The 72,089-nt window shown below is 37.4% G+C and overlaps 1 protein-coding gene across 1 annotated transcript; it reads left to right on the top strand.

The window, feature by feature from the left end:
- Window positions 1-19,366: 19,366 nt before the first annotated feature.
- Window positions 19,367-23,803, top strand: LOC140231983 (uncharacterized). Its single transcript, XM_072312135.1, has 2 exons — window positions 19,367-19,752; window positions 22,711-23,803. The coding sequence occupies exons 1-2, from the start codon at window positions 19,367-19,369 to the stop codon at window positions 23,801-23,803; spliced, it is 1,479 nt and encodes a 492-aa protein (XP_072168236.1).
- Window positions 23,804-72,089: the final 48,286 nt, after the last annotated feature.

The raw sequence follows: 72,089 nt of genomic DNA, 5'->3' as shown, positions 1-72,089 counted from the left end.
ATAGTGATGTGGCCACATATGAGCCAGCAATTAGGATACGTTATGTGTCTATATGCTGAAACTAACGAATCTGTGGCATAGTGGATAAGACCAGGGAGGTGGGAAGAGACTCCTGACTCCCAATCGGAGGACGCGAGTTCGATTCGATTCGATTATTACAATATGTTGACCCTACCAGGCTCCATGTTACAACTATCATTATCATAACATCGACATTTGTGAAAGCTCGCAAAGACATCAGACGCAAAGCCACGGCTTCTGCCATCACTGTTTCGTGTGCAGTGAATATATTGAGATATAGGCCTAGGCTGTTATTGCTTCTGACAGCATTGAATAATTCCAAGTTCAATTTCAGGTTGACCTCAGCACATTAAAATCAGATGTACAGAATCCTAGAAGTATCGCAAACCTAGAGATAACAAGAAAGTTCAACGAATAGTCATATTGGTCGCAACCACACGTACATGTGCACATTACATATAGGCGTATATACATGCATATAGGTATGTATATATATATATATATACACGTAAGTAGAGTGTGAACTGCAATATGGCTGACAGTGCTCAACTATATAGGAGCCCATGTAGTACAATATATAGTAGGATGGAAGGCGTTGCTTTATTAGTGACTTAGCTGGACAGTCTGTTTCGGCCGAAGCCTCGTCAGCAACTAAATCAGTTTCTTGTTAAAGTACAGTGTAAGACATACGGATATATATATATATATATATATATATATATATATATATATATATATATATGTATATATATATATATATACATACATTTTTTTTTTGGGAGGGGGAGGGAGTCGAGAAATTGCATGCAACCTTGCCCTCAACAAATACTGCACAGCACAAGTTTGTCTTCCCAATGTATAGGCGTATGGGCCGAAAAAAGAGGAAATCTCCTGAAGCTCTGTGTGCAGGTCAGTGGGAGACTTGTAATGCTATTATGACAACATCACCTCACTTATTTTCTTACTCATATCACTTTTTATTTGCAGCTTGGAGACTCAAATACTTTTTCCCCTAAATATTGCGTCCGATATTGATGAAACCCCTTTGCTGTTATGTTGCTGTTCTGCTGTTATATATAGTTCACTCTTGTATACCAGCTAACTTGAACATAGTGTGGAACTATCACTTTAAATCGTGTTTGGTGTTAGCATTCGTTTACATTATACTGCTTTTAGAAAACCATTTCGGATAAACGGCAAGAAGAGCAACACGACAAGGCGCTTGTGTGCATGGTCATAGAACTATCATGAATATGAAGAGTTGGACAGAAAGATACGTAGAGAGACAGATAGACAGATAGATGGAAAGACAGATATCTAGCTATTAAACAATGCCAAATGGTAAAGCTATAGACAGATGACAGCTAACGGCACAGATAAATGGGTAGACGGATAGGTTAAGGGAAAGAGATCGATAGATAGATAGATAGATAGATAGATAGATAGATAGATAGATAGATAGATAGATAGATAGGTAGATAGGGAGAGAGAGACACTTTGAGGAGAGAGTGGGAGGGAGAGAATCAAAATGTTTTATAAAGATGCAACACAATGATGACACGCAGTGGGCTGCGTTCCATCTGCCTCCAATGCACCTGTGCAACTCATCACTGGAGCTGATTTGAGGTGACATTAATGTTGGTAGTAACAGGATACCAAACCTCTTACAAGTTAAACCAACAAACCACAGTCCATTGCTCGCAAGTGAGTAACCTCGTGAAGGACGATTCGCTGGTTATCACCGACATCACGGACATACGCGAGATATGCACCCGAACTCTTGCGTGAAAAGCCCAAGGAAATACTGGTAGTTCTGATTTACATATCATTATTAACCTTGACAACCAGTATTACTTCTTATACTGGTCCAATCCTCGCGGAATGTTTGAAAATTAATATACACTAGCTGTAAAGGTGTGCTTATTCTGCATGTACACTAGATTTCTCCAGAGCTTTTACATAAATACCACGGGGTAATACCTCAATATAGGCCTAACATCGAAGAAATAATTATATGGCATATTATGGCATTTTGACGATTTAAATGTTGTTCAGGCATTAAAGGATAGATGATGTTTTATACTCAAAATAGCGACTTCAGCGCATGCAGAAATACATGTATAATCGTACTGGTAGTAGGGTCTGCACATTTTGGTAACATTGGACCATCATTACTTTGTTAAAAAGACATGAATTGTTAAAGTTTTGGTTACGTCCTTTTGTGATCATTACATCGCTGGATAAAAAGACTATTCACGGTATCACGTTAGTGTAACAATACCATACCATAGAAAACGTTAAGTGTAAATTTAACACATTTGATTTTTTTTTTTTTTAAAGCATATGAGCACTATACAGACATACCTTTCTCAGAAGGCAGGGGGAATAGTATACTACCCTTATCATATGTCAGTATGTTGTCGAAGCAATGCGTGGGCCTACTTTTCATTAACAAACATATTTTGTGGAATTCTCTTTACTTTCTTTATATTGTTGTATGCATGTAGTGACGTAACGAGCTGCTGCAGTCTTCTTATCAAGCGATGGCGGCATCAAAACTATAAACATTCCCGGAATACATTCAATACTTTTGAACAGATTGTTCGATTGTTCGATAAGAGTCACAATGAGCAAAGACCATCAGTCACCATCATCAGAAGGCATCCGGGTACTGTATATCATTGAAAAGTTAATTCAGTTCATGCAGTATTGCCATGAAAATCACTTAACACCAACTCCACACATTTAAAATGTTTCTTCGAACGGCGACTGGAAGATGTTATCAGCTGTTGAAAGCTCCTTGTTAACAGTAAGAGTATGTTTATAGTTTCAAGACCGTTTTCAACTTTTTAAATTTTTTTTTAAATAATTATAATCATTTTATTTTTAAAAAACAAGGATTCGACGTTGATTAGTTCATTTTCCCAACGAACTATGGTAGCTGAACACCGTTGAGCTTCACTAATTTTTGGATGGCCAAATTAACGAAGAAACACTGCAGTATATGAATTTCTTACAATCTTGCTTGCTGATATCCATATTATAGGAACATGTAACTATCTACCGTCTTGCCAATAAAGAATTTCTATTTTTCAAACACTTCTGTTTCTAGGAAAACGTAATTATAGTATATCGATTCAAACACATTTTAAATTTTTTTGAAGCATTTGACAACCATTTGCAACTTCTGCACTGCAATAGTCGAGATAGTATAGGTTGGAGACCATAGTGTCATATTGTCATGGGATCATAAAGTTCATGCAGATGTCTTCAAGGGAAACCTTTTTTTTTTTACACAATACCTTTAACGGGCAAATTAAAGCGGAAAACGCTACAAAAGCAGAACAGTGAAAGATGCTATTAATGTCGACTTCTGCACTCGTATATGAATTATGATGAAAGCCGGAAGTGCCAGAAAGTTGAGAGAAGGCGTCTAGGAGACAGACTAGCATGATAAGGTGCATGACGGAGGGAAGGGGTAGCTTACTTCGTTAAGTTCGCGTGTCAATGCATGGGATGCAATCACTCGCAATAGAAACCTCAGACAGGATGATGATCTTACCACATGTCTTCGGCTGCTTGTAGGCGAAGTTCACGTGCATGTCCGCTAGTCCCCGAAGACCGCCTGATCTTGCCCTCTTTCCCTGCACTTTCTACGGTACCCATTTACGATGATTATAAACCCATACCAACACTGCAAGGAATGTGCTCACTGATATATGGGAGTAATGGACTCATACGCTTGATATGTAAGACGACATAAAGTTTGGTCGGTCTCATACTGAATCATAACTTATCAATTCTTACGCAAGATCTTCGTACTCGGCGTCTTTTCCTGTAGGTAAAGAAGTATGACTGCACACTTATGTTGATAATAATATCACTGTGTAGTTATGATAATGATAACTGCATGGAAAATGAGATTTCACTATTTTTTTTTCAAAGATGGAATTACACCCAAGTCTATCAAACCATGACCAGTAGCCACAACGGCCTGAAACTAGTATTACCAAAAAAAAAAAAAAAAGATAAATCATTAATCATCATTACTATCATCACCATCATACTTACTATAAGCTAAAGACGGGAAAATTATTCAATATTGAAATGGTAAAAGCAAGACCGAACTACCGAACATCGAACTTTCCTTGCGGTGTCAGTAATTGTCTGTGGTACCTGTTTAGCTATTAAAATTGTCAGTTCGAAGAAAGGAAAGAAAAAAGTATTTGGCATTTTCATTACCGGTCTGGAGAGGAGGGAACATCCTCTTCGTTGGTTGAAGACAGTGATTTCTCATCAACCAATTATCTCAGATATCAAACAAAGCCAGGCATCATCCATTAAAGTCTCCTCCGACCACATCCGAAAAGAAAACTTTCCACTGACTTTTAACCTTAGCACAGATTGATGGGAAAGTTATTCTCTTTAATCTTACTATAAATGGTCTTATAAGAAATCTCATATACCGTCACACAGCAGTGGGTGCAGTGTTTCACAAGATAAGTTCCACAAAAAAAAAGTAGAGAAACCAAAAACATCCTATGTACTGATATTGTCGGATGAATCAAAAAGCAAAAGGTCCAATGTGACAAAGCTTTTATACAGTTTACGATCTTTAACAGTTTCTTTAATTTACAGATATCCTTCGCCATCTACACACCGGATGTGACGTGCGCGAGATGTACACGGATACTTTGGGATATTGGGGGCTGTTATGGACATTCCATCATGGAGAAATAATATAGATATCTTATTCAGGCATCATTGACGAATTTGGCATTACTGTCTGTGATAGTGCCTCCAATTTTATGTTATAGTCACTGCAGCATGACACAGAATCCAATGGTACTATCGACTATTTTGTAAAATCCAATCATTATTTACCGCTCTTCCCGGAGACATTAACCCTCCTCCACTCAAATTCGCTTGTTTACTCACTGCAGATATCGTGTATGAGACAACATTACCATACATCAGACGTGATATCATGACCCTTTGTTCGGGGGGAGATGAGCCGCAGTTTGGCTAAAGGATACACACGGAATGTCGCTCGCGTCGCCGGCTCGTGCGCGTCAATGCGATGGGATTAGGTACGATTGGACCCAAGGGTGCTTTGGTGTACCCTCTCACCGAAATACCGGTACATTTCTACCAGTGCTCTCAAGAGTCTTTTTGTATCTAATGTCTAGCGTTCCACCTAATGAAGTCATGGGGCGTAAGGAGAAGAAGGTGATGATGAAGAAGAAAAAAAAAAGGAAAAAAAGAAAGGGGAGAAAGGATCCCTGGTGAAGATGGAGTGAGCAGATGTGACTCTTGATCTACCTCACCTCTTTCCCTCGCTCTCTGCAAGCTCTCTTGGCAAACCGCTATACTGCTTGGATTTTTTTTCCTCAGATAAAAATACAAATGTAGCTGGCAAAATAATTCACAATGTGCAGAAGCATGGCGTATAGTCCGGTGAGATAGCAGTGCGATGTCGGGATTTCTCTGCTTCATCCAATAGAAGGATGTGACTTTCACAAGTTGTGCGGTGAAGGAAAAAAAATCATCATCCCGTGTCACAGCAGTAATGCGCCTTGTTTCTTTTTCATAACTCGTGAGCCCCACATAGCACTATATAGTCTTATGCGATACCAGGGTGTTGGAAATCACGTCCCACGTAATCCACAAGCATAGCGTGTTTTGTGTTTGTGTATATATTAAAACAGTGCTTCACGACAAACAGTATATTGGAGGTTAATTCCCGTCATCTTCACAACTGCGACCGTAACAAATATATTATCGCAGTTTATATCACATTGACTGTATTTAGGTGATCCGAGTATCCTCTCGGATCACCTTCTGTATCTGTACGGATTCTTTGTTTTTCTTCTTCTTTATTTCTCCTCAAAAGTTGTGCAGAGGTTAGCTCAGAAAGTGCAATGCCTATCAATTTCAAAATTATACCATGTATGCATCATGTCCCAAAGACGACAAATCTAATGTATCACTGTGATCAGTCGACCGTGACGTCACTATGACGTCATTATATGAAAACACATTCTCAATCATATCTCATTAATGGAAAAGAATTTTTCAATGAAATGTACGTCACATATATTTCAAGTTATGCGAATTCTGCTCATGTTCTCAAAATTCATATTTTCTCTTAAAACGTGCGCGTACGCGCGCGTTAAAATATTTGTATGCTCCAATCGAGCTCAAATTTTTTTTGCACACGTTTCAGACCATTTGGAGCATTTTTTGAAAAATTGAAAAAATCGGACGGACGCGTACGCGCGCGCACATATGCGCACACACAGCTCATATGCAATTGAAATTTCCCGTTTTTTCACACGGATCGGATTCTGAAATGTCAAGGAATATTTATACCAAGTTTCAAGTCAATCCGACTCAATATGACGTCATACGGGCCCGTCAAAGTTGAAATTCCGCGCGCGCGTCAATGGCGATATACAGTGCAACTATGCCAAAAAACTGCCAATTTTAAATCCGATTTTACTCGTCAGGATGGACGGTGACCCCCCATTTTCTTTACATATTTTGAAAGCTGATGAGTTGTACATGTCATTTCATGGGGTGGTAATGCTGACAAAATGATTAAAAGATAGCAAATTTCTTAATAAAGTAAAAAAAGTGAATTTTCAAAATGACGTCATCAAATTTCAAGTTTATTCGAGCATATCTCACTAGTCCTTTGTCAATTTTCACCCAGATTTCAGTATGTTGTAGCTTATTTAATGTTCTTACAAACATAAAATAACAAAAATTTGATTGGATAACGGTATCACCTCGTAAAAATGGATTGAAAGTAATCTTGTCAAATTTGACCAGTTTACGTGTTATCTCTATGGGAGTGCAGTTTTTCTGGAAATGAAAATTGACATGACTATCTTTATCGAGCACTAGCTCATTTACCCTTCGATAAATTTCTCCCAGATTTTAATATGTTGTAGCTGAGACTTTACGCTACCGTAAGTGTGCCCTTCATTTTTTCATACGCTGTCGGGATCACGTCAAAATTTTTGGTTGAAATTCAGGCTTATCTTCGATGTGTTGAGATATTTCTTTCTTTCTGCAACTTTCTTTGCAATAACTCAAGAAAAACGGCCTCTATCACTTCCATATTTTGGACATGTTAAGTTCATGTCACGTAAATCATTTCATAAAATAACAACTACTTGATCAGACATCATCTTGGGTATGTAAATTAGGGTCAAAGGTCATAAGTGTTTCATCCTGTATCTTAGTGAATACATGTTCTATCTTTCCCATATTTTGCACACGCAAAGACCGTATTACAAGGATCATTTCACAAAATAACTACTTTTTACTCAGATGCCATCTTGTCTGTGCAAATTGAGGTCAAAGGTCATATGTACTTCTTTTTGTATCTTCGTTATGACGTGTTATCTCTATGGGAGGGAATTTTTTTAAATGTGAAAATTGACATGATTGTCTTTATCGAGCACTAGCTCACTTGACCTTCGGTGAATTTCTCCCAGATTTTAATATGTTGTAGCTGAGACTTTACGCTACCGATAATGTGCCCTTCGTTTTTCATACGTTGTCGGCATCACGATAAAAAACTTGGTTGAAATTAACGCTTATCTTCTATGTATTGAGGTATTTCTTTCTTTCTGCAACTTTCTTTGCAATAACTCAAGAAAAACACGCCCTATCACCCCCATATTTTGCACATGTTTAGTTCATGTCACGTACATTATTTGATGAAATAACAACTACTAGATCGGACATCATCTTGGATATGTAAATTAGGGTCAAAGGTCATAAATGTTTCATCTTGTATCTTGGTGAATACCTGCCTTATCTTTCCCATATTTTACACACGTATAGACGATGTCGCGAGAATCATTTCACAAAAGAACCACTATTTCATCAGATGCAATCTTGGGAGTGCAAAGGTGGGTCAAAGGTCATATGTACTTGTTGCTGTTTCTTCGTTATAGTGTATGCAGAATTTGGTACCAAACATGGCAGATATGACTCCCTTTGCTAAATGAGAATGCAAACATCACACGGCCAATGTCTCTAAACACAGATGGAACTTGTATGGTCATGCCTATTGCAATAAGGACTCGAATCATTGATTAAAAAAAATCGGATCACCTTAATTTGTCAGTGATGACAAATTACAATCTCTAGTTAGGTGATCCGAGTATCCTCTCGGATCACCTTCTGTTTTTGTACGGATTCTTTCTTCTTCTTCTTCTTCTTTTTCTTCTTTCTCCCCAAAAGTTGTGCATCGATTAGCTCAGAAAGTCCTCTTCCTATCAATTTCAAACTTATACCATATATGTATCGTCTCCCGAAGACGGCAATCGAACTAAAATCAAAGTGATCAGTCGACCGTGACGTCACTATGACGTCATTATATGAAAACACATTCTCAATCATATCTCATTAATGGAATGGAATTTTTCAATGAAATTTACGTCACATATATTTCAAGTTAAGCGCATTCTACTCATATTCTCAAAATTCATATTTTCTCTTAAAACGTGCGCGTACGCGCGCGTTGAAATATTTGTATGCTCAAATCGAGCTCAAATTTTTTTTGGACACGTTTCAGACCATTTGGAGCATTTTTTGAAAAATTGAAAAAATTGGACGGACGCGTACGCGCGCGCACATATACGCACGCACAGCTCATATGCAATGGAAATTTCCCATTTTTTCACATTTATTGGATGCCTGAAATGTCAAGGAATATTTCTACCAAGTTTCAAGTCAATCCGACTCAATATGACGTCATACGGACCCGTCAAAGTTGAAATTCCGCGCGCGCGTCAATGGCGATATACAGTCCAACAATGCCAAAAAACCGCCAATTTTGAATCCGATTTTACTCGTCAGGATGGACGGTGACCCCCCATTTTCTTGACATATTCTGAAAGCTGATGAGTTGTACATGTCAATTCATGGGTTGGCGATGCTGGAAAAATGATTAAAAGATATCAAATTTCTTAATACAATTAAAAAAGTAAATTTTCAAATTGACGTCATCAAATTTCAAGTTCACTCGAGCGTATATCACTTATCCTTTGCCAATTTTCACCCAGATTTCAGTATGTTGTAGCTTATTAAATACTCTTTCATAAATGTAATAACAACATTTTGATTGGATGACGGTATCACCTCGTAAAAATGGATTGAAAGTAATCTTGTCAAATTTGACCAGTTTACGTGTTATCTCTATGGGAGTGCAGTTTTTCTGGAAATGAAAATTGACATGACTGTCTTTTTCGAGCACTAGCTCACTTATGCTTCGGTGAATTTCTCCAAGATTTTGATATGTTGTAGCTGAGACTTTGCGCTATCGTAATGTGCCCTTCGTTTTTTCATACGGTGTCGGGATCATGTCCAAAAACTTGGTTGAAATTAAAGCTTATCTTCGATGTATTGAGATATTCCTTTCTTTTTGCAACTTTCTTTACAATAACTCAAGAAAAACAAGCTCTATCAGCCCAATATTTTGCACATGTTTAGTTCATGTCACGTACATTATTTCATAAAATAACAACTACTTGATCAGACGTCATCTTGGGTATGTAAAGTAGGGTCAAAGGTCATAAATGTATCATCTTGAATCTTGGTGAATACATGTCCAATCTTTTTCATATTTTGCACACGTAACGACCATGTTACAAGGATCATTTCACAAAATAACCACTTTTTGCTCAGATGCCATCTTGGCTGTGCAAAGTGGGGTCAAAGGTCATATGTACTTCTTTCTTTATCTTCGTTATGACGTGTTATCTCTATGGGAGGGGATTTTTGTAGATGTGAAAATTGACATGATTGTCTTTATCGAGCACTAGCTCACTTATGCTTCGGTGAATTTCTCCCAGATTTTAATATGTTGTAGCTGAGACTTTGGGCTATCGATAATGTGTCCTTCATTTTTCATACGATGTCGGGATCACGTCCAAAAACTTGGTTGAAATTAAAGCTGATCTTCGATGTATTGAGATATTTCTTTCTTTCTGCAACTTTCTTTACAATAACTCAAGAAAAACAGGCCTTATCACCCCCATATTTTGCACATGTTTAGTTAATGTCACGTACATTATTTCATACAATTACAACTACTTGATCAGACGTCATCTTGGTTATGTAAATTAGGGTCAAAGGTCATAAATGTATCATCCTGTATCTTGGTGAATACATGTCCTATCTTTCCCATATTTTGCACACGTAAAGACCATGTTACAAGGATCATTTCACAAAATAACCACTTTTTGCTCAGATGCCATCTTGTCTGTGCAAAGTTGGGTCAAAGGTCAAATATACTTCATTCTGTATCTTCGTTAGTGTATACGGAATTGTGTACCATAGATGGCAGGTCTGACTCCCTTTTCTAAATGAGAATCCAAACATCACACGGCCAATGTCCACTAAACACAGATGAAACCGGTATGGTCATGCCTATTGGGATTAAGAGACTCAAATCGTTGATTTACGAACAGATCGGATCACCTAATTTGTCAGTCTTGACAAATTCCAAGTCTAGTTAGGTGATCCGAATATCCTCTCGGATCACCTTCTGTATCTGTACGGATTCTTTCTTTTTTAGGTGATCCGAGTATCCTCTCGGATCACCTATTGTATCTGTACGGATTCTTTCTTCTTCTTCTTCTTTATTTCTTTCTCCTCAAATGTTGTGCAGAGGTTAACTCAAAAAGTCATTCACCTATCACTTCTAAACTGATACCATATATGTATCACGTCATAAGGACGACAGATCTAATGTATCACTGTGATCAGTCAACCATGACGTCACTATGACGTCATTATCTGAAAACACGTTCACATTCGTATCTCATTAATGGAATGGATTTTCTCAATGAAATTTACATATCATATAGTTCAAAACAAGCTCTATTGATATATTTCATAAAATTTAGTCACGTTCATAGTAAACGAGCGCGTACGCGCGCGTTGAAATTTTAACATGCTCCAATCGAGCTCAAAATTGTTTTGCACACGTTTCAGGTCATTTGGAGTATTTCAGAAAAAATCGACGGACGCGTACGCGCGCGCGCATATACGCACGCACAGCTCATATGCAATAGAAATTTCCCGTTTTTTCACACGTATCGGATGTCTGAAATGTCAACGAATGTTTCTACCAAGTTTCAAGTCAATCCGACTCAATATGACGTCATACGGGCCCGTCAAAGTTGAAATTCCGCGCGCGCGTCAATGGCGATATACAGTGCAACAATGCCAAAAAACCGCCAATTTTAAATCCGATTTTACTCGTCAGGATGGACGGTGACCCCCCATTTTCTTTACATATTTTGAAAGCTGATGAGTTGTACATATCATTTCATGGGTTGGCGATACTGACAAAATGATTAAAAGATATCAGATTTCTTAAAAAATAAAAAAAGTAAATTTTCAAAATGACGTCTTCAAAATTCAAGTTCACTCGAGCGTATCTCACTTATCCTTTGCCGATTTTCACCTAACTTTCAGTATGTTGTAGCTTATTTAATGTTCTTTCATATTTATTATTACAAACTTTTGATTGGATGACGTCATCACCTCGTAAAAATGGATTGAAAGTATCCTTGTAAAATTTGACCAGTTTACGTGTTATCTCTATGGGAGAGCAGTTTTTCTGGAAGTGAAAATTGACATGACTATCTTTTTCGAGCACATGCTCACTTATGCTTCGGTGAATTTTTCCCAGATTTTAATATGTTGTAGCTGAGACTTTGGGCTATCGTGAATGTGCCCTTCGTTTTTTCATACGATGTCGGGATCACGTCAAAAAACTTACTTGAAATTAAAGTTTATCTTCGATGTATTGAAATATTTCTTTCTTTTTGCAACGTTATGTACAATAACTCAAGAAAAACATACCCTATCACCACCATATTTTGCACATATTTAGTTCATGTCACGAACATTATTTCATAAAATAACAACGACTTGATCAGACGCCATCTTGGGTATGTAAATTAGGGTCAAAGGTCATAGATGTTTCATCCTGTATCTTGGTGAATACATGTCCTATCTTTCCCATATTTTGCACACGTAAAGACCATGTTACAGGGATCATTTCATAAAATAACCACTTTTTGCTCAGATGCCATCTTGTCTGTGCAAAGTGAGGTCAAAGGTCATATGTACTTCTTTTTCTATTTTCGCTATGACGTGTTATCTCTATGGGAGGGAATTTTTTTAGATGTGAAAATTGACATGACTCTCTTTATCGAGCACTATCTTACTTATGCTTCGGTGAATTTCTCTCAGATTTTAGTATGTTGTAGCTGAGACTTTGCACTATCACGATTCGAATCATTGATTAAAAAAGAAATCGGATCACCTTAATTTGTCAGTGATGACAAATTACAATCTCTAGTTTTTTTTTGTATCGGAATATTGTGCAATGTCAATATTTCCATCCTTCATACTGTATTCATCTTCATCATCATTCACGTCACAAAATCTCCAGTATCATTTTGTTCATCTTCTGTCTCATCTTCATAATATTCATTAAACTCCTGATGTTAATCTCTTGACTGCATGGCTTAGAACTGTACGTTTCATAATCATAGTACAGTCTTTACGCTCCGGGCCATACCTTTCAAAACATGATATAACAACATTTTTCACGTTATGTGTTATGACAGGATAATCAGAGGAGCAGCGAAGAGAGCATATGTTTCTTCCTCCATCTCTGTGTATTTGTTGGTAATCAGGCACGTTGATCTAAATCGGTGATTTCCGCTCGTCGGTGAACTACTGACGGCTTGGGACTGTCAAAGCCAGGAGGGCCCGTCAAGCCCGTGAGAGACGGGCAACCGGAGTCGACAGCTACGGAGGTGCGACGCTCAAGTTATAGGACAACTCGCCATTTTAAGAATTCCCTTTCTTCTGGGCAGGAGACTCATGCGAACAACAGCGGCGGATGCAACATGCATTAGTCACTGTCTACGGCATTTCACTTTGTCATCATACTAAGATTTTACTCAGAGAAGTATTTCAAAATATCAGATATTCAAATCACTTGGTCTACAACGTACAGTGAAAAAAAACCCCACAAAAACAAACAACACACTAACATATTTACCAGTAACAAATTCACAGGTTAGGAGTATAAAAAAGAAAAGAAAGAGTAAGAAAAAATGATGACACTGGTACGATATTTGCAATTCGTCCAATGTTTCGAGTATAAAATATGATATCAACATTGTTTTTTTTTTTCGGCTGCATTATTATTTTCACGAAGAAAAAGCTTTGAACAAACATGATAGTGGAAGTTATAGGAGCATACAAGTTTTCACCAAATATTGCTTCAGTCGTGTTGGTTGAAATCGCATGGCCAAATAGATTTTCTTATTTCATGGCTGACTGCAAATGAAACTTCTGCTGTTTTGGTCGTTTGGTAGAACCACTCCTGATTCAAACTTAAAAATTAGTAACTTAACGGCATCATTTACCATTAATATGCATGTGATACAAAAACCCAGCTTTAGTGCTTCAAAATAGGTCTAAAATGTGAGTTAGACATAGAAACAACCAGCGTAAAACAGATAAGCAGTATAATCAATGTTGATTATCGTTAAAGGGGATGGCTAGTAACTGATCAGTGGGAATCAGTGGGAATGCTGGGGGATGATTGTTCCAATCCTTGTGGGATTCATTTAAGAGTACATTATATATCCATTGTCGTGTGAAAATTATTTGCTTCAGAATGGTCTCCTATTCAAGTAATGTGCAGTTTAATGTTTCCAGGTTAGCATGCCTGTACAGTGACGGGGCGATCGTTAACGGGAAATTGCACATTACTTGAATATGCGACCATTCTGAAGCAAATAATTTTCACACAACAAGGGATATATAATGTACTCTTAAATGAATCCCACAAGGATTGCAACAATCATTCCCCAGCATTCCCACTGATCAGTTACTAGTCATCCCCTTTAAATATACAAAATGTGAACAATAGTTATAATGAAATTGTTTCTAGACTAAACTGCAGTTATGGTTTAGTGAGAAAAATAATGATATCTCCTTATATTTTAGGCTTTATAGCAAAATTTTGTGATACAACTGACCCATACATATGCATCAAATGTGATAACGCGAACATTTTTAAATCACTGCTTCCAATGGTAAACAGTACCTTTAAGCCTTGAATATGTGAAAGAGTGTTCTTCGAGTGCCATATGATGATTCATGCTTATGTTGTGCACGGGCTGAAAGTATCGGCAGGTAAACGTGAATGTTTTCAAAGTTTTCTAAATTATTTGCAAAGGTCTAAGTGTTGGTACTGACGAGTCACCTACCTATACCATCCGGGAATACCTCGTCATGCAAGGGGGTGATTTTTACTCGTGATAATGCAGGACCATGGATCATTGCCTTTATCCAACCAGGGAGGTAGTAGATTAGTACCTCATTGATCCAACATCTGTATACTTTTATCAAGGCATACGACTTCCGCAATATACTACTAAAGACAGCGAATATTCAAATCATGCCTGGCCAAATGTCACGAGAGAAAGAGAGAGGGAGAGGAGAGAGAGAGAGAGAGAGGGGGGGGGGGGAGAATAAGAGGTGAAGGGAAAATTTTACATATATTATATTTATGATATTTCATTTTCAAAGTCGAGAACACCCATGGTGCGGGATATTTCCCGTTCTGCCACTTTTCTCATATTGGTCCAACAATCACTGCTCACGATGGTGCTCCTCAGAGGCCGATAAATCAAGTCATTTCTGTCCGTCGCGACTTTATTTCTCGCCGACGAATCGCTAGCTGAGTTGGAGGCCCGACGACTACGCAGGTGGGCTAGGCGACAAGCAGAAAACAGACTTGCAAGCCACAGTTCACTCTGTCCTCTTCCTATGGCCGTCTTTCCACCGCAGACCGAGTCACACAGTAAACTGTTCACAATCGCTGTATCGTCAGTGTTGAATATCGATCGATTTGCAAATCTTCGCTATTCAATTATTTTAGTCGTTCTCGTGAATAGGAAAGGCGGAATCCCAGAAACTGTCACATCCTTCAATTAGAGCTCTAAATGGTTTCATTATTTTGCTTGTGTACCGTGAAACACTGTTGCTTACGAGAAAGCATATAATATTTATTGTACATAATTTGCTGTTGTTGTTATTCCTACACTGTAACAATACCGGTCACTGCGAATGGCGTGTGGTGCCGTCATGCTTGCGAAATACCAACGTGTGTGATACTTCCTTGGAAATACACATAAATCAAATCTGAGGCCCTTTATTTACAAAAGAGATGACTGGGAATGTGTGGAAAACTTGTACTGAGAAATCATTTAAGGATAAGACTTTTTTCGTCACCAATAAAGAGATTTAGCAATTTAGCCTATCAGAGAAAAAAAAAAACAACAACAACAAACTAGAAATGTCGCTTTGGCGACTGGTATGCCTCCGCCATAATGCATGATTTTCCCAATAGGTCTAGATAGTACATGTGGACAATGTGTGATTACATTTTCACAAAATTGGCAAAATATTGAAATGACAAGTTTGTCACAAATGTGTTGAATGTTCACCTTCCTTGATATATGATATGACCTAGGTTTAATTGGATGAATAGGAGAGCATGTATCTAGGGATTTAAGGACTTTAACTTGACTTTGACCCATTCATACATTTAGGCATTGAGTAATTTTCAAGGTACAGGTGTGGAGAAAAAGTGCAATTTCTGAATTGAATAGTAAATTGTTACCATTTTCATCTGGCCCTTGACCCTAAAATTCATAAGATAATCACTTTCAGGTAGAACATGCATAATATGTACTAAGTTTCAAGATAACTTGGCCACTTCGAGATATGGAGGAAAAAGTTAGTTCAGCACTTTCACTTGATCTTTGACCTTTTGACCTTTGAGGCAAAAAAAGAAGAAAAAAAAAACTTTCCAGAGAATTTCTATTAGGTTACACATGCATACACCAAGTGTAAAAAAATAATAACCCTGCTGGCATTGCATAAATATGAGGGAAATAGTAAAATTTTGAAGTGTTGCACTTGACCTTTGACCCCTGACCTTTGACCCCATGAACCCTACATTCTCTAGATAATCACTTCCAGTCAGTACATGTATATACTATGTTCCATGAAGATACCTTGAACAATTTTCCAAGGCACGGAGAAAAAAAAGAAGTTTTGATATTTTTACTTGACCTTTTGACCTTTGACCTCATGACCCAAACTTTCACCAGAGAATCTTAATTGGGTAATACATGTATACACTACGTTTCAAGAAAATATCTTCAGGCATTCAATAGATATGGCGAAAATAGTGAAATTTCATGTATTTGACCCTGACCTTTTGACCTTTGACCTTTGACCTCATGACGCAAACTTTCACCAGAGAATCTTAATTGGATAATACATGTATACACTAAGTTCAAGAAAATATCTTCAGGCATTCAATAGATATGGTGGAAAAAGTGAAATTTTATGTATTTGACCTTGACCTTTTGACCTTTGACCTTGAGCATGTGCACCCAAAAGTTGATAGGCACAACTTCACCCCCTAATACACATACATGCCAAGTTTCATTAGGATACCTCAACAGGTTTTGATAGTTACCTTGTCCACAAAATTCATTACGGACGGACGGAAGGACGGACGGACGGACGGACGGACGGATGGACAACCCGAAAACATAATGCCTCCGGCACCACTTCGTGGCGGAGGCATAAAAACAAAAAACAAGGAGAGGGAAGGGGATGTTGGGGGGGGGGGGGGGGGGGGGGGACAAAAAAGTAGATCTAAACATATCAAAATAAGCCTGTTATCCGCGCAGGATTACAACATTTGAGGCTTATATACTCCACAGACAATACCCAGCACGGATTAACCATGAACATTCAACTTCCTTCACTCAGAGTGCGAGAATATGAGTAAAATGCAAATTATTTCGCTACTGATGATTATAGGGAATTGTAGGGGGAAACCCCTTAACAACACACACTATCGCCAAGTACAACACCACAACTGATGTCACCACCAACATCAACAAAGGCTCATACTTGTGTCAGGCAAATCACAACTTCACAAGATTTACACGCAGCATTTTTAGTTCGTTAATGAAGCGCCCTCTATACCGATCTCGTCTTTTCGTACCCAGACCACATAAGTGATGCCGAAAAAATGAACCTGTTACGGACATTATGAATTATATGAATTATAAAAGACAGGAATCAAAAAAAAAAAAAAAAATTCAAGTGGTTGGGAAAAAAAGAAGTTCTTTTTCGTATTGGCAGTTTTTGTTCCGGCAAAACAGCATACCGCATTCAAGCATGTAATCTGCTGTAGGTCTACAAGAAGAAATAAACTGAAACGGAAAATGATAACAATAATAATAATTAAAGTAAAACACTAAAAAATCGTAATTCAAAAAATCTGTGTAAGGTATAGATCCACTAGACTTAACTGAATAAAGACGAGTTTTACAAAAGTTACAAGTTTGAATGACAATAAAGGGTCCTCGCGTCGTTGATTATGAAGTCTCCATGGAATGTGAAAATACGTGATCACAAAATCATATTTGTTCATTTTGTTGCATCTCTAGTTGTTATAAGTACGATGACCGATAATGTTACACATTGTTTATGCCGTACCGTAATCTACACAATATGTCATGATCATGATGACCCTGGTTAACTTCTGTATTTTTTTTTTTCAAATGAAATATTTTGAATTCGTTGTGACTTCTAACATCAGTGCCACTATCATGTTCTGTGCTAATCTCAAATAGCTTATACATTATTGAATTTTCAGTTCCTGCAAAGCACTATCAACTAACATCGAATAATCAGTGGCATGCATCGTCTCTTTTACCAAGCACAATACTTACATCAAATGACAAGTTGCCACCATTCCAACATTTAAAACGACTTTGATGATTACTTCCTCGCAGTCCAAGACAAATACAAAGTTTATTCGAATTCTACGCACACTTCATTGACAAACAAGTGGCATGGGAACGTGAAAGCTTTCTCAATATTAACGTAAGTGAGCAAAATTGGTATTTCAGGGTATTCTCATTGAAGGATTTTACATTCTGAGTTCATATCAAAGAACTGCCCCATTCGTCAGTTCCGATCAAAGACATGCGCCTATGAATGTGTTGGCATCATTATCTGTAAAGGTGTGCCTAATATGAGTTATTTTCAGTGAAACGGTACATCCAGATATAGAATACATTATACTGACGTAATAGCGCGTCACTGCTTTAGCGTTTAAGATTAAAAACATTTTCCCCCTTTTATAATTACAATGCATGAATAGACAAAGTTATAGTGATTGTAGGCAGCTTATATTGTCAGATAGTTTAGTCAGATTAAAGGCAGTCAATATCAAAAACATTAATTGGTAATTCTAGCAGACTCACTTCTTTGGTGGGAAGGGGACTGAGACCACAGACAGATTTGCATGGAGATTTCATACGCATCTCGTGCATGAGAGTCAGGTGGTACTTAGTCGTACAGATAATCGAACCTTAGCCTCCATAATATGAAATATATTATTATAAAACCAGAGAGTGCTTGTGAATACAATTGCCGTTGAAAATGTATGGGTCTACCAGTTAAGATACAGACTCAATGAGAAAGGAAGAGCACCATGGATTTATCTGGCAGCTTCAATTATTTAAATACACTGTACATTGTATAAACTCACAGCCTATTCTACCTGGGATTTTGGTAATCCGATAGCCTATTACAGTACGTCTAATGACCTGTTACAAGTTCCAATCGCCGAGGTGAAACCTTCAACCAATGGGGGTCACTCATTCACAACGAGGCGGAACTAATCGGTGAGGTCATCTACGAAGTATACCAATCGCGAACGTGGGTTGGAAACCTCATGGATAATGCATTTCGATCAGCCAATGAACAGCGTACCGCGGCAAACGACTTACAAAGAGTAAGGGACGTGGGCGGGTCCCATGCTGCCCCATGACTGCCTCATTTGCCTAATTGTGTCAATAAACACCCTTTGGCTCATACACGCGACGTGACTCCCAGTCATCCCAACAAGCTATATTACTAGTCAGTGAAGAGGCAAATGATGTGGGATTTAGCCTCGGTGACTGCCCTGGTCGTGTCAGGTAAACTGGAATAAAGATAGGCACAACCTCCGCTTCACATACACTGTTTCACCAACCTCCGATCAGCCCGCTCGTGTAGCCTCCCGTCTTGGATTGATACTTGTCTACGTAGCTCGCTGTCACTGACTCGAACGCTCTTTTATCTTATTTTTATAAACTCTAGTCTTTCTTAGTTAATTTTACCATCATCCATTTGTTTCAAGTTTAGCACCATGAGCAGTCCAGAGAGTTTGGAGTTGCAGCATTCCCTTTCAGCGGGAAGCAGCCCTCGGACACCGGGCAGTGAATCCGATTCCAGTGAATGTAGCCGGGAAGACTTGCAGCTTTCAGGGTCGGAGTCTGGAGTCGTTGTCGCCGGCAGCGCTGCTCAGTTCTCCCCGTCGATCAGGGATGCGGTATCGAGGGTGCTCAATGGCTACGACTGGTCTGTGGTGGCGATCCCGACTCGGACGGCGACAAACGGAAAGAGGAAACCACACATCAAACGGCCGATGAATGCTTTCATGGTATGGGCTCAAGCAGCCAGGAAGAAGCTGGGAAACCAGTACCCACAGCTTCATAACGCAGAGCTCAGCAAGACTCTGGGAAAACTTTGGAGGTGAGTCTCTTCAATTATTTTGTATCTAACATGAAAATAGAAACTTACACTGGTGGAAGATTGTACACTGATGTATGTGCAGAGATTTGTTTGTTTGCTTTTTTTCAGCTATCGTGGATGAGTTGTAACTATGTAGAACGCAATAAATGATGTCGTGACATATCGTGACATAATGTCACGCAAAGGTGCAGTGTATGATGAAGGTTTGTGTGATGACCCGGGCAGCTCCTCACTTGGACGGCTTGTAGGTGTATTTATGCCTCAGTTTCCTTCATACTGTTGCTCATGAGTTTTCATCGTTCGGAGTTTTGCATCAGAATAATTGTGCATTCATGTATTGGGATTTTCACAAATGCTCCCTTTCAAACAGAGACTGAGATGTTCTTTTTTTTTCATTGATCCAAGAAAGTAGGGAGACCTAACGTTTCATCATGGCATGTGTTTGGGATGCAGAATTTGATCAGTCAATGAGAAGCCGATAATGTGGTACATGTATTGACATGTTGGTTTACATCGAGAGTCTAGAGAGATGTGTCTTGTTTCGTGGCGGGAAATGACTGAATTATGTATACTATATTTTCTTGGAATAGGCCTAGTTTCTACATGGACAAGCTCTGAATCATCTACTAGAAATACTACTCTGAATTGGAATATAATTGGTTCAGGAATGTGTACAGTTCTTTTTTTATATACTGTCTTAATTGTTAAATCATCAGCGATAAATATATTTGTTGTATCGACAAGGGCGTTTCATCATTTTTAAATCCCCCCCCCCCCGCCTATAGCCATTTCCACTTAGTTTCTTGGAAAATACAAACTTGTAGGCCTTTGGGTAGAGAGAGGGCCGCCCACATAAAATCTCCACCCTTGAGTGTGGCCACGCATAATGACCATCTTATGGTAGGCATGGATATTTGTAAAGGACATTTTGTCTTCTCTGCATCGTTTTCGTCTTACTGCGATGACATGAGGCCAGAGGCCAGAGGTGTGTGACGGTAAATGATTCTGAGGTGCAGAGCTGCGCCCCAGCCGTGATGTCAGCTTGACTCTTTTTTCCTCTCATGCGGCCCACACACCCCCTGCCAAAGCGAGTGTTTCGTTTTTGTTTTTGCCATGATAGATGCGACAGGGACGTGATAATAAACGATATTTCATATTTGTGATATTGCTGTACCAGACCAGTGCAGACTATATACGTACATTATCATCGGCATGAGCACAATGATAGGATTACGAATCTTTCCGAGGAAGCAATGGGGTGAATGAATCACCAATGGGTCCTGTCTATTCACAAACTGCATTTCACATTAAAAATATCTCGCCGGTCTTTGAGAGTTGCGCTCGAGTCAGCTGGGAGTTGGTGATGAGTGAATGGACGACCTCCATGACCCATGGAATTCCGGGTTATCTTTTTGCCATATTAATCTCTAGCATTTATTGCATGACATTGCAGTGCGGCTGTCGCCGATCTGGTGTCTTGCAGATGAGGAAAGTTTTGAGTTGTGTTTCCTCGATTTTTGCGGCGGTTAGGCGAAGCTTGTGTCCTCACAAGTTTGATATCCCTTCCTTGCAATGCGTGGTGCTGTATAATCTCAGATACATTGTATCAGATTTATCCTCCGAAATATCAAGCGTGAGCAAGATTTTCAGCAAGCTCTCGAGATACGAAATTGTATATATTATCGCCCATATGACAATGTTTATATCATTCATCAGAGTGATGGTGTAAAGAGTGAGCCTCGTCTGAAGTTTTATTTTTGAAAAGTGTTCAAGTTGTGACGAACACTTCTAAGCTCTGTATTCAGTAACACGTCAGAAAGTAGTTGAAAAGTCGGAAATTGGTGTCATGTGGCGTTCCAAATACCCATGCCTAGTATTTTGGGTTACATTGGATTTTGCATTTAGAGTACACTCTCTTGTTAGGAAGTTTGAAGTACCCAGTACAGTGAAGTGTCGTCTGGCTACAATTGCGAAATGTTTGCGAGGCGAAGGGGGCAACTGCAGAGACATCACCAAAGTGTCGGTGATTTACATTTATACATGTACTGTAAGTCTTCTCGGAGGTCAAAAAGCCATTAAATCCCTACAGTCACTCCTCTATTGTCATCCGTTGTTCTCTTGACCCGTCTGCGGTATTTTTTTTTTAACAATGCATTTTCACCTTCGGGACTGCAACCTGCCGCCCCCTCACGTTACACACTGCAACGATAAGCTGCAGGCAAATTTCTAGCATTGTTCCTTTCTTTGCGCCCCCCGCCATGATCCTCTCAATCATGTAGATGTTATTTTTGGTCTCTTGTATGTGAAATTGCCTTTTTATTACCCGTAAGAGTAACAAATTGAAATGGAATGGACAATGCACTAGATGGTGATGCGATATTTGTCTTTCGTTTGTAAAATTCACTGGTGATCTAGATGTATGTAATTTCTGCTTTGTAAGATTCAATACTACAATGTACCTCTGTTTGTCCTTGTTCATTGTCCCTTTTCTCTGAAATGAGTTTTTGCATACTTTTTATGAATAAATTTTCAGTTTGCTCATTCAATTTATTTTCCGTCATCCCCTTGATGATACATGTACATTATGCAATGACTGAAGCCCTCATTGTGAATTGGTTTGAGTGAAGAGTGGTACATCTCATGGGCATTTTGAATCTCCTGACTCATGTGAATATAGGGAAGAATGCATTCAAACCCTGGTTTCTCTGCCCTACAGATTACCCCCCCCCCCCCCCCCCAAAAAAAAAAAAAAAAAAAAAAAACCCAAAACAACAACAAACAAACAAACAAACAAAACAAAACCAAACCCCCCCAAAAAAAAACAACAACAAAACAAAACAAAACAAAACATAAAATGAGAAGCTGACAAATTTTGGTGTTGTTTAGGGGACAATTTATGCATAATATATAGGCATTAATCTCTCTCTTCTCTTCTTCCTGTTTTGTTTTCGCCTGCAGGCTGTTGTCCGACAAAGAGAAACAACCATTCATTGAAGAGGCAGAGCGTCTCAGGCAGCAGCACAAGAAAGACTACCCAGACTACAAGTACCAGCCGCGTCGCCGCAACAAGAATGACAACAACAAGAAGGCCCCACCCAACCGCCCAGTCCCCTCGCCTGACCCCTCCCACCAGGTATCGACCAAGGCCTTGCTCAGCACCATGGTTGGGGAGGAGATCACGGACGCCAATCTGAAGGAGAGAACCGACAAGCTGGGGATGATGATGGGAGGGGCAGTTGGACAGGGACCACCCACTCCACCAACCACACCCAAGAATGATGCTGATTGTACTCGTCCAACAAAGCGGCAGAAGTACTCCCTGAAGGTGAAGACCGAGATGCCCATGGACTTTGCTGGGGTGGATGTGCGTGACTTTGGCAGCGAGATGATGGGAATGGAGGAGATTTCTTCAGAAGAACTTGACCAGTACATTGTGCAAACGATTGCCAGCGTGACTGCCTCACACACCATGCCTTGTCAGCAGGGTATGATCAGACAGACCTGCCAAATGCCCCCCTTTACCACCAACAGTAGTTATGACATGGCCAACATCAATGTGAGTACACAGAGTGGTAATGCAAGGGGGCAGTGGCTTGGAAGGCCCCTGGCTACTGGTGGTAATACCAGCCCCTTGCAGGCAACCATTCTGGACAATGTGTCTGTGAATTCAAAGCTTGAGCAAGACATGATGTCCCCACCACCACAATATCCATCAACACAGCACCATCAGATGCAGGCATTCAACTTTGCTGCCATGCAACAAGTGCAGCAGCAACAACAGCAACAACAGCAGCAGCAGCAGCAACAACAACAATCGTATGACTTCAGACAAGCCTCCCAATGTGATTTCCCTCAGCAGCAACATTCTCCCAGGGCACAAATGGACTTCTACAATGCAAACCCTTCCACCCCTGCCAGTGGCATGCCCCCAGCCTACCAGTACCCCCACACTTCCCCCCAGCGGTCTCCAGCTTATGTAGATCTCAGTGAACCAACAATGCTCCAAGACTCCAGACCATGGGAGGCTTATGCAAGTGCAGTGCGGTCTTGAATGAACTAAACTCCACTGGACTATAAACACAAACACTTTAAAATACAGCCATGTTTTCAAGATCTAACAGCACTTGATGAGTGCAGGGCAAATACTCAAGTTTAGATAGTTCAGTTCTGAAGTGATGTGTGATTTATGTAACTCCTAAAGCTAGTGCCATCTGATCAACATGTCAGCAGGTAAATGGCTTAAACGTCAACAGAACTGTGGCTTGGCATTTCAGACATATACGCGTTTGATCTCGGTGTGAGCCATTAAAACCTCACAAATCAAAGTACTGTAGTATTCAATCTACATTACAAGTATAAACAAGCAATTAATCATGCTCTGAAAGGGAAACTTTGTAGCATTTTACTCATCCTAGTTTTAATCAAACATGTTTTCCAATATTTTTCACTCTAAAGTGTTTTGAAGTGTCCATAAAGACCACACGTAAGAAAAACAGCAATGCTGCCATTAAAGCTTGTGCCTGTAAACGTTTTGTACTGTCGTAAAATGCAAATACACTTGTTAATATCTTAAAGAAGTTATGTCAATGAATCATTCCAGAGACTACTTTGTGCCCCGTAGCATCTGTTCAAGAGGATGGAGTGGCTTTCTTTTTATAAACAGAAACTGGACCAAATTGTACAGTATTTGACTAATTTGAAATGTGACCAAATCCAAGCAGCTTAAAAACATAATTTCCACCACCCCCCCCCCCAAAAAAAAGAAGAAGTGAAAAGAACAAAAACAAAAGGCAATGGAAGCATTTGTCAGGATGCTCAGTAGACAGTAAGAGAGACATCCACACCCAGGGTTGGGCATTCTCCAGAATTCACAATTACCTCCAAAAATAGTGACGGAGCTTGATATTATTGCCTTTATTTTAAGTGCCTCTCTGTATATATCTACCATCCCAGTACTGCAGCTTTGTGGCTTTGAAAGTAAGTACTTTGCCTGTGTTTGTCACTTGAGTTGACAAAATACAGAGGTCTGGAGCAGAGTATTAATAATATTCAGTTTTTATATTTCTCACATGGGCAGCTGGGAAACATTAGCCTGGCTTCAAAGGGCAATAGGTCATCAAGGTTTTTAGTTCAGTGTGTTTCTCTCTGCTGTGTAATTTGTCGAAATTAGACCACACAGCGTTGATAGTCAACCCTCTCTCTCGCTATCTCTCTCTTTCTCATTCATGAGTGATGGTTGAAAAAGGGGTTAGCTGAGAGGAGAGACAGAGAGAAGGGGAGAGGAAGAAGTTGACTTCCTTGAGGAAGTTATTCTTTCTCTCTTCCCTCAATCGCCTTATAAAAGAATATTATGGTTTTACAAAAGTACATAAAAGATTTCTATTTCAGGAGCTGCAGGATAACCAGCAATACACATGTCATTTATCTACATGTATATTAAGGCACACTCTCTGTATCATAAGGAAAGTCCACAGCTTTATGCTTTGAATTCAATTTCATCAGTGGGAAGATGACAGAACTGTTGATCAGTACTATCCATCTCAAGTTATGACAGTACTTGGTGCCTTTCAGCATCATGCACTTCAGCCCTTAAGCAAAACTTTTTTTCTTTTAAAAAGATCATTTCTGAGGAAGTGAGGCAGGTAAACACCCAAGCTGTAATTCATGGGAATGAGTTCCTCTTGGCTATTTATCGGCATAATTCTATCAAATATTTTCACTTAGAGTTTTAATCTCTTTTCAAAATGTACTGATTGTTTATTTATTGAATTAATAACAGAAATAACATTCCTTGTGCCTCTTTTTGTTTTCATTCCAGTTCTGTCATCACATATTTACAAACTATGGATGAAACAAAAGGGTTTTCTTGAAAACTGTTTGATGTGAATAGCCTTGATTGCCTTACATGGGCAAATGTAGATGCTTCCTGTTCTGTGCCTTGGAATGGCAATTCTCTTCCTGCAAAGTGTGGTTTGTGTATTCAGATTTATTCAGAAATCATCGATAATATTCCGTCTTTCTGTCATGCGGTAAGATTCCTTTAGATATTTAAGATTGTGTCTTAACTAAAATATTTTATGCCAAGTGATATTTGTATCTTCATAGTAACTTGTAAATATGATAAAGTCAGTTTATTTTATAGAAATATTTAAGTGCCTTTTACAGTGTTTTCATGTGTACATAGAGAGCAGTAAGAGTTGTACATGTAGAAAACTGTAGATTTATGTCATATAATTTGTGTGATTTCATAGGTTACATATTTCAACAAAGAATTCAAATTTTACTTTGGAGTTATAACAAGGATGCCTGTCAACACATTACACAACCTGTTCAACATCCATGATCAGTGATAAATGGGTGTAACTGATTAATAAACCAATAAAACAAATGAGTGATCCTTGAAATTAAAAGCACAATATGGTTTTGGGCTTAAAGTCTTGTAAAAAATCAGGCTCTTAAGTACAATTGACTCAATGCTGTATGTCCAGATATGACTTACAATCCCATTCACATATTCAAAAAGTTTCTTTTTCTTTTCAGCAATGTAATTACTTGTGTACAGTTGTTCCTGTGAACACCAACTTGTTGCTGTTTTATACTAAATAAAATTTTCAGAAAATGAATATATTTCTCTTATGTGATCCTCTAAGCCTGCTGTCCTTGTAATCACACCTGTCAAAACTGCAAGAGTTTGACATCTTTTAAGTTTTTTTTTCTGTAGCTGATAAATAATTAAGCAATGCATCCAGAGTATGAACCAAAACACTGGTTAAGACATAGTAAGTTTGCATGAGAAGCATGGAGAGAGAGAAAGAGTGAGAGAGAGGTTACAAAGAAGGAAAATGAAGTGTGACTTATTTAAAATGAAAAAAAAAACCTTCTTTTTTCTATGTGCTTTCGTCTGCTTGTCAGGAGTGCGCAGGCTGCAGAATGTGTGTGTGTGTGTGTTACGCTGTCTCAAAACCATAAGATATAAAATAGTGTCGACACTTACAACAATCATACACTCAATTACAGATTTAAAAACATTTTTATAAATCCCTTATTCATAGTGACATTCAAATTTCTTTTAAGTTGAAGTTATTTCTTCAGTCCAAATGCAGTCAACCTTGCGTATTTAGTCGAATCTATTTGGACTGAAGAAATAGCTTCGACTTGGATAAAATTTAACTAATATGAGGGATTAAAATCAATAGAATATAAAGAGGAGAGGACTTGAAAAGACCTTTGACTTGGGTGATTATTCGACTTACACGGGTTTGACTGCAGATGCGACTCGGGCAAGGTTGACTGTACTTAGAACACAGATAAGCAAAGTCATCAAGCAAAATTTGAGTAAGGCTATTATGTGATTTATTTCAGAGTTGAAAATACAAGTACAATGATTAAACTGCCTGACAAGCAACTTTTAATATACACCCAAGCATACTCTCAGTAATTTCTGATTCAGTGGAATAATGCTGCATATTTAAGTCAAAATATAGAGCCATTGTGCAGTGGTATCTAGACCTTGTTAGCATCTCAAGGCTTTTTTCAATGTCAACATACTTACAGCAGGGAGCAGCAGTACATTTATTACTCTTTTATTTTGTATATATATATATATATGTATTTTGGACTTGGACAAATTGATCATGAATCTATGGACATACAAAAAAAAAAACTGACGAGAAGGTTGATGCCAGGGATGATATGAACCAGGCAAAGGAACACACACTGCATTTTCACACACAATTTACACTGCCACTTAAAGAGCATATCCACCAAAAAATGATTAAACTCCAAAAGAAAGAGAAAAATATTCCCTACAGAATGATACAAAAATGAAAAAAAAAATCAGATAAGAGATGAGGAAGATAGGTGTATGACATTTTGAAATTCACTTTTTTTTTCCAGAAAACATTTCTTGCCAGGTCCTTATGAATATTCAAATGAGTGAGTTGATATGTCATACACTCACAATTTTTCATGAATGAAATATATGAAATTCAGAAAAATTGTTGTTTTTAGCTAATACAAGTAAACATATGTTCTCATACCAGTTACAGGAGTTAACATTGTTCTTTTTTATTTTGGGTAGTTTTTAGGCACATTTTATATTTATACAGCTAAACATCAGATTTTTGTCATTTCTGTATTTGAAATGCATAAGAAATTGTGAGAGCATGACATCATCAACTTGCTCATTTGAATATTCATTAGGTCTGGTCAAGAAATGTTTTCTGAAAAAATCTGAAATGTCAAAATGTCACATCTTCTTTATTTCTTATCCAATTTTTGTAATTTTTGTTCTGTAGGAAATATTTTCCTCTTTCTTTTGAAGTTTATATATTTTTGGGGTGGATTTCCTCTTTAAAGAGTGAAGTGCATGTATGCTTTGTGTTATCAGACAATAAAGATAAATTATCATTACCGGTACTGACATAAAATGGCTCATGAAAACTAAGTACATAACAGACTATGACATGAGGTGTCCCCAAAACAAATAACTTTCATCTGCAACCAAAAACACAAAATAAAAAAAAATAAAAAAAACTCTCTCATTCCTTTATTTTCTTTGCTTAGAAATGCATAAAGATAATATCTGTAATAAGAAGGAACATGTAAACTGTCATTGGTATTTCTGTACCAGCAACTTACTCAATGATACATTTTGCTACCAAAAAGTGATGAAATTAGAGAGTACACCTGTACACGAAAGAATTAAAGTTATACATGTAATTATGCTATTATCACAGAATATTGTGTTTGACTTCCATCATCTACACATTGCACCAAGAAAACAAGACAAATCATACTGTATGACCTGATTTGTGACAAGGCACAAAATATTCTACTGAGTATTGCGAAAGATGTACAGTACGTTAGACATCAAATTTGCTTGAGAAGTGCAAGACATTCACCATGAGAGTGTAAGTGTGCTCAGAAATGGTGCAACCAACACCCCCCCCCCCCCAATATGCATAGGGTAGGTGACTGCCCAGCTAAAAACCCTTAAAAGAATATAGCAAAATGAATTTCCACTTTTCTACATAGTTTAACCTGTTGAAGATGAGTCCCGAGAATACTTGGGCAAGTCTCTATGGAAAATGCCTGTTGTAGCAAAATCAGCTCGTCCTCAAGGGGTTAAAAGAGAAATAACATGAGATATAACTTGTTAAAATTTGACCATCATAACCCATTCTAAAGGTGATTGAAATAAAAGAGAGTTGGGATGTGTAGTTTCATAGAAAAGGGAGAAAAGAGGATGATTTAAAGATTAAGGTCACTCAAGCATGCTGTACAAAAATATCAATGAGAAAAAATATGGTTAAGAAAAACTGCAAACATCTCATTAGTTACGTTCAGACGGGAGCCCTTAACCTCGAAGTTAGGAAACTTTGAGGTTAGAGCTTGTAGTTAGGGACCGTGAAGACGCACTCGTAGTTAGCAAACCTCGAGGTTTGCTCGATGTTTCGAGCCACGAGAAATCTTATGGTTAGCGCTCTAACCACGAGCCGCGGGGGGTCCCCACTCGTAGTTAAGCACCGTGTGGACACAAAAAACAACGAACTCGAAGTTAAGAGTGACCTCGCCGTAAACTCCAGCCCCCACAATTTCCCTCTGCTTCCGGGTCAACCTCCCAAACGTACACCACAAATACACTACACGTGAAAAACCTATGACGCACGACACAACAGCATCATCTTTTCTTCCCATGCGCTTGATCTCTGAAACTGAACACGTCGAACTCGCTACTGTATTCTATATTCTTCTCCGACGCTAAAAAAATGTTTTCGACGAATATCTTCTTAAAGGCATAAAGTCATCAGTGCGGTGCTATCTCTGCATACCATGACAGAGAACAAGAGTACCTGTAAGCGAGTCCGACAGGGTTGGACTAAAGAATAAATAGACGTCTTGCTAGCAGTGTGGGCTGAAACTTCCGGTTTTGTGGTTTTAACATCGAGTGGGACCCACTCGTAGTTATGGGGGGGGGGGGGCAGAAGCTTTACCTCGAGGTTTTGTAACCTCGAGGTTAAGATTCGTCGTGTGGACACACGTCTTAGTTAGGGGGCAAGAGCTAAACCTCGAGGTTTCCTAACCTCGAGGTTAGGGCCTGCCGTCTGAACGTAACTAATATCAGTTTTAAGCCACCATATTTTAGACCGTAAGTAAAGAAAAGATTACTCTTCCAAGTAAGATAAACTTCAAAAATTTGAATTGGTCAAGTCAAATGACATTGTTGGTCCATAACAGAAAATCGTAATCTGGGACTTTTTATGAGTTTTGAACTTGGCTGTAACATATGGAAAATATATGACATAAATGTTGCAGTGACTATACATGTACTTCACAATAATGATGAGTGCTAAAAAAATCTCTGAAATCAACTGTGGCAGTCGAGAGCGAAAATTTTGATATTTCAACATACTTTAAAATCATAATTTTCTTTCCCTTTATGTCTAATAAGTGACTGGCAGATGACAAGAGCAAAACTGAGGGAGTTTCATAAAATATGTGTAGGCTCCTACTATTCTTTGCTTATTCTACAGGGTTTGAAATTTCTCGAATCTCACCACATGTTCTTTTCTAAAAAGTGACTAACTGTCTACAGGCAAATGTGGTGTGAAGTCATAGGACATTTCAACTAGAGGGCTCCCTCAAAAGTGAAACTCCATTCCATGTTCAAATTGACATGTTAAAAAAGAGAAAAATATAACATACCATAACAATTAAAATTTGATAAAAATTGAAAGAAAAAAACCTGCAAATCTTGCAGTTGATTTTTTTTTTTCAAAATACTTGATTCAGTTCAATTCAAGTGAATTATAATACATTTCCATCCAACAAAAGGGTAAATCATAATATTAGGCACATATTTCACAAATCATGTTTTTGAAAATTTGTAACAATTATGTTCAGTTCAAGGTGAATCACACTTAAGATATATCACAATATACATGTACAAATGAATTGCACAATACAAGCAACAATGCATACTTGCAATATCAACAGAAAAATGAATATAATAACGAAAAAAAGTGAGTCTCTGAAAAGCAGAGCTTGTAAAATGTGGATCACTAAAAAACAATGTGCTGACATAAGTTGCAATCCATTCCATTGCTGTATATAGCAAATGTTTCGCAAATTTCGAGTCGGTTGCAAATTGCGAATTTCAGAAAACAAAAAACTATTAAATCTGACCCAAATGTGAATGCGATGTGAATGCATGCAGGTACTAATACGCTTACACAGTACACAGTAAAACACGGTGTGTGATAATACTACACAATCACAATTTTACTCACTCATGAAACTGTTGGGAAGTCCTGGTTCGCGAAAAATTACAGTAAACAAAAAAAAAAAAATTGCACTGATGTATATAATATATATGAATATATATAGATATAGATATAGATCAGTATCTACAAGGAATATATCATACAGTATGTTATAGATTATTCAAAGTGATGATTGCCACACAGCCCATCCTTTAAGGTGTACATAAACATATAGGCCTATATGGATATTGTTTTAATCTTTTTTATTGCAGTAACTTCACTCCTCCCCCACCCCCATTTACAAAGTCATCAGTGCTTAATAGTCACTGCAGCAAATGAGAACAATTTGATGTGAGGGAGATGTTTCTGTGAAAAACAAGAGACCTGGGGGTCTCTTGCTCACCTGAGTATCTTAAGTTCACCTTTCACGCAGTCACTAATCTAAATTACACACAGCTCTACTAAAAACTGACTAGACATTCTCAAGATGAAAATGTACAATCATGGCCAAAATTTGGACCCCCTCAACCCCCCACCCCCACTCATAGTATCAATTTTAGCTCTGTCAATTCTGGTTCTAGAGAAGATTTTTAAAGATTCCTTAATTTTGGGGGCCCCTGGGTGGGGCATGGTGTCCATTTTAACAAATTGAGAGCCTAACCCCCTAGGGATGCTACCTGCCAAGTTTGGTGAAAATGGGTCATGGGGTTTTCAAAAAGAAGATGAAAATGAAAGTTTACACACGGCGGACGACGGACGATGGATGAAGAACAATCGCAATAGCTCACGTGAGCCTTCAGCTCAGGTGAGCTATGTAACAAGACTAAATTAACACAGTAATGACTTCTATGCAAGCAAAGGAAAAACTTTACATGATCATTTAATCTTATTTGCTGTGATATGATTTTTGTGATATAATGACTGTTATGAGGAAATGGGTCTAGGGCAATTACCCCCTGGGCAATTACCCCGGACCCTTCCCCTTCCCCTAATCCTAATCCTGAACCTAATCCTAACCCTAACACAAACTCTACACCCTAAACCTAACCCTAGCCCTAATCTTTACTCTAAACTTATCACTAATCAGTATTTAGCCAGTGGTAACTGCCCTCAGGGGTAATTGCCCTGATATGGAGGAGATATATGAAAATGTTACTTTCATCAACTTTCTTATTTTCTGTCAATGTTAATGAAACTTGCACTGCTTTGTTCATTTGATTTTAATCTATATCAAAGTCAAATTCGTCAGTTAGAATAAGAAGGGCGCTAACTGGGTTTAGTGGCAACTTAACGCCCTTCTCTTTCTCACCCGACGAATTGCGGTTGATTTTTCGCTTTAAGAGCTACTGATGTGACTGTAAATGCAGGGCACCCCGGCCTGATAATTACTGGCTGCACCTGGCCACCACAACGCTTTAATTGCAGAGGGAGCCCCAGTTCTACTGTGAATCTCAGGGCGGTGGTGTCAGTGCAGGCAGACACAAATACAGGTTCTGTCACAAGTTATCCCAAGACTGGCTGCTGTTCTGACATGAAACACAGCTCGTAATATCATTCGTTTGGAGAGGGTTCAAGAGTTTACTGGGAAAACACACACAAACACAATAACACATGCACTGTGATGGTGCAGTCACATCAGATTACACTGTGCTGATGTTTTCATATTATCCCTGTACTAGCTCAGCTACCAGGGAGAAATAATGCTTCAAGCCAGAATACTTGTGAATGTAATATCACCGAAAACAATACTAATATATCAGTTTCTTTTTATGTTCCAAATTGTAGAAAATGAGTTTTCCATCTAGACAAGTATATGGAGTGATACCTATGTAAAGGCATTACATAATGGCTATTACATTTGCAATAGAACAATTTGCAATATACAAAGGTATACCCTACCTATAGCAAGTTTTTATGGTGTAATTTAATTGTTTCAAGTCTACAACATCAGTGAATGAGATCATGTTTCTGATGACACAAATTGTCACTGCAGTGTCCTACAAATTTTTGTATACCATCTGAGTGTACGTAATATTGTACATTACAAAGGAGTGAACCTCAGTAGTTTAACTCTTTATGTGCCATGGTGTAAACCCCCTGTGTGCCACATTATTCAGAGATAGCAACGTTTTGGGAAAACATTCTGTTTTTCAAATCTATGTAACTTTCATAGACTATTGTTACCCTGGGCATATATAATGAGCAAAGATGTAAAAAAAAGGCCAAGCATTGTTTTGGTGTAAATTCTTTTGACAAATCTGTGATTGGTTTTCTTTCAAGTGACCAGCAGCTACATCATTGTAAAGGCATGACTTTTGCACACAAAACAGTAACAGAAACTTTGAATTTACTTGCAAATCCAGCAGGACACACTGCTTGATAGTCATTCACCACATAACATGCAAGCTACATACGACAGGAATGGAAACGCGAGAAACTCTTTTATCGTACTGTGGTATTTGGCTATTTATTGATCGGTTTGGGCAGGTTTGTGCATTTGAGCAGAATATGCGAAGTTGGCACGCCGTCGACTGAGTTCAACGTGTGAATTCAACGTGTGAACGTGGCACATGAAGAGTTAAAACAGCGTTTTATGAGGTCCTCAATCTTACAAATTATATAAATACACATAGACCTATAAACCAACCAAAACAAGACAAGCAACCTCATGGAAACACATAATTATACAGGCAAGAAGCATATGTACACATGTTATTTGCTGAGCAGATATCATAGTCATATCCATAAATTCACACATTAATTTGGTTTTTTTCCTTTATCAAGAAGTCAGAAGTCTGGTGCATTGCAGCTTGCTATAATATGATTCTTGATTCATATCTAAATTGGCAAATTTACTGCACCAAACCCCTCTGTTTTTGTTTTGTTTTGTGTTTTGTGTTTTTTGTGTTTTTTTTTGTGTTTTTTTTTTTTTTGGGGGGGGGGATTTACTATTGTGGATCAAAAATTACTTTGTAATGAGAGAAATGGCATAAAGCCAAAGGTAAACAAAAAGAAAGAAAGAAACTTGGCCCCAATGACTACCATCTCCACAAGCAGATTTCATCTACATTCAGATTTTCCTTTTGTCACATCAATGGTGAATGACCACATCTTATATGTTACAGGATAGTCATGCATTATGCCCATAATGAAATTTGAATCACTGCCAAAAATTATCATCTGCAAGCTGAGAAGTTCAATTGCCTTAGAAAACCATGGTATGATTTTGTAATAAATCGGTTTTTGTCAGACTAATGTGTGTGTGTGTGTGTCACAACCACATGGGCATTAAGAATTGACGGTTTCTGGGACGAACACTGTACTAGAGCTTTCAAGAACCAGTCGGTAGAGTATTGGTCTAGTAATCCCGAGGTCTTGGGTTCAAATCCTGATCGAATCCCATTTTCTTTGCTCAATTTTTCACTAATATATCTGGAGAGAGTCAGAACTACAGATAATAATGGGATTTGAAAGTATCACATGACTTCAAAAACAGTGATATTACCTCAACAGCACATACATGTATGTGCTAAATTGAGGAAGGTGAGGATGTCATCACTCAACAAGTCTCCAAAGCACTTTGACCACACATGTAAATTACTGTAAAACGAGAAATATTCACGGCATGAAATTTTCACGAACTGAAGCTTGCAGCTTATTTTGTGGAATAAACTTTTCACAACTTGCCACTGGCATCCAATGCTTTCAATTTTGCGAATTCGAGAAGATGGCCTTTTCCATGGCATAAAATTTTCACAAATTGCCACTGGCATCCAATGCATTCATTGTAGACAAAAACTTTCATGCACATGTTAATTGTGTGCATCTTGGTTCTCATGAAATTCGTGAAATTAAAATGCATGCAAAAATTTCTGGTTTTACAGTACATTATCTGGTCATATAAAGCATTTGCTTTCAGTTAATAATCTTTGCAAATTATTGTTTCACACATCAAAACACATCACTAACTCAAAAAAGTTCAACTTGATAACCAAGATACAGTACATCTGCTTCAATTATATTGGTGGGAGTAATTTCAAGCAGATATAGGCCCTCTACAGCCAACAATGACCCCCCCCCCCCACACACACACACAAATACACCAAAAACAATAGACCTATTAATACAAGCGCTTCATGATCGATCGTAATGCTTGCTCGGGAATGACTGTTGCTCTGTGCTTAGACAAATTACAGTTTTGATATTGTGGAAGCAGTCCAAGAGAAATGACAGTTCTTACCTTAATGATTACTGAAGCAATTTATATCATTATATCAATTGAGCAAAATAAAGAACAAAAAGATTTTAAAGTTCATTTATATCCACAAATTATAAACTTTAACATTTCAAGCAGAGAGCTAGTAATATGAGTATCATTTCTTTCCTAGAGACACAAATATATTACATGATAAGTGGCTTATCTGACAAAATTATTGTTACATACTGTCAAATTGGAAAATTTCCCCAATTTCATGTGACCACAAACTAGAATGAAAATAAAAGCACACATTTTTTTTTTATTATTTATTTATTTATTTATTATTATTATTATTATTATTATTATTTTTTTTTTTTTTTTTTTTTTTTTTGGGGGGGGGGGGGTTTGTATGTACCAGTATGCAATGTTGTTATTCCACAGAATTAAATCCCTCTAAATTGATCTAACTCAGCAGAGCGCAAAAAATTATTCACACAAAAATATCCACTTTAGAGCCTTTCTTGCCGGATGACTATACCACATACACTGCATGATGTTGCATGCATGTTTGCATGTGTGTTATATGACAAAAGAATATAATGAAAGGTGTTTCAAAACTAATGTTGTGTGACTTTTTCAAAATTGTGTCCACAACTCAATATTTAATATGGCATGACTTTAGGATTTGCAGACAACATAGCATAATTCACATCTCTGGAAATGGGTACAGTCATCTTCATCAGAAATTTAGCATGTGTTGTTTTGATGCCATATGTAGTTGATTGATATGTACAAACGAGGATAGAATAGAATAAAAGAATAGAATAAAAGCAACCTAGCTTACAAAAGTAAATTACTGTCTGTAAGATGGCACAGAGATATATTGTGGTGATATCAGTTATTATAAGTGATGCCATCACATATTATGAATCAAATGATGTAATGTTCTGTATAAGCTATTACTATAAATGGAATGCACTTTTGCACCTCTTTGCACCTTATCAGTGAAGACCATTATCTTCTGCTAAGTCTGTTTTTAACTTCAGTAGTTATTGTGTCTTTTTAAAACAATACAGCATTTATAGCTACAATTTTGATGTGATATATAAAAAGCACATGAAATATGACTTGCTAAGGTGACTGAAATAAAAAGTGTTGCATTAGAAGATACAGAATTAAAAAGAAGATTAATGCTGCAAAGGGCAAACCTGTGAATGTGTATACTGTAATGATGATGTAGCAGTTGTTATGGCAACAATACATGATGCTGACTGATTTAATCTAAATATCTATTATTGGAATTCACAGCAATATGATGCCACCTTAAATGCCAATAAAACAAACATCAGACATACTCAATGTCATTGCCCAGTATAAAGAGCACAACTGTCTTTGCGTCCCTACATATTGCGCTTATATTTTATACCACTCCTCTCTAAGGACCACATTCCTATCAAACCCTCCTGTTAGTTCATGGCACTACTGTGGCTATGCTGGATTGTATCACAGCATACAGCAACAGCAAGAGGTTGCCCTGGGTCTGTGCTAACAGACTACTAGTAAGTAGGTGGATGGGTAGTAACACCACTGTATACCATAGCAACCAAGATGGGGTGAAGAGGTTGACTGGTATCTATGGCATGTTGGCCCCAAAACACCTGAGAAAGAAAGGTTAAAGAGAATGCCAATTTTCTAATGGTTGACCTTCTCGGGGAATCTTATATCTGCAACAAGTATCACTTACATCTCGTGCGTCACAGGCTTAGCAATGCGAACATAGCTCAGCTACGACATGTCGCTGTGTTTTGATTGTAGAAAACACAGTGTTTAGATGTAGTCCACACATTACCACGGAGAAAACTAGTTAGGGTTGTGTGAAATCAACACAATGCCCCTTTACACATATGCATCACTAAACATGCAGAATATGCTATTCATTCTTTATTCAAAAGTTCCAAGCAATAAATAATTAGTCACAAAGAAGCAAACAATTGTGTATCTGTTGATGTAACTTGATATCATCCTGATTCCTAGCCTTCCATTTTTCCAGAGACCTGGAATAAATGCAGCAAACCACAGAAAAAGCTGTTTGGCTGTTGTTCATCTGTCGCTTTGGTATAGCTACAATCACTGCACAGCAGTCATTGTAATCTCAGGATATGGGCTCTGGTTAGCTGTATCAAAAACCTGACAAAGAACTAATGAACACTGTAAACCACAAATGCTGATTATTATCTTCATGGTGGAAAGCAATCTGCAGCATCACACAGTGTGAAATCTTACAGTCTATAGCAAATTTATGCTTTTGCTTTTGCTACACTACAATACAGAAATTTGATTGTATGACATTGCTATCTAATCCAGCAATCCACACATTGCCCGAAGGTTGACCCAATATGCACACAAGAGCTTGTTAAACACAGTTCTGAGAACAGCCTTCCCAATAACCACAGTATAGGTGTGAATAAAACAAGGAGACAATATTTGAATATTTACTTTTCTTCCACCAGTTATCGAGACATATTATGTTGGCACAATGGGTATCATAATCTGCACCGAGTTTCCAAATGCCTGAAAAGTGCCTAAGATCAAATTAATATGCATCTTTGAAAATATGGTCATCAAGGAAAATATATGTTTTGTATGACATCAATATTCATGTTAATGATATGAAATGTGACTATTGTACCTATCATAGATGAACTATTATCATTATGTTAATATGTTTGTTCACATATTAGCAATGGAAACAGTGATGGTTTTAATGAATATATGATATGCTGTTACTATATGAGACTTGGACAGTGGGAGCCTCAAGTATGTTATTGCATGAGGTATGGGACAATATATCATAAGATTTCTCTGCTATTTTCCTTTACAGGTGTCACATTAAAAAAAAAGTGGTTAGAGGAAGATTAGAAAATATGTGGATAATGTGATTGGTGGATTGATATGATAAAAAGTTAAGGAATAGATGAACTAATAAGAAATACAAGTTTAGCATTTCAAAGTCAAATGAAAGAGGAGAGGAATTTAAAGGGACTGTACAGTACTGGTTGAGGTGGGGATTCATGTTTTGAACATTCCTAAGTGAGATAATGAGAAACCTCTTATGAAATATGAAAGAGCATGTAATTTTAAGAAGGATTCAACATTTATTTGATGAAAATTGGTTTTCAAATGGGTGAGATATCCAAAAAAGGGATAATAATAATAGGCGACAGGCCACGCTTTTTGTTAGGATCTCTTTGTTTCACCTTGTTTTTGGATATCTCAGCCATTTCAAAACCGATTCAGAGAGATTTCATCAAATAAACTTTTGATATCCCTTAGAATTGCATGCTCTTTGACATCTCATAGAGTGATTTCTAAATGTCTTGCAAAACGGTAAAAGCTAAATCCTCACCTCGACCAGAACTGTACACACCTTTTAAGAGTGGTAGCTTTTATTTGACAAATTAAATATATTTTGAGGGATTTCAAAATTGAAACTGGACTCATATATTATGGCTACAGAGTAGCTTCTACAGTAGATGTATCCAATGTTCAAATTGGTTAGTCTGCATTCTGAAATCTGTTGCTGTATGTCATCTTCAGGGGCAGATCCAGGAATTCCATGGGGCGGGGGCACAAAAAATATTTCTGGTGCCATTTACTGGTTACATCGGCTGACAGAAAAAAAAAGGGGGGGCGTGCAAGCACCCCCTTTAATTTTCATTTAATTTTTCATTTTCTTTTCTTTTTATTTCTGTTGTTTTAAGAATAATTATTTACAATTATCACTTTTAAGTATGTTGGCATCACAGCAATTAAATGAATACCATAATCTTGACAATCCTTGATGGCATCCACAACTTTCCCCTCTTTCAAACATCTTCAGTAGAAAAGCTTCATACTTTTCATACTTTTCTCCAAAATTTAGATAACATGAGTGAATTCCAGTGTCCTGTCTCTTCATAAATCAAACATGATCATACACTGAAGAATACATCAACATTTCAACAAAATGAAATAGCTTCTCCTTTAGAGGCTGTTCTTTCCCATACTTACTATTAACATGACCCCAATTCTACAATATTGCTAAAAGTCCTGCAAAGCTGTTGGCTGGATGAAAAAACCTTGGTATGAATGAAATCGTTTCCAGGTATTTAGCCATATGCAGTTGAAGTGTTTTGAATTTTGATGTTGCGACGATTTTGGGTGTTGTATTTGTGTCTGATGGAGGGAGTAGTTACTACAATACAAGTCTAAAGCAGTCTTTTATATGGATGATTTCTGCATGGGTTCACACACTTTGCTCTCTTTCCTTTTGCTGAGGGACTGAATCATCAGAGAGGCATGCCATCTGCAGAAATTGTGGTTTTCCCAGCTCCTTTGTAGACTGAGGTTATAACCCTAGAAAAATATAACTCATTAAAAAAGGAAGGCTGGGAGAGAATGCAGAAAAAAAAAATTAAATGCCAACAGCCTTGTGCACAAAGTTTCTCCCACCTATTCTTAGAGTTGTCATGCTGCATGGCAGGTTTTAAGACTACAAATATGGGTAATCAAACACCAGCATGTTTTTGTGTCGAAGGCAAGTCAGCAATTGAAAAGGGTATTGGGAGGCAGGTCAAAGAATGGAAGGGGCTAAAAAGTGTGACAAGTGGTTTTTGTAGCACTCCAGTTCCAACTAATGAATTTCTAACACTCTTTAAACCGAACACCTCTCATGCTTCCTGTAGAGAGCTGTGACCAGATCGATGTCATATTTCTACCCAACCCTATTCACAGGGGCAGCCATTTTGGGCTATCGCCCTACGGGATGTTTGGTTACTTCCAGTATCTGTGGTTGGCTGGAGGTGTGCAATGTCCGTCACAAGTCAAAAGTTGGGCTGCATAGGGTGGATCAAGCTATTGGAGTTTGTCCCCCCTGGGTTAGTTCAGGTTGCATTTCCGACTCTGAATGAAGCAATCAATCAGCAGCCTCGGCCACAATTAACTTCAAATTACAAGACTTGTAAAAAGTCCTCTTTCAAAGCATTCTGCCACAAATATCAATCAGGCTAATTGGTATGGGCAGAATTGTTAAATCATCATGACACCATGATTGTTGATAATTCAATAGCTCTTTTGTAGAACAACACACCCTCGAAGTTTGCACTGTAAGTAGTCACCCAATGGCATAAGAATACCTCATTACAAAAGAATATTACCAACCAGGAGAAACTGAAATTACAGGAAGTTGTTGTCCAAATATTTTCTTTTCATTTCCTTCCATTGCATACATATTGTGCCTGTAACACAATTTCATACAGATCACGCACTTTACAGATGTTATACTAAGAAGAAGCTTTTGCTGGATTAATGCTCATTGAAATTTTGAAACACTGATGCAAATACGGAAAGACAATCATATTACCAAAGGTTTAAGGTGACATACATGTAAACATGAGACAACAAGGCACCAAAGTAATCTTAATGAAGGAGCAACATTCAACAGCAGGGTCATGTTCTTGCAATATGAAACCAGGGAGCTTCATAAGCTCCTTGATGAAACATACAGTGGACCACACTAAAAAATTTCAGTCTGTATCACTTTCCATAACTTCAATTTTAAATGCAGTTTTAAAAGTCATTTGACAAATATCATCTGGGCCTGGGAAACATAGTTGCATAGTCATACAAAGGAGGTTCAAGAACAGGATTTCTAACTGACTGTAATTACTAAAGTAGCTGTTAGTTTTCTATGGATGGACAAAAGAATTCCATAGGTATATTTTTTCCTTTGATGATTGGGGTTTGATGGCTCCATCTTTCTGAGCAATCTGAAGATTAATGTTGAACTCTAACATAAAATTGTGTATCAAATGATATTACAGAGAGTTGGTGGCTGGTCATTATGCAAGGAGACATGGATCAATTGTCTTCCTATCTTTATCTATCAGATCCAGTTTGGCACATGCTTCAAATATCTTTGCGGGCGACATGAAAAATGGATTCAAAGGTAATATTAAGACTGTTGCGACTCCATCTCTCAAACCTCCTTGGTCATACAAGGCTTTGACCCATTCATTCAGTGAAGAATTTCAAAATTAAAGCTGTATGGTAAGTCCTTACTAATCATGATTGAAACACAAAAAGCACTAAGTGAATTCATATCGTACAAGCAGGAGAGGTCATTTACTTTGTACAAACTGTATCTTCATGAAATGAATTTTGCAGTGGTTCCACTTTCATAAATTCGGAGACAACATTGATATTCCAGAAACTGATAACATGATGCAATATTGCTTTCTGTATCCAGTCAAATCTTTTGCTTTGCTTCTTGCACAAGAACGTTTCACTCTTTGCATTGTCATGGTTCTTGACATTCATGACATTTTCTTCAAACCTATGATATGCTAATGAAATATAAGACTTATACAGTATTTAAGAAGAATCATGACTCAATGAGTTCATGTGCCAAGCATTAACTAAATAAAATGTGAAAGCTGTATAGTCACATAACCAGGATATGTCATTTGAATGGCCCATGGGACAGTCAAGCATGCTAGACAGAACTATAATCATTTCAGTTGTTAAAATTCTCCTCATTTGCTGAGATTTGCATTGATCACTTGCTTCAATTCAACTTCTGTAATTCAATAACAATAATTTGATTTTTTTTTACTATGTTATCCCTCCCCCCCCCCCAAAAAAAAAAGAAGAAAAAAAAATAATTATCTGAATTGCCAGGGTCTTTATGAAAAGGGGAGGAAACAGGAATACTCTTGAGAGAATGCTACATGGTACACTGAAGATTTCTAGGTTTAAAAAAGTGGCAGAGGCCAGATTTCCCTACTTCCATTTGTAATCTATTCTTGGTGTGACAATGCATTTTGTCCCAGCAGAAAGTAGCAACAACGGACAGTCCTTGAGCGTATGGGAGGTCTAGAGTGATTGATATTCAGAAAATACTGCCAAGACATTTGCTCACTGTAGGGAGTATTCCTTTCAACTGCCCTAATCTCTATTCTCCCATCTCTTCATGTCTGTGGCTAATCCGCTTCCTCTTTGAGGCATCTTTGCTGAGATTTGTCAGCTAGAGAAAGTGATGTCCTTTCACATTTTGCCTGCAGTAATCACATATAAATAACTTTGATAAAATGATATCATTTAAAAATCTAATTGCCATACCGAACAAAATAGAATGAAACAGATATAACAAAAAACTGATTTGTCCTGACATTAATGGTTTTGATATGAAATCAGAATAACTGTTTATTTCACATTCACAAGAGTGTGAATGGGCCTATACATATTTACAGAACATGCAGGTATTTCTGGCATAAAGTGTATAAGATAAGTGAGCATCCTTATATTCTTTGTATTCATTTTGAGTGGTAATTTCTCTTCTGTTCCTTGCTACGCTAAATACACCCACAATTGAGTTGAAAGGCTTCGATGCAAGTACAAAACTTCAGCCAGATACTGTATGTGAAAAAATCAAAACCAAACAAACATACAAACAAACAAAAATTCAGTTACCTTACATTTCTGGGGCTACTCACAGGACTTTTGCACTAAGTGCCACATATCTACAATAAGTGTTTATTGCTACTTCAAATTTCTGTGATGTTCTGTAACTTGCAAGATTACTGACATTGGAAAGCTACATGTCCTCTGGAAGTAACAACATCAACAACAAAAAACTACTCTGATGGCGTCACATAAATAATTATATTTCAAAGAAAGATGTGTCATCTGGAACATTTCCCAAATGACAGCCCTCAATTTATATTTCTCCAGAATGAAATGGATTAACGGACAAAAAAATAATAAAAAAATATAGAAACAACTATTCATAAACTTCAACTAGATAGGTCAGGGCTGAAACATGAAGTCCTCAAAAACCAGCATGATGTCATTGGACAAACTGCATATGATGTGTACTTTTTATTGCAGGCAAACAAGCCCAAAGGGATGAAGATGAAATTCAATACTTAGGTAGCTATCAATTTTACATTTTCATGCCACATCTACAGAATTCCCACTGGCAATTTGAAAGATTGCAAAATAGGATCGTAAATAATATGAAACAACAAAATGAACTGTAAAGAAATGCTAACATTCATCCCTTTTTCTCTCTGTCTGTCTGTCTGTCTGTCTGTCTCTTTCTCTCTCTCTCTCTGAGGGTATACTACAATAACATGCCAAGTGAAATTCATTCCAATGAACTTAAAATGACAGTTTCCTGAATATATGAGAAGATAGACAGTTGTTTGATAATTGCATTCAGGGCAACATCGCTTCATATTACACAACCTGGCTTAAACATGAAATTTATAAACATGAGTTGAACTCTGACCATTCAAGTGTGCAATCCACAAAGTATACCATTTTAAAAACAGTATATGTAACAAAAGACTTTGCAGATGGGTGGAAAAACAATTAAGCAGAGTAATACTAAAGTGATATTATGTTGACTATTTTTGATGATAACATCAAAATGATAAGCCTCTGGAAGTGAATACTCTCTTTACATATCATTATTTTGTCATTTATCTGTGCTCTACTATCTAGAAACTTGAAACATGCATGCTCATTGCTACTTCCAAACAAGAAAAGGTTGAACACTTGAGAAACAAATTAGAGAGCTCTGTTTCACTTTGAGATTATCAAATGAAGTCTGCTTTAATATAAAGAACAGTATAAGACCATCATTCAATCAATTTTATACCTCCTTCTAACATGGATTTGTTCAGTTAATATCTTTATCAGAGCTACAAACAAATGATACTAAAATTACTATTCATGTGTTATAATTTCAGAGAATATTTTAATAGTGCCCAAAATTTGACTTTTTGATTTTTAATATATCTCAATGATGTTGCCTGCCATAAATGTTTGCTTTCAGTGATCTATGCCTCGTCCTTGGAAAGATTGTGAGTATGAAATCATCATAAAGTTTTTGTATCATAAATGATACAAAACTCCTCTCAAAGTCATTTGGATTCCCAGAAATTACTGATTGGCACAAGGGAAAGTTTTGTTTCTCGACATAGAGAAGAGAATATTACAAGAAACATTATAAATCCTTACACATGTGTTTCTGTCTATCCATCAATTAGCCCGTTGAAGACGAGTCCTGAGAATACTCGGTCAGGTGTCTATGGGAAAGGCGTGTTATGGCAAAACCAGGCCGTCCGCAATGGGTTAAGCCCCTTTTTTCTATTTATATGATAAGATTATATGCTTCCAATGAAGAGCATGACTTCATTTTTGAAGTGGAAAGGAGGATGACTGCCTTCAAGATGCCACTCCAGTTCACTGACCTGAAACAGTCAGAGCAAACCATCATGAGAATGTGGAATTTGTGGCTATTCACACATGCAAGTAATGCTGTGTGACATAAGACAATGAGTGCAAGAATGAACACCAGTCTGTATAAATGTAAATACGTGCCAGGGACACTAATTATACACACATGGTGACTAGTTTCCAAACTCCAAATCCTCTACTGATGAATTTGGTGTTTACATCAAACATTATAAGTGATGGTAAACATAGAGTGGGGTCTGTGAGTACAGACTAAAAGCTAGGTCCTAAGAGTGACCTAACACCAAGAATAAGAGGTAGTTGATTGTACATGTGTGTATGGGAATATGCACATCATTTTTTTTTTAAATCAGTGTGATACCTTATTTGATCTTAAGATAAAATTTGGCAATACAGTGGAAGGAATAAAAAAAAAGGCAACAACTTTCAGAGAGGACCTCATGAACATGACATCACAAACTTAAAGAGTAGGAAACAAAACTTTATTTGCTACAAAAAAAAAATTATCTACTGTAAAACGAGGACTGTTCGCGTGCATTTTAATTTCATGAATTTCGCAAGAGCCAAGATTTGCGAAATAGAAATGCACGTGAACGTTCTTGTCTATTATACTATACGCATTGAATGTTGGACGCAACTCGTGAAAATTTCATCCCCCAAAGAAGGCCGTCGGCTCCAATTCGCGAAAATTTCATGCCACGAAAATATTGTGTTTTACAGTGTATACGGGTACCGTAGCTAAAAAAAACATGAGATAAAACAGTAAATGGTCAGCTATTTGCTTACAACAATGAAATGTGTAGATCAGGTTTTCATGTTGGGTGACATTTACAAGTGACTGCCTCACAAAGTTCATCTCATTTTATCATCGTAAGTTGATGTGTCTACAATTGATTATCTAATTATTTAGAATACTCGTATGAAGGGGAATTCTGCCACATGGAGGTTGCCAGGTCCAGCCAATTTACCTTGTTAGATCTGAATCCTTTTTCTATCCATGCAACTGGAACATACTCATAATGTACATTGTTGAACATGTTCTGCTTTGACAGATTTATGTACAAAGTTTGACCTGATTTAACAGGAAAACAGGAAATGTGCATATTTTCACACACACACACACATACAAATTAACTTGTTATTCTTAATGCTTCTTGTCAAATGTTTGATATTGGACAATAATATCGCAGACATGACCTGCCTTTTGTTATGTATATTAAGGATTTTTTTGTTTTTATACTGTCACAATCACAATATGCAACATTATGGTGTAGGCACAAAGTAACTAATAATACTGATGATGATACTACTACTACTACTACTGCTACTAACAATAATAATAATAACAATAATAATAACAATAATGATAGTCACTTACTGCAAGCACATTGTGCCCCTACAAAGAAAATCCTGTGTGATTCCCTTTACAGATCAGGCGGATGCCCCCATTGGATATCTTTGGTCTGAAATGTCTTTCTTATTTACTCCTGTGTGATTTACAGACAATGATGAAATGACACTGATAATTCCAGCTAAAGTTACCCTCCTAATCCCATTTAAACTCGAAATAGATAAGTGTTGAATCAATTAAATGGGAGACTCTGGTCCGAAAGACTCGCCCATTTAATCAACACTGAAACACTGATGAATTCTCTCATGTTTGACACCCTGTGGTGATGTGCACACTCTGCATTACCACTGCACTTTTTTTTTTTACTGCCAAGATGATGTACATGCATGTTTCTGGCTAGCTGACTCAGGAGGTGTTATGTTATCTTTGTGGGGCATCATAACCTTTAGGCCTGTTCACATTCACCTGAAATTTATAGTCTTCCGAAACTGACTTTCCTCTTGGGGAGAATGTGATGCAACAGCAAATGCTTGTCTTTCAACACAAAAAAAAAGAAGAAAAACAAAAGAAAAGAACAAAACAACAATTGCACTAAAATCAGTCTATCCTGATTTCCCCCCCCCCCCCCTTGTCAGGATGATCTGCCTTGCTCACTGGTGTGTATGGCGCACAACGAAATTTTTTTTTTGTTTTGTTTGTGTGTTTTTTAATAACATGATGCAACTCACCACACTAGGTCAAGGGAGGGGTGCTGTGGTCATGTGCTCCATCTATTGTTCAGGCATGTCCAGTTCAGAGATTCAAAAGTGCTTCATGTGCAACCCAATGTGTATTTCACGGATATGTATGAATGGCAGTAAAAATCAATATTTGTACAGTGATAAAAACCCCATAATTCTTGTGTGTGAATGGGTCATATTTAACCCAAAAGTATCTAGGTGCTTATAGTCATTGGGTGTAATTTAATGATTATCATATTTCCCCTTGAATCAAAATAAGTTCAGCGGTAAACATTATGATGAAGTCAGTCTGAAAGGTGCACAGATGTAGGCTAACTTCTTAGAGCTTGCCGGCATTCATTTCCAGCTGACGTGAGATTACACATGTTATGGACGGAGGATGACTGTCTACTGAGATCAATGAAATCGTGGGCAGAATGTAAACCCATTAACACTGATTGAATTAATTTGTTTACCCCCATTCCCTATCGCTCAAACATTTCCTACCATTTTGTCTTATTATCAATAAATCAAACAATGGCAAGAGTGCTGCTTCCGTTTTTATGAATGAATATAAGTTTGAATAAATGTGCCATACATTCCTCACGGGATTGTTGAACATAGCACATGAGGCTCAGCCAAGGTACCTTGATGGCTAGTGTTGCAAATGCCAGCTTGACTTGCGAATGATGAAAATTTCATTCATACGATCACGGATCACCATGATGCTGTCATAAAAAAAAAAAGACTTGTAATTGCTTTCACATCTGTTTCATGGGCACAGTCACATTCTAAATGACTGGCTAGTCTTGAGCTGTGAGACACAATAACACTATTTCCAACTTTGTCATATAGACATACATTGTACATAGTCATACATACACATTTATACAACCAGTCCTGACAAGACTATAACTACCCCCCCCCCTTCGCACAAATGCAAGTGCAATTAAGAGTAAACCAGTTGAGCATATATACCTGTCACCAGATATAAACTTTACCCCTATTCATCTCCCTTGTTGCAAGAAGGTAGTTGTAAATTTGTATAAAATTGTGAGGACAGTCATCAAAGAGAGACTAGCAGTAATGGGAAGATTGAGATTATGCACTATTTGGGGCACACCTAGCCCTCTTTTATGCAGCTCAAGAGGAGGCAGGGAAGAGCGTTGGCGTGGCTTTGCGTGCCTACGCATCATGCTCGTTAGGCGCCATAACTCCATTACATCACCTTACCATCTGCGTCTGTGAGAACGCACAAAGCAGAGGTAAACGTACAATCACCATCCCATGCCACACTCTAATTACGCCGCATCTCTCCAACCTCTAACGTTCTCCTTGAAGCAAAAAGGGAGGAAAAAATCACAAAATTGTCATTGCATATGTACTGCCAATTTAGGCATGTAAGAAGCCTGCTTTCCCTGCGCAAACTCTAAGTAGAAGAGACGAGATTCTCTGAGCATAGGTCCCATCAAATTATTGGCAAATTTGTCAACTATGTGGCTTCGTTTGCAAGAACGAGAAAAAGGGAGGCAGAAATGTAGAGAAGACTCTGGGATGGCATTTACAAATGGTGAGTTAAATTGGCTAAGTTCTTCCAGTCTCCAGATTATGTCCTAAAATGGACATTGTATTTAACCTTGCAGAGTCAAAGTAACATTAAGCATAAACTTCTTCAACAAGCTTTGTGCCAAGGGTTTCATCTTGAGGCTGCACAAGACTTTCCATTCTAGACAGACTGAAAGGGCAAGGTGAGAATGCCAGAAATGTTTTCTCTGTATGACAAGCACTTGGCTGGTAACTTACTCATCTTTGATTTTAATGTTATTTTGTCATGGGCAGTGTAAATTATGTGTACAGATTACCAAGATTTTTTTCTCAATATCACATAGATGCCTTGAATCACAAGTTTCTCACATTCACAATAATCAAGTAGAAGAAAATGTTGGATTCATGAACATCGGCATTTGAGAAACACTGACTAGTATCCAAAATTCAGGTTTTTGGTAGCATCAGATAATCATGGCTGGAATTAATGAAATAAACTAAATTAGATGACATCATAATGAAAATACACTAAAAATATCACTATGGCAAGTGGTAAGCTTCCACCATATTGCATGGTTCTCCCAATAGGAATAGAGTACATCTTGATAATGTGAGATGACAGTTTCACTTAGACCTAACTATCAAAAAAGGGGATAATACATGTTTGTCACAAATATGTTGAGGGTTTACTTTCCTTGAACTAGGTTTTATTTGAAAGAATGACTTTACCGTTAAAGAGCAACTATTTGGGGATTTGAGAATTTTCACTTGATCTTTGACCTTGCCCTTTGACCCAATGACCCACAATTCTCCACATAATCACTACCTGGTAGCATCCTTTTTATGACAATACTTTGAGTTATTTTCAAAATATGGGAAGAATTGACATTTTAATATTTTCACTTGAAATTTGACCCCATGGCAAAAATCTTTCCCTACAGAATCATTGTGCAGCAGTGCATGTATACACATGTAGTATGATTAAGTTTATGCATTGAGCAATCTTCCAGGTATGGAGAAAACATTCAACTTTAAATTTCATGACTGAAACAATCTTATTTTAGTACAGAAATGATTCATTAAACATGCATTCTGTTTGTACATATTGGTTTTATAAGTCATTGATAGCCTATTCATCTTTGTTTGGAATAGAAAATTTCTGAGTTATGTGTGTTTAAGCAGGGCAAGACTGATGCAAGTATCTCAGCAGTGCTATTTAGCAGTGATATCAGAAAAGGTCAAGTAGTATTATACGGTGGCCACCTTCCTAGTACGCCTCTATTCCTAGATCATATATGTAACGCTTTACATTGTGATGTGCGGTGATAACATTTTTCACCAGTGCATACCTGGGAATCAATATTCCCAATTGGATTGCTATATAGGTAACTTTTAGATCTATTTTCAGACACCACTAAGGCATGCAGGAATTCATCCAAAGAGGCATAAATCAGAGTATGAGAAAAAATTAGACAGCTTTACAGTTTTTGTTGTGTCGCGCTGTTGTAGCACTCGACACCAAATCTTTGTAACTGAAGACAATCCAAGATTGCAAATGGCCAAGACAAAGGAAATATGAGAAAAGTACAAGAAAACGATGAAATATCTATAAGAATTCATATGATGATCAGTACATGGACATCTCTCTACAGCACATATATGAATCCGATATCTATTGATATTGAAGTTAACTAAATATAGCAGTTGCAAATATAGCAATATGTGTTTCATCTTCAATAGAAGAATATTTCCAAAGACTTGAAGAAAGGCAGAGACAAACAACTCATTTATATTCTGATCTTCAAGGATATATTCTAAATGCTGAACAAATCTTGCCCAGATAAAGATTCTTTGACAGAAATAATATTCAAACATGTATTATGTTCTTGACGATGGTAATCATGCCGAATGCAAATAGCCCTACATGCCTCTAAATGCTGAATATAACTGATGGCAAGAGAGAAAAGTTATTGTATTCAGAATGTCAAGTCAATGAAATGTATTAACGCAATGTAGAGACAAATATACCAAAGTAACAGTTCCTTCTAACTATGCTTCTATACAAATGCCTATAAAAACAATAAACATCTTCTCTCTTTTTTAAGTGATACTCACTTTCATTTCCTTTTCTCCTTTTTTTCTCACTCAGTGATTGAAAAGATGTTTCTGCCAATTGATATTGTGGACACATGCTTGTGGCATCCTCCAATGTGGCAGCCTTTGATTGACTTCAGGAAAGCAAAGATTTTAATGCTACAAAAATGGCAAGGTTTATGGCACATTTGAGGGGATACTCAATATGTCTGTACAAAATGTCATAAATCGTTTCTATTCATGTACATTACTGGTGAAATACTTGTAGGCTAAACAAAGTAGATAATCATGAATTTTATACCCTGGAAAGTTGATATTTGAATATCAGTATATATCCATCTGATGTGCTGAAAGATACGCTTCAAGATACTATTTCTTACAAAATCATCAGATTCGTCCCCAAATCACACAGAAACTTTCAGCATTTCTCTTCTTCCCGAGTTGTTTGTCCTCTGAAGTGAAAGGTAAATGGCTGGAAAGAGTGTTTTCTGCCTTCAGGTTGTTGATGCAGTAAAGAGGGGGGCTGCCAGATTATGTGCTAATGTGCTGAAGACCCAGAGAACTCCCGCTAAGAAGACAGGCCATGCAGTTCACCAACTCCTCGTGTCCAAGTGAAACAGTTTGACACCTCTAAAAGTTTAAACAAATACTATAGATGATCCCTGGTTAGAAAAACAGCATTACTGAAAACTGGGTAGTGTTCCTGTCCCCCACCCTATTCTCTTTCACCGCTACTCTATTTTTTTTTTCCTTTCCCACTTGCAGAACAAATTGGTCGCATCGTGCACATGCATATCAGACAATCTGTCTTGCTAAATTCTCAAATGTCCATATTTATGCATTGATTTCTTTCTTGATTGTCTTGTGTATCCATTCTAATCTGTGTCATTCTAACTTGATAAAGTGATTTGATTCTAATGATTCTAATTCTAGATAAAGTACACATGTAGAAACGACATTGTTACAAATGTAAGAATAGATATTAAAGCTAAAACCTTTTTAATGTCTCAACAACTGTTTATTCTTTTCCATTAGAAGCTGCAGTGTACAAAAAAGGACACTGCTGCAAGGGCTTGTTGGCCTAGAGAAAGTCTTCCAATGAAAGCATTACCTTTAATATAAATCTATTAGATACATTTGACTGAAAGAATAATTTGCTTATATCAAAAAGTGACTAAGGGTAGAACAATATATGCCTTCAAAGTATGCCAAGGAGCCTTTAACTTTTGACCACATAATATGACCTGTTGATGCACAATGAATGAAACACATTAAAGTGATTTATAAGAGGTAAACTAAGGCCCACTTAGTTGAGTTAGACAAGTTGATATTAAACTATTCTCTCTCCCTCTTTCTCTTTTTTTTTCCTCTCCCTCTCTTCCACATGACAATGGGTCAACAAAATTTTGACAGGGCTCAAGTCAACCTGTAAAATCTAATTTCTAAATTTCCGAGAAGTCTGAACACCCCATTTTGCCAGCGGGTGAGAAAAACCCTCCTCTCATGTCAGAGGAGCTTTGGCAAAGCTGGAAATTGATCCACGCTACAGCAATGATTGTGTGGCTGGAAATTGTAATGATAAGAAAATAAGAAATCATATCATTTGTGTGGCTGGAAATTGTAATGATAAGAAAATAAGAAATCATATCATTTTCTCAACCCTTCCAGCCTCGTGTGAGCATTGCCTAAAACAATTTTTCATTCATGAAGGAAAATGATTTAACGCAAGTTTATAATTTGTGGTTCTTGACAAGTAACCAGTATCAATTGAACAATCTTACATGAGCAAAAAACGAGAGCAAAATTGTTGATTCTCTACAAGACACAACTATCAAAACATCACCCCTACCAAATTTACTATATCACCATAAAGCCACATGCCTTATTTCATTAATCTGTAACATACCATGATACATATGAAATTATTTGTTTTAACTCTCAGCGATTTTTTTTCTCTCTCTCTCTATATATATATAGCCAAAAGAAACCTCTTCTTTTAAACTATGTCAACAACAAAGAAATTCAACATCATCATAAAACAAGAATGAAGAAGATCATCACAACATGATGAGTACACTGATCCACATGACGATTTGCTTGCAATTATTTTTGTTTTTGTTTTTACAGGCTTTCATAGGACATGACATAAAATTATGAGTGCTGTATTTGACAGATGACCATAGAGAAAAAAACCCTATGATTTCATGATTATAAATACTAGTAATAGATTCAGTGGAGGGGATTTGGTTGTGCTTCAGTGTTCATTTTATCCTTTATTCACACATTTTCTTCCCATGCTTCTTTTTGGATGGATCCTTCAGGGTTGTGCCTTGCCCTTTGAGATCTCCTTCTGTTGCATTTCAATCAATTTTTCAGTCTGTTTTCCATTTCATCCTATATGTGAAAATGCATCACAAAATGAACAAAAAGTCGCACACACTGAGTTTGTGTGAGGACTGAAAATAGGTGAAACGGGTCAACCCAGCCAATCTTGACTTTTTCATATTTTCTGAAAGAGCAAGTCTTCTTCTACATTATGCTAAAATTTAGGATCATAAAACGGGCAGGAAAGTGTGTGTTTTAGCAGTTTATCTCGAACAATTTTTGTTAGAATAGTGTGATTAGGTGTGTCTTTAGAGTCTCCTTTTCATTTCTTGAAAACCTTGTACCCACTCTTCACTTTCAACGCTAATAACTTTTGAAAGGATAATTCTATTGCTTTGAAAGTTGGCATTAATTATGGACAGAATGTGTTAATAAGGCATGCTTAATTTCAGTTTAACCTGATAATCCCTTCATTGTTGTTACTGCAGCGGTTTACATCCTGTTTTTTGTCCCACTCATTGCACAGCCAGCACGGTTTGGTAAATATTAAGCGCTTGAATAGACACTGTATTTCAGAGCCTCTTTTCTCAGTTCACACTTTTCCTGAGTGTGTGCTTTCTTTCCAGTATTTAGATAGGTTAGGTGAGTCCATTTGATTTGAGTTATACATCATTTTAAAGCTTAAAGTCTGCTCTTTCAGAATATGCTTTTAACTAAAATTTCATGTCTGGCGACTTTCTGTTTGTTTTGTGATGCAGGGTCACTTATGTACATCATGTGCCATGCCCCCTATACCCTTTATGTCAATTCACCTTATTCATTTCTGCAGGGCTCCTCTGATAATATTCCCACTAGTATTTCATTCACTGAAAGGGAACAAAATACCATCCATTGAATTTCCTTGATTCTCAAGAACTACTTCGTTTTGTCACTGGCTATTGTACATCTCTTTGAATTCACATACTGCTGACTTGTTATTGCTATCAAAATTGCAATAACTGCAACTTATCAAAGGTAGTTCACATCCTCATTCTAAAGGAATTCTACTCCGAGAATCACATACTTGATTAAGACCATTGATTGGGGCTGGATTGTAAGTGACATCAGCCAGTCAGTTCAGGGGAAAACATCATAAAACTGATGCTATCTACCTACATTTCCATATTTCACAAAACAGCAACAGAAATGGCAGGCATTAAAAAGCCACTGACTTTACACACATCAAAATCAAAATTTCTGATGATGATCAAAAATAAAAACAGAGTTACCTTAAGAATTGACAACTGCTCATGTTGATATTAGAAGAATGTGAAAACCTTGGTAATAAAGTTTATGCAAAACAAATAACTAGTCTACTGGAGGTCAATCATTATGTGACCCTCACAACTTCCTCATCATAAATTGAGATTCTTCCCTTTCAGAAGTATCCAATATTTATACATCCTTCATTCCATGTTAGTTCACAATCCATCAAACACCCTGGGTAAATGTGTCTAGCCTCTGTCTCAGGATCTCAGCAATACAGAAAATGGACTTTAATTGTAATTCCTGTATCTATAAACTCTGACAGAAATATTTTGTCAGGACTTCAGAATAGTGTTCAGTCTGTTACGGTCAGAACACAAAGTCAGCATTACACCATGATGTGTGGAAGCACTATCCACAACATAATGACAAACTGCATCCTAGAAAACAGACTGTACAACCTTGTTTCAGGCTTCTCCTTCTCTACGACCTCTTGAACGTTTATTTGTGGACCAAAAATGACTTCCTGAATCAGACTTTTGCAAATATTAAGATCAACAAACAATGTCCCTCCCACTTATGGGAGATCCATGGTAAGGAGTATGATGCATGTGGTAAGCTCACTGGCAGGCCATTTGTTTGTTATGATTCAGACAACTTCAAACATTTCATGAAGATTATGACAGTCCTTACTAAAGTAGTGGACTTTTCTTCTTTATTTTCTTCATTGCCTTGTGCACTTCAATAAAATCTTATCTGTAGATGTCTAAGCAGCAGAATATGTACTGTAAAACATGCTACTGTATACGCCATATATTTCGCGAGTCTAAATTTTCACGAATTGGGAATTCCCGACAATTTCGCGAGTGGTTAAATTCACGATCGTGGAGTCCTGTACTGCGTGCATACGTACGTCACATTCACATCGGGATTAGAGTCAATATTTTCGCGTGTCTTTAATTTCGCGAATAGCCCCGACTCGCAAAATTCGCAAAAATAAAAACCTCACGAAATATTCGGTGTATACAGTATATTCGCGGCATTAAATTTTTGCTAATTGAAGCCGACGGCCTTCGTCACAGCATGAAATTTTCGCAAATTGCCGTCAATCCATATACTGTAGACAAGAACTTTCATGTGCAATTTCGCAATTTTGGCATTCGTGAAATTTGCAAACATTCATTTTACAGTATTTTATGCCTAGTCATGTACAGATTCTTACTTTTATTTTTGAGCCGACAGAGCATATAATCTTGTGATATCATATTTTCCAGTTTGGTGAAGAATGAAACTTTGATTCCATACCTAAATTATGATTTGACCATATCTGAATTGAAGGGTTATGAAACAAGCAGCTGATTTTCCTCTGTTCCATGGTAAAAACATGGAATTTGTGTTGCTGCCTTTGGGGGAAATACATCTTGTAAATATTTAACATGATCTCTGCTAATTTTTATCAAATTCAATGCATAGAAAGTATAACTCCTGTACATTCAGACTGAAACCATCAGATCATTTAGGCCCTACGTGTCTTGTGCACAGAATGAATCTTATCATACACATTATATAAATATTCTGTGCCATAGTAGAGGCAGAAAAACAACCCAAGACCACATGCCTTCCACCAGTGCTTACCATATAGTGTTTGGTGTGATAGGAAATTATTTCAGGTTTCATAATTCCACAGGAATTTCCAATCTTTAAGGGACTGTACAGTACTGGTTGAGGTGGGGATTCATGTTTTGAACATCCTAAGTGAGATAATGAGAAACCTCTTATGAAATATGAAAGAGCATGTAATTTCAAGAAGGATTCAATGTTTACTTGATGAAAATTGGTTTTCAAATGGTTGAGATATCCAAAAAAGTGATAATAATAAAAGGCGACATGCCACGCCTTTTATTAGGATCTCTTTGTTTCACCTCGTTTTTGGATATCTCAGTCATTCCAATGCCGATTTTCATCAAATAAACTTTTGATACCCCTTAGAATTGCATGCTCTTTGACATCTCATAGAGTGGTTTCTGAATATCTCACAAAACATTAAATGCTAAATCCTCACCTCAACCAGAACTGTACATATCCTTTAAAAATGGGCAAAGGACTTTGCCCAAGTGGTCATTGGAAGGCTTTACTACAAATGATGGCCGGCTCCTGAGCATCAAAATGATCCCGGTGTATTATGCATGTACTATGCATGCATTAGGTACGAGACAAAATCAGATAACATTGTTTCCTTGCTGAGTAGAGGGAAAAATGCAAAACATCTACACCATTCAATTTATATTTAGTATAAAATCAAAGTGAGATTGGCATTTTAACAGAGCAGTGTGGAACAGTTGATTATTATGTACAAAATTTGTACATTAGCAAAATCAGTTTTTAACGAGTATTTAATAGTTGATAAAAACTGATGAGGCCTCCATCCATTTCAAGTTTAATCGCTTATGATGGTGGTCTCCTGCATTCAATTATCTCTGTTGTTTACTGAAAAATACTGTATATTTTATTTCACGTTTCTGTGTATCAACATTGCTCAATGCAATCACCTATGTGAATCTATTTATGTACTGTTATCGATTTATTTCACTGCACTTGTTATTCTTTGTCTTTGTACTTTTTGAAGTTTGCATTCAAATTGCATTTGATTGAATGCAGAAATAAAAGCAAACAAACAATAAAAACTGATATAGACCTAAAGTACACTGTAACTTTGGGCTCTGTGTACATCTGAAGATGTTTGGGGGTTGTACACTGACCAGTTTTGCAGAAGCCCTGACAGTGTCAAAATGAATACTGAACAGGAGCCAGCTTTTCAATGTCTTGACTGACGAGTCAGGTGGTCACTTGGTTGGTCATGTGTTCACTAGCCAGACATTTGCTTGTTACACACAGTACTGTAAAACACGATATTTCACGGCATGAAATTTTCCCGAATTGGAGCCGACAGCCTTTTTCGCGGCATGAAATTTTTGCGAGTTGCCTCTAACATTCAATGCGTATAGTGTAGACAAGAACTTTCACATGCATTTTAATTTCGGGAATCTTGACTCTCGTGAAATTTGCAAAATCAAAATGCACGTGAACATTCCTCATTTTACAGTATCAAAAAGCCTTCCTGTATGAAGCATTCCTGTACTTTCCACCTCATTGCTTTATGGGTATTTGAAAGGGAATTCATCCCAAACATATTTGTGGATTAAGTGAACGTAGCAATACTACTAGAACATATCAGTGAAATTTAGGGAAAATCTGTTCAAATGTTATGAATGTGCAAAGTTTTTGTGCTGCCATCACTGGATACGAAAACTACAACAATTTGTAATGTCATAGGAGCAGATCAATATAAAGAAAATATATGGAGAATACCACATATTTTCATTTTTCTAACAAAAAGAAGAAGCATTCCACTTCCATCCTTCAGAAGGCAGGGGGAATGATATCACTGATAAGTCAAGAGAATGTACACTTCTTACAACAACAACATTTTATTTTGTGGAAATGTTTTATGTTTATGTTTTCCTTCTCTTTTCCTGTGAAATATCCCTTGGGAGAAACATCTAGACACAAAACATTCCTGTGTTCAAGGCTGGGTTTATCAACTTTCCCATGTTTGAAACATGTTTCAATATCCACCATCAAAACACATTTGATAACGACTTTCAGATAGCGTTTCTTGAGTTGTTGCATTTATCAACTCTGTCATGAGTCAATTGGGAGGCCTTGTCAATGCACAGCTCCACTGCACAGTTTGATCCCAGGAGCTGGGATGTGTAGTTGGCAGTGGTTGGCATGGGCAGGTCTGAGCTATAAACGCATTTCAAAATGACTTCAGTTTATCTTTATCAACTCAACAAAAACGTTTTTGTGATTGCACTTTTTTTCTGGCATTTCAGTTACGAGATTCTAACCCCATTATCAAAACAGATTTGCATTTATGAACTGCCCAAAACTCCATGAAAGTTGTTTGGAAATGTTAATTCTTTGCCAGAAGTGAGTTGATAAATGCACCCTAAGTTGAAGTTTACAATGGTATATTGTATCCCCTACCCCTACAACCCAGTTACAACCAAATGTATTTCTGAAATCACAACACTTTAAATCAAACCAAATCACATGTTCACATGATGTGGTAATCCCACAACAGATATTGGAGAGCCAATCTGAAGTCAGCCTGGGTGAAGAACACCTCTCAAGCTGCTTGCTCCCCATGCTCCATCTCAGGTTTGATTCATGCACAAATACTTGGTGCTGGGTCCTGGTTTATGTGAAACTAGGGTGTATGGATCAAAGACGGGGAAATTTAGAATTCACTTTCCCCTTCTTGTCCAAAGCAAACATATTAAAGCCCAATTATCCCTGACAGCATCAGAAGATGAACTTTTCATGACCATAAAAATTGCATAACTTGGGCAAAATTTATATGACCTTATCAAAAGATGCTTATTGTCAATCATCAGTCCTCTTTCTCTTCTGACCACTGAGCAGACTGCCTGAAATTTTATACCATCACAAAGTTGGTATCATCCCAGTATATTTTGGCAAAAGTGCTGATGTTATCAGCTGAAGTGCCTGGTAGTAAACCTCATGGCAGTGTGGACAGGATATTTTGTCTCCTGGTCAGATAACAAGCAGCCTATAATTTTCATATAGATACAGCAAATTACTGCAGATCAGGTAGCAAAATACCACAGGGTTCCACTCCTTTGCAACAACTGCAGTTGTGCAATGCTAGAAAAAGAAGATGAAATGTGAACAAGATTATCATGTTAGTGACTTTGTAACATTTGACACTTTAGTGACATTTCACAATACCTAAACCATGGAATTTCCTCGCAGAAATATTTTGTTACGGAGTGTAGGAGGAATTCTCTGATGTGCACAAGTATTATGACATACACAATACCTCTGATGAAAGAGTTCTGGCCTTGTTCATCTATCTTTTCTCACAGATCTGAGGCATCCAAAACAAAGTTGCAATGAACCCACAGATAAATAATACATAAAAACATACCAAATATATATGTATATTCCTGATGGAAGAGAGGAAGCTGAATAATTGTTTTCTGTTCTTACTTTCTCACAAGGTAACAACAATTATATAATATTGACTGGCCTCGAGGGAGATACCAGAAAATATTGCCCAAACTGAAAGAATATTGCCCGAGTCGAAGACGAGGGCAATATTCTTTCAGTGCGGGCAATATCTATCTGGTATCTCCCTTAAGGCCAGTCAATATCATAATTATTACCTATCCCCTAGGTAAATTAAGAAAATATGTGAATACAGCTATACACTATGATATAGATCAAGCCACATTTGACTACCTGTAGATCATCACCAACATGTCGAATAATTGAAAAATTGTTCATCAATGTATATCATTCAACTCCTACTTCAAAGATACATATGTAGTTGTAACAGGCGAACTTCAAACATCTGAACGCTTTTACACTTTATTTTTGCTTCTGTTTCAATTTGGAGAGTTGTAATAACTGATGGTCACTGTGCAAGTTAGTCATTGTTTGAAGCGTCGTGCTGCTGGAACTAGTGGAAGTGGTCGACCTTGTATGAGTTGATTTATCGGCGTTCTTCTGCGGTGCGTGTAATCGACACGCAGCGACGTCCTTGAATGTTTTCTCTTCGTGGTCGAATGTTTACATGAGGTGGGAAGAGAAGGAGTGGAAGAGAAGGAGTGGAATCTCTCTTCCCACCTCCCTGTTTTACAGTGCACTCCCGTTATAACGAACACGCGGTTATAACAAAATTCTGGTTATAACGAAGTAAAAATTTGGGCTGCAATGTCATCCACTCTATGTATTTCTATCGTTTATTTGTTCGGTTATAACAAAATTCCGATATGACGAAAGAATAACTGCCGGTCCCGAGGATTTCATTATAACGGGATCCCACTGTATATGTAAAACCCCGGATGCTCGTAATATGCTCTAATATCGCCCGCTGAACTCCCGACCCTGCAAAATAACAACTGTAATTGCCTCGCAAAACTACCTCGTATAGGTAATAATATGAAGTAGTGACTGCTTACCTTCTAAATTTAGGTTCATGAACATGAGCTTTCATTGCACCTTCCAGAACATGGTCAGAAGGTACTTGAACATGATCACCTTGTACTCCAGGCGAACCCAAACAATCTGGAACCACTGATTTCTGCACAGATTTGTGAAAAAAACACTGTTTTCTGAAGCCTGCCCATAATGAATAAAACTATTCAGATTACAAAGTGACTGTGCAATTAGTTGGCTGCAATTAACTGGAGATAGAAAACTTAACTGAATGAAAAAGATGACATAGTGGTATTGCGTTTAAGATAGTGACTCTCATTATGTCATCATCAAAAGGGTGTTTAAATTTTTTTCTTTTAAAATCAAATATTCATTTCATAGTAGTATCGCACATTTCAATGAAACAGAAAAACTCAAAGTTCCAACTAAGGCTTTGTTCAATACTATGTGACTCATGATGTCAAAAGTCAAAATGTTGATAAGTATGCCAAAAGGAATATATCATTCAGAGAATATCAAAAGCAAGTTTCTGACAAAGGAAATTTCAGAACCATTTGTCATTGCAAAATGAAGACATCTGTACAAAAAAGGAGAAAAAATACTGATACCACATCTGGAAAATCTGAATGCACAGGTTTTCCATCAACTTAATTGCAAAGTTATTTATTTGTTTTTGTTTCTCGCTGAATTGAAGTCTTTTATAGCAACCTGGATTATCATCACTTTTTTGCCATAAATGTATGCTTTATCAGGATAAGTTTCTTCCAGTTACTGTACATACACTTAGATGTTTTTATAAATACTATGAATACTGAATAAATGACAGAGATAGATAGATAGATAGATAGATAGAGTGTAGGGGTCTCTAAAGGGATATTCACCCGAAGGAGAAGGGTGTTATAATGGAGAGCAGACACATTGATACAAGAGGCACTATTGAAAATGTGAATGTCAAATCTGTATTGATCAAGTCACATTGCTAAGACCTATGGAGTTTCTGGGCTTGGTTTGATAAAAACCAATTAAAAACAAACAAAAAACAACTGATTTCTGCTGAAGGAGACATCTCTATCATGACTCAAAAAGAAAAAAGTGATATCAAACACAATAAACATGCGTCATCATTAACGTTTTTCATGTACAAATCAAAAATACTGCACTGCCTGTTACTGCTGCCACCTATATTGAGACCGCGAGACCGACAAAGTAGCCATTTTGTGCATACATCTGACAGTCAAATGGTCATATTCATGCAGAATCTTGTGACAATCTGACTACAGGAGATATGTCCATTAAATGTAATTTCCTGTGTTTCATTGCTCCCCCCCCCCCCCAAAAAAAAAAAAAAGAGTTAGGACTACTTCTCCTTTACCTCTTCCTGTGACACATTTGTGTGGCGCTCCGACAAAATGAGTCATAAGTCGCACGGGGACTTTTCCCGTAATGAGCCGAAAATGAAGGGGAAGCACTGCTCGGGTCGAAATTTTTTTATGACGGATTTTGATTCCTTGACGTTTTATCTATTTGTACAGAAAATTTCAGCGTGTAAAAATGAAGACAAGTGTCCCAAATCACAGTTTTTCTGCGACAATTTTTTTCGGTTTCATTTTTTTCGAATGCTCGCCTTTGCGTTGCGTTTCGCACCTATTGTTTTTGCCCGAGTGAAACTCCGCCTCCGTTGCTAGGGCGTATGCTAATGAAGCATTGCTCTTGACCCCATTGAAGTCAAAACAAAGCATGGTGCGCGCGGCGGCGTCGGCGGCGGCGAGGGCTTAATTACGTAATAACAGTGAGCTGACCAAGGCTATCGATTACATGACTAGCGAGTTGCGTTTGATACATGCACCACATTTTCATGAAGTGGTGATTGATGTGACGCACAAATGGCGCTGAAAAAAAAAATAATTCCAACAAATGATCACGCAAAATTTATGATACTTTATCAATCAGCTAATACATGATCACATATCGAACTTGAAACCTCTCTATGTGTGTGTGTACTTTTACAACTTTTATTGGCCTCATTAATGAATTCATTCAAATAATCATAACTTTCGTTCCCTGGTATGTGACTTGCTGTTTAAAGTTCATCTTTGGAGATATAGCATGGCCTAAGTTGTCAATTATTCTCGTCTTTATAAATTCGACAATTCGTATGATAATTAAAGCCAAATGTATGTAATGCGTAATTTTATTTCCCCGATTAATAAAACTTATTGCCCTATTTTCTTATGATGGTTTGGGCCGCGACGGCATGGAGAGAAATCGGACGACAAACATTATCAATGCCCAAATAGCTCGTGTTCCCTTTGGAGGATATTCTGACTCTTGTCATTATTTTGTGTATTTTTTAGAAGTAGGACCTATTTGAGAAAGTGACAGAAAGCTGTGTCGCTACTCAAAAGTGTGTTTCTTCATTTTTCTAAAATCAGAATGTGTGTAATGATAGCTGTTTGTCGTGTCTTACGTGTAGCTCACATGTGAGAGGTCAAGTCTGCAAAGAATTTGGCCAACAGTTTTGCGAAGTAGCAGCGCTAATTGTCTATTGAATTGTGTATTCTGAGGAATTCCGAATGAAAGGACTCGGACGACACTGTTCACCCCTTGTATCCGAGTAAACCCCGCATCAACGAAGCCTTGAACAATGAAAGGTAAACTTCCTGCTATCAAGGGGTGGATAATCACGCAACCAGTATTCTTTTTTTTTTCGCCATTGATAGCAGAATTAGTGACGTAATGGAGCGACAGTGTTGGAGGATCGTCATTATGTCTGCTAATTTGTAAAAGATTTTTTTCAGTCCCCTTTTGTGTTCAGAACCACAGCCAGGGAAGCTAACTTACTTTATCTCCTACAAGCTATCGTTACTATCTTAAAACGTGAATTTTATGAAAGGTTAAAAGTGATCGCAGAATCAGTTCTTCTGCGTGACACAAGGCTTTTATAATTAGCATACCAAGTATGAATCGTTTACCTGTATAGAAAGGGCGGGAATACACACTTATCGCAATCATTCGGATTTGAGAGTGATACACTCTACTTTTTTTCTTCATCTTTCCCCCGACAAAGACCATGGTAAATCAAAACAAACAAGCAAACAAACAAACAAACAAACAAGCAGTTGCATTATATCAGAACGTACAGAATTATTTTGGTTCATGTATAGATCATCTCTTGATGTATAGTAGTCATTTGTTGTCGTTTTTATAGCGTGTCCTAATAAATGCCTTTAGCGAAAACCCAACACAACTTTTATCAAGGAGGGAAGGGAACTTAAATTTAAATAAAACATAGTTTATAGAAATCAGACATGTAAATGAGGCAATCATATACATCCGCATGGCCGATTGTAATCTCTTACTTTGACTATTAAACATGATCGCCTGCATTTACGTGCTTTTTCTAATTTCTTGAACTTTGCCTCATTTTCTCTCTCTTTTTTTTTTTAAAGAATTGCTCGCAACATTTAAAAATCGTAACACAGTCCGCTTTCCCACAATATGATGTTCCATTTGATTTGTCACTTATTGTTGGTCGGGTGACGCCAAATGTTGGAAACTCGAGCGATGATACATGGCATTTTGTTTGTTGGTTTTCGTTTCATCGCTCAAAAGAATTTTGGCTACGATTACAGAGGTATCATCTACGAGACTTATCTGATGGTTTTTAATACAGAAATGATCATCAATCAGCAAAGATTAGTCAACAAGTCATGAATTCACTTTACCCATCATGTCTAATCGAACTACGACATTGTTGAGGTAACCACGCATTTTTATTCTCATAGTTCAAACTAATTCCTGGCATAATCCAAACAAATAATTCTTTATATAATTTCTCAAAATACTCAAAAGATGGCCATAGTCAAAACTTTCTACAAGGATTGCATACGGCAATCTTTATTGGCCTAAACAAGTTTTCTAGAGCTATCAGTTCCCCCTATGACGATGATTTCGTTTGCGTTTCGAACTTGTACCAAACTACTTTCAAAACAGCTACCTTCATAGTTCGATTAATGAACCAGTCTTTTGAATTCATAATCAACATTCGTAATCGTAACCATACAGTACCATAATACTGTCAATAACAGTTGGAAAATGTAAATGCTAGAATAATAGCGTGAAATAAATGAGTAACTATTATCTTCATACATTCTAATTCCTAAGTGATGTCGCTACGATAATGACACATGGTTTGACTACTGCTTCAAGCAAATAAAAGTAAAAAGGAATGGGATATACTTCTAATGATAATACCACCCCGTACAATGGATTCCACTGTATTTTGTAACATTTGGTTTCGTTTCTGTGCGCTTTACGTACGGAAAATAAAAGGCAGATTGATTCCATTAACATGCTAACACACAACGCATTCAAAATGTTTTTTGAAATACACCGTGTTCAATGTAATGTTATAGTATACTGTTTGAAACTTTGAATTTGCGAGTCCTTTTTAAAGTTAAAACCAGTGTTATTACATTAGCAAGCAAAAATTAAAGTATATAGGGATTCGGATTTGCTCAAAAACTAAAAATGCTTTATATGGCGATCGTTCGCAACAGAGACAATCCGCTTCAATAGTGTAATTCTGTATTCATAAATTGGAAGAGAAACGTAAAGAAGTCAACTTTTTAACTTCATTTAGCTTTCTCACCAATTGAACTTGATTTGATCTGCCATGCATGATATCGCTGAGTGTTCTATTAATTCTATCAAATTATTTGTTCGGCGTGCTTGTTTTTTTATGCGGACTATTACAGGTAGGCATATAATTCATTGAAGTTCATAATATTTGTACATATAAGTCGTGTTTAGTTGTTTTGTATTTTCATTTTTATGATAATATCACGTGTGTATCTGATTCTGACCATGAAAATATGGCGACTGTTTAAATGCGGAGTATGTACTGGAAAACTAGTGTCTCCTGTCAGTATAGACAAACTAATTTCTAGTCTATCCCCGCTTGAAATGGAAATGAAAAGTTCAACTTTCAGCAGATTTCAACCTGATACCTGATACATATAATGGACACAATTCTTTAGCGCATAAGCAATCACGCAACTTTCGGGAATAAAACGTACTGTGTGTCTTAATGATTGTATCTCATGGAAAAAAAAAATCGTCTCCTTGCCTGAATTTTAGCTGCTTCCTTTTCAAGCTTGAGGGAAAGAAATGTCAATCGCAATCATAAGGAGAGGCACATCCTTAAAAATAAACACAGGAGTACTGAGACACACTACTAAAACGGGCCTTTTATCAGTATTGACAACGCATGACATTGAAATGTTTGTTTGTTTGTTTGTTTGTTTGTTTGTGTGGGGTTTTTTTTTGGGGGGGGGGGATTCAATTGATTATTCTGAAGGTTCGTTAATCACACAATGAAATATGGTTCGCTATTAGCTTAGGTTCGTTTAAAAAACAACAAGAAACAAACACACACACATTAAATGCGGTTCCCTTTCCGGTGTTTTCTTTAGACGAAAGTAATCAAGCAATCATTTATTTTAGTAAGGTTTGTGAATACAAAACGAAATGAGTAAGGCCTCCGTAAAGTATTAATTCAGAATATATGTCAGTATAATTATCTATACTCAACTTCACAAATGCAGAAAGATTGTAACTGTAAATGTGAGGGAAAACAAATAAGCTTAAGCTACAAGTTAACGCTTCTTTATATGCTATGGTATTACAAAAGTGACAGAGAATAAGAAGTATATTCATGATACAGTCATAATTATAAACCCAACGTGAAGCTGTCAGGCCTACATCAACCTTTGCTTTCGGATACGTATAGTATGTGCAGCATTGGCAAGCTTGATAAGCGATAATTACTGTGGACGCAACGCCTATAAAGGAAATGTGCCTAATATGGCGGGAATTCAGAATGTTACGGAGGTATACAGCTGCAGCAAAACAGACGCGAAAGCAGTCTTTGATGTTCTGCAACATTACGACCATGTGCGTAATTTGAGGGTTTTTAGTACACGCAAAGAATACGATCTCAAAAGACGACTATCGTTAATTAACTTCATTTTGAACCCCAGCTACAATGGGTTCTCAGGTTCTATCTAGGTATTGGTACTTGCTAAACGCATCCTCTTTAGTTTCCATTGACAACAACTACATGGGAGGAGAATGGAAGCGATCGAACGCCCTCGCTAAAAGACGCTTCTCGTAAGACGCATTGTGTGCCCGCCTACAATAGGTTCTCAGGTTCGATTTAGGTATTGGTACTTGCTAAACGCATCCTCTATAGTTTCCATTGACAACAACATGGGAGGAGAATGGAAGCGATCAACGGCTCTCGCTATAGATGCTTTTCGTAATACGCATTGCCTGCCTTTTTTCTTTCTACTGTTTCCTATTGTTTGCGAGTTAAAAACTTGCGGCAAACTACACCGCAGCCGACACACAACGCGTACCGACTCATTCATGCGGCGGCAGCGGCACGGACACAAACGCACCGAAGTTTACATTCGGACTACCGTATTGGTCAGAATCGTTAATGATAGATCTGTCCTGCGATTGGTTAATTATGTTACACACCCAAGCTATCGCCTTATACGGTTGTGCGTGCGATGGAGCGTAAACGCCGTCGCTAAGCAGGACTGTTGTATTGTTTCGTCCCGTGAAAGAAACAGGTTGTGAGCTTGAACATAACCTGAACTTTGAGAGCGATTTTCTCCGTTATTTAGAAAATGGACTGACATCATAAGCGTAGTTAATATTCGTTTTTATGATCTATAGGGATGTCGAAATGAGTTGTATTACATATCAGTGTAAAGCTTAGAGTCTGTAGAATTCACATATAGGCATAACTACGATTTCATTTTTTGCGACTTTTGACTCATTCCGACGGAGCGCCACACATTTGCATGCCTGATTCAGTCATCAGCAAATTTAGCATATTTTGCTCAGGCGCACAACCATGCACAACCTGATTGATAAAAGGCAATATGCCACACAGCATTGAATGTGTCATAGCCATAGCTTTGTTATGAAATTAACACCACAGCAAAGCTTGCAATTTCCTCTACAACATTGCTGTACTGCATTTCTAGCATAAACACTTCTATGAAAAGGTACAATGTTTTGACCAAAAAAAGAAAGAAAAGAAAATGTTTCCAAAAGTGCTGATGACTTGCAGTCTCGATATAATGCTGCACAAATGGGGTTTGAATTGTGGCACACAAAGAGTTAAGTGCAATATGTAAAATGGATTTCTGGCTTGGGCTCATAATAGGCTTAAAGTTGCTGCATAAGGAGCATCTATGCAGTCATCCTTCTGACTGAACGTAATCCTGGCAACATCAAAATGTCAAACTGCATTTCTGGGGAACATAAAACCTGCCACATGAACTGACCACCATGGTACATGGACATACTAGTCTTTCCACCAGCCTCTAAGTCTCTAACACAGAATACAGATACAACCAATGTGAAATGTATCATGAAATGATACATTTTGTAGAAGAGTAGACCTACTCTGCAGGTACAGAAGTATTTATGCTGCACAGGAAATGGTCTTTTGTCAGTATAGGAGGTGGGATAGTGTGTAGGTTGTAATTAATTGAATACATTCCGGAAAAAAAAAAAAAAAAAAAAAAAAAAAAAAACTGAATCATACCTCTAAGCCCACATTGATGATTTTCAAAAGCATTCACCACTTCATCAATAGATTAAACTCTTTTCATTAGGCAGAGTGTTATAAATGGGATGCATGCCACAACAATTTGCAATATTATGCAACCATTGCAGCAATTAAATTGATCATGTGAGAGATTAAATGATTCATGTGCAATATCAAGATACATGATTTCAAAAACAATGATACCAACCATATACTGGTACCAACTGTTTATGTCATCACACATGTTGAATTGAGGTAGGCCTATAACTTATGTTTTTAATGATACACCAGTGCCTGTAAGAAGATGGAACAGACTATTATGAAGACTATTTTGATATTGAGGACCATGTTATCCCACTGTCTGGGGGTGGGCAGAGTTTGACCTCAGTGACCTCATGTTATCCCTTCACAGCAAAAGCTGATCTCTGCAGGGATTCATCCCAAGTAAGAGATGAGGGGAGGGAGAATTACATAATCTGTGCATAGACCAATAAAAGTCTGGGAAACTTCTACCACTGTCACTGTGGCTTTAGGCCCATTATCATTGTGACAATCATTGTGACAATCATGGTAGAAAAATTTGTGATAGCTGATCTTATCCGCTCCCTCTTCAACACAAATTTGTAATGTCAATTGACAAATGAACATTGCTCCAGTGTTTTGCCATTGTAATCATGTACACATGTGAGTCGTATCAATCTACCTGCACCCATGAATGTTACCTGAACAATAGCTCTGCTTGCGGCTGCAATTCCTATATAGCATGTGACTGTGAGGAATAATCTAAATATTGAGGAGCATCATGTAGCAAAACTTGTGTGTTTTCTGCATAGAGAATCTTTACTGGGATTTATCACTGCAACTTCATGCAAAGTAGAAAAAAAAAATGTGAATCAGTCTGTGACTTTTCAGTCAGTAACAAGTCAGATGAATTTGGACTTAGAAACTGTATATTCCACTAATTTGGCACTTAGAAATATCAGAATTTCATGATTGTTATTGTCAATATCATTTCTATTCAGCAATCAGACAAATATTACACACAGTGCAAACTTACAGCATAATGATGATAGAGTGAATGCACTGAATGTAAGAAAGAATGCCACATTTTGCATCTAGTTTCTGGCATTGCTGTCTTCATGCTGATGCCTGCAGCGCATTCTCTTTCATCTCCATGTGCTACACACTATCAACACAGTGACTTATAAACAAAGTCACAGAGTCTACATCTAACACTCATGCAGCATAGCACCTTATGCCTTACAACACATACCTCACATTTATAAAAACAGCCATCTCCAATATCAAAAGTACATTGCTCATAATCTAATTGTCCTGAGACAAAAGGATTTTAACTTTTTGATTTAAAAAGCAGCTTTTGACCAGAATTTGCCCCTTCTGTCGATGACGGATACGTGCTGGAAAACGAGGGAAAGGAGCATGGGGAGGGTCAAGGCAGGGTGCATTGTGAGAAAAGAGACAGAGAAACAAGGGAGAGAGCATGAGTGAGTGTTCACTTGAGGACAGATGCACAAGGAAATGTACAAATGGCCTCTTGGGGATCATGAAATCATATCACGGTAATACAGCTATCTTACAAAGATGCAGCTTAGATATTTACTAATTAGGATGAGAAACAACACAGTGGGTGACAGATAAAACCAGTGTCCACTGTGATGGAGAGGGTAGGCAGGGGAGATAAGGAGACGGTAAGCAAAGAGAGAAAGTAACATTAACATATTACTTATGGAATTTCCATTCCGCAAACAATATAATTTTTTGTGTATTATGTAGATAGGTCCCTGGGCTGCCACATGCTCAAGCTTTTGCTTATAGTGGCAGTCCTTCTTCCGTATAATTTCTCAGATAATTATTTGGAAATTTGGTAATACAAGTTATATTTTGTTAATGTAATTAATGTACACATCGATTTTCCTTCTTTGAATCATGTACATTGTAATCTGCTTACTGATACTCCATGTGATATTACTGAAAAGAATCTTGATTTATGTATGAAATTGTGTTGGAAGAAAAATAAATCAAACAAACAAACAAACAAATATGGAGATTGGTTAACAGGAGGATGGATGGATGGATGGATGGATGGATGGAAGGAAGGAAAGAGGGAAGCAGAGAGTGGGAGGAAGGGAGGAATAGAGAGAAGAGAATGAGAATGTGAAAGAGAGATGGACTGGGGTTGCACATCTCTCTTTCTGGAGGAATAGGTGCTTGGTGAGTGGGACCTGGCTATATTGCTAATTCTGTGCCAGGGTTGACCACAACTTGATGGGTTTAGCTGGTGCTTATACTGTGATATAATATAGAAACCATCTTTCTGCCCAATCATTCATGCAGGGGTGTCAAGCTCAATATTTGCAGGATATATTCAATGGAGTAAACTGCAGAGGACAACTTGCTTCCTGTTTCACTAAATCTAACTTTCAAACTATCGTAACTTACAATCATTGGATCAGTCTGACCTGAATCATCACCTTCCAAGCAAAGTAATGAAGATCATACAATATTGTAGAGTATCAATTATACAGACAACTTGTGCTGAAAGGAATGTTCAGCATAAGAAAAATACAATATACTCAACATACTCTTTCGAACTTAAACTTTTATGAAGTATTAATTTTTATGTCTGCTTTGATATTATTAGAGCTATTCTAGTTGTTGCAGAAAGGAAAATCACACTGAATCATTTGCAATATACAGGTTTTTGCCCCGCAAGCACATACTGATACACAAAAGTAAATAACTGGTATTCAGGGTAGCCATGACAATGGTATAGAGCTGTCACAATTCTATCCCAAAAATGGGACTACATGTATACATTTTTTCCAGTCTTTGGAAGTCTAACAAGATAAACCAGTCTGATCTCTTTCTGTCCACAGTGATTCCAAAAAAGTTTAACACCACCTTAGCAAGGGAAGTGTCCTGTAAATGCAAAGATCTTATCAGATGATTCACAGATGGAAAAGGATTTAATCTTATTGGCCACTGACAACCAAAGGGTACACTGAGTCCAAAACCAGATCACCAGTGCACCAATGAAATTAGGGAGCTCTCATTAGCATAATCATCCTGAAAACTTTGGTAAAGAGGACAGACAACTTTTTTGTGGAAGCCCTCCCACTTTCTATTAACATAGTCCATCTGAAGATGGCATTCATGATCACAGTAGGCTGTGCCTGGTTTCAGCTTTGATGACTACTATGTATTACCATCTATATAGGACGTCTTAGTGGTGCACTAAAAATGCGTATTGTTGTCTACTCAATTTTTTACCGTTCAATATCAGAGCATATTGAACGAAATGCATAGGCCAACGTATAAATTCCTCGTAGGCTACCGTTGTTACTGGCCGTTTAAGATCACACCGTATTCTGTCTCGTCTGTTGCGCGAGCACGTGCTGAGTGCGCAAATGCTTGCCACTAGTGCGCATCATTTTGTTACAATTCACAAGCGCGCAAACATCTTGCTACTAAGTAGTGCTTGTTTAATATGCAGTTTTAGGGGCTTCCCCTTTTCAGCGATGGGATGTGACCGACGAGTCAACTTCAAAGACGAGTAGAAGCCCGGTATTTTTGTGCAGTTTATGCTTGCTCTACTTGATTGTAGATGATAATAATTATATTGGATGGCATTAATTCATGGAATACCAGGGAATATAGCACTGGTTAGGGTCAATATTGCACTCATCTTCGATTCATGCAATATTGGCCCTAACTCGTGCAATATTCCCTGGTATCCCATTCATAGCCATCCAATATAATAAAATATTCAACAGCAAGCAATGTTGAAATCATGATAATCACATTTCTTTTCTTTAAGTTCTTTGTAGAGCCTATCAAGTGCATTTCTAGACCAATCAATTTGTCAATCAAGTTGAGTCGACACAATTTGACATGAGATAAGAAATATATGGGAAGTATTTAAAGGATTTGGTCAATACTGGTTGCATCTAAGCATATGCAAATTAGCTAAGGTGGCAGTATCATCAATTCACAAACCTCCCTTGGTTTATGTACATTGAAAGCAGGTGTTGCTTTTGTTCTTATCACCTCGATAGTATATCACTGATCTAAGTGATGTATGAAATTAGATAACCACTGCCAAATGCTAAATATCAACAATTCACTCATGGATTTGTTACTAGAAATACTGGTGAATTTAATTTGGGAGGGTTCTGAGCTATAGAAAAATGGAAAATAATCTCAAGACTAAAACTACTCTGTATGTGTGATACTCCTGAAAAAAGAAAGGAAAAAGCTTGGCCAAACCATCAAACAAGCTTTACTGATGACCCTGCCTTCCCTGCCTCATTGTGGTGGAATTTTGCCCTTTTGATTGTTCTATGACCTTGGCAAGGAAAACTGATCTCCCCTCCATTGATAAAAAGTATGGAAGAATTTTCAAAGAGCACAGTTGAAAAGATGATGATTTTTTCAGATGTACCCCAAAAATACTGGTGAGCTGCAGCAATTGCTGTGAAAGACATGACATTTTGAGACATTGAATCTGAGAAAGAAGTCCTCATGAGTGGCCTATTGAGTACAAGGCATGGGTATTTGGTATGTGTGCCTAAGGCAAATGTGGAAGTGGACATTATGATGCTTTCATTTTCAGTAAGAGTAA

Source organism: Diadema setosum, chromosome 8 (assembly GCF_964275005.1).
Source record: "Diadema setosum chromosome 8, eeDiaSeto1, whole genome shotgun sequence".
NCBI classification, from domain to species: domain Eukaryota; kingdom Metazoa; phylum Echinodermata; class Echinoidea; order Diadematoida; family Diadematidae; genus Diadema; species Diadema setosum.
This window is presented reverse-complemented; position numbering and strand designations above follow the sequence as displayed.

Excerpts from the sequence above, each read along its gene's own strand:
- LOC140231983 (XM_072312135.1), top strand. The coding sequence starts at position 19,367 with ATGAGCAGTCCAGAGAGTTTGGAGTTGCAGCATTCCCTTTCAGCGGGA. Across the intron at positions 19,753-22,710 it reads ACTCTGGGAAAACTTTGGAG|GCTGTTGTCCGACAAAGAGA; the intron begins GTGAGTCTCTTC and ends TTTCGCCTGCAG.